Source organism: Thalassophryne amazonica, chromosome 11 (assembly GCF_902500255.1).
Source record: "Thalassophryne amazonica chromosome 11, fThaAma1.1, whole genome shotgun sequence".
In the NCBI taxonomy this organism is placed as follows: Eukaryota; Metazoa; Chordata; class Actinopteri; order Batrachoidiformes; family Batrachoididae; genus Thalassophryne; species Thalassophryne amazonica.
The window spans coordinates 50343077-50415165 of NC_047113.1; the positions used below are offsets into that span (position 1 = coordinate 50343077).

At 40.3% G+C, this 72089-nt stretch overlaps 3 protein-coding genes and 1 long non-coding RNA gene across 6 annotated transcripts in view; 3 read left to right on the plus strand and 1 right to left on the minus strand.

The window, feature by feature from the left end:
- Window positions 1–780: 780 nt before the first annotated feature.
- ccdc85b (coiled-coil domain containing 85B) lies at window positions 781–2208 on the minus strand. The gene has a single exon (XM_034181605.1). It carries the CDS (start codon window positions 1625–1627, stop codon window positions 1025–1027), a length of 603 nt encoding a protein of 200 aa, XP_034037496.1. The 5' UTR covers window positions 1628–2208; the 3' UTR covers window positions 781–1024.
- A 6975-nt stretch (window positions 2209–9183) lies between these two features.
- fibpa (fibroblast growth factor (acidic) intracellular binding protein a) lies at window positions 9184–22718 on the plus strand. 2 transcript variants are annotated; one of them, XM_034181602.1, is made up of 11 exons: window positions 9184–9414; window positions 9607–9702; window positions 17175–17373; window positions 18278–18404; window positions 18725–18825; window positions 19102–19235; window positions 20034–20142; window positions 20260–20323; window positions 20669–20755; window positions 20856–20953; window positions 21470–22718. In XM_034181602.1, the coding sequence occupies exons 2-11, from the start codon at window positions 9618–9620 to the stop codon at window positions 21537–21539; spliced, it is 1074 nt and encodes a 357-aa protein (XP_034037493.1). In that variant the 5' UTR covers window positions 9184–9414; window positions 9607–9617; the 3' UTR covers window positions 21540–22718. The 2 variants fall into 2 exon arrangements, with proteins under 2 accessions (XP_034037493.1, XP_034037494.1); XM_034181603.1 differs by having other exon boundaries at window positions 9230–9251.
- Window positions 22719–23056: 338 nt separating this feature from the next.
- On the plus strand, window positions 23057–40255 carry efemp2a (EGF containing fibulin extracellular matrix protein 2a). 2 transcript variants are annotated; one of them, XM_034181599.1, is made up of 11 exons: window positions 23057–23332; window positions 27127–27198; window positions 29433–29481; window positions 29626–29814; window positions 34625–34747; window positions 34881–34997; window positions 35090–35209; window positions 35338–35457; window positions 35636–35762; window positions 37900–38095; window positions 39299–40255. In XM_034181599.1, the coding sequence occupies exons 1-11, from the start codon at window positions 23072–23074 to the stop codon at window positions 39470–39472; spliced, it is 1548 nt and encodes a 515-aa protein (XP_034037490.1). In that variant the 5' UTR covers window positions 23057–23071; the 3' UTR covers window positions 39473–40255. The 2 variants fall into 2 exon arrangements, with proteins under 2 accessions (XP_034037490.1, XP_034037492.1); XM_034181601.1 differs by having other exon boundaries at window positions 23255–23332; window positions 27127–27365.
- Window positions 40256–60569: 20314 nt separating this feature from the next.
- Window positions 60570–72089, plus strand: part of LOC117520290 — a 22113-nt gene continuing 10593 nt past the window's right edge. The window contains exons 1-2 of the long non-coding RNA XR_004563592.1: window positions 60570–60773; window positions 65995–65998. This is a non-coding gene — a long non-coding RNA (uncharacterized LOC117520290). The remainder of the gene's footprint in view (window positions 60774–65994; window positions 65999–72089) is intronic.

A 72089-nucleotide genomic window follows, 5' to 3' on the forward strand; every position in this document is an offset into this window, starting at 1 on the left:
AAGCGACCAGCTGCCATTCATTTTCAATCAGAATGGGTGTTTTACAGCAACAAGAGGCAAGTGGTCGCTATGCCGCCAGCGAGACCCCTGGCTATTTTATGCAAATGCTGAAGGATGTGAAACAGCGACTGCTAATTAGAGTAAAGGCAGCATGATGTACGTTGGTTGGTTGTCAGTTATATTTATAGTTATTTATAATAAAGTTCATGTTTAAACTATAAAACATCAAACCTCATTTATTGTACATTTCTTTGTCATTAGGGTTTGATAGCAACATGTCTGCAACCCTTGCCATTTTTTATGTATATATCAGTAGATATACTGATATTCTAAATTTCTTTTACTCCAAAATATTGGTATCGTATCAACCTCCCCAAAAATCCATATTGGTCGAGCTCTAATTGATACTTTACCGTGTTCCTTTTTTTTTTCATACAGCATTGAAAAACATACGGACATGATTGTATGGCATTCAATAACAAACAGCCATGATTATAATGAGATAAAGAGGGACATCATGGTATCAAGGCTGCTCAGGAAGCAGTTGATGAATTTCAAGATCAAAATTTAGGATTAAGGTTAGGATTAGCATCAGGTATGAGTTGTGCATGAGCTGTGATGTTTGGTTGTTTAAATAACAATGAGTGCTAGACTAATAGCAATTAGCAGTTTGCACATGGTACTAAATGAATAGCAACAGTGTTAAAAAAAAAACCCTCAAGAAGGACTGTAGGTATCACTCACTCACTCACTTACTCATCTTCAACTGCTTATCCAGGATCGGGTCACTGGGCAACAGATTGTAGGTATGTGCTTCTGTTACATATGTTACAGAAATCTAAAACGGACTGTTTCTGGCCTAAATTGTCTTTAAAGCAAGATAAATTCTGCAAGCCCAGTCATAGATTTGTGGGACTTTGAGGATGTTTGACCTGAAAGCGCAACCACAGCGGTAGATACAAAACAGTTTTGCACAATATGACCCCTTTAACATCGCACATGACCTCATGACTGGAAGCTGAGCTCAGTCATCTGGAGAGCACACCAGGTGAAGCTGGTCTGGACTCCCCACGCTGCCTGTGCTGGAGCTTCCATCCCCCAGGTCCCGGGTCACCATGCACGGCAGATTGAGCTCAGTTGACCCTCCTGGACTGGAGTCACTCCTGCTGACGCATTCCTCCTCCAACACCAGGCACAGCTCCTTCAGGTCCAAATTCTCCTTCACCAGTCCGTCCTGCATGCGCTCCAGGTCGGCCAGCTTTTTCAAGTAGCCTCCCAAGTCCTCCCGCATGACTTTGGCCGCGTGGTGGCCAAACAGCTGCCATTCCCTGGCCAGCTTTTTGACTTTGAGCCGGTCGTCGTCCAGGAAGCAGCACAGGTCTCGCAGCTCCACGTTCTCCTCCTGCAGGCGCTGATTGATGACTTTCAGCTCCCTGATTTCCAGGAGGTGGCCCTGCAGCTGTTTGTTCACCTCCTTTATGAGCCTTCCGCGCTGGATGAGGGCGGATATCTTGTCCGACTCCTCTTTCCGCAGCCGGTTCACCAGCTCCTCTTTGGAGCAGGCCAGCAGATCCTCGTCGGACATCTTTGACAGTTCTCTGCTGAGAATTTCACCGTCGCTGCCCATTGTTTTTTAACGACAGAGTAGCCCTGAGAAGACACCACTAGGTGGATGCTTTCCTATCCGGAGCGCTCATCACATCCCGAGTGCTGCAGACAGTAAATCACTGCACCGCATAAGGCCAAAACACGCTCTTTTTTGCTTTTTCTTCCGGTGTGTGTTTTTATTTAATTATTTTTTAGGCAGTGCCGCCCTGTTCTGGTTCTGTTCAGGCCCGGTGGATCAACTGAGTCCCCCTCCAGCAGTTTTCAAAGGCCAGCCTGCAGATGTGGTTTTTGCGCCGCTGGCTTCATCCTCTCGTCGGGCTGCGCTCCTCCGCTCGCTCCGGCTGAATGAACTCTGGCGGATGTGCGGCGCAGGAAGACCGTTCACCAATTCATTCTTCGGGCTCGAAAATAAAAAAAGCGAGCACAAGCTTTGATCCGTTAAATGATGTTCATCACCCACGCTCATCCTCTGGAGCTGGCTTACAACCACAACAATGTCTGCCGCCTCCCTCCGCCACTTTCACCGCCACCACTCCGCCGGGAAGTCAAGTTACAGCGTTGGCGCAAGATGCGAGCCTTCAAAATAAAAGCTTTAATTTGTAAAAATTTGTGAAGTAAATGTTGGATGTTCTAGTAGTCTTCAGTGTTTTTTTTTTCCTTCCTCAGTTGAAAACCCAATATCAAATGTACAAATGTTGTGATTATTTTTTGGTTTTACATTCATATCTTTTATGATTTATAAGAGATGCTGATCAGCAATCATCACAGTTATCACTTCGTTTCATTATGTAAAAGCAGATTTAAATTGTTTTTTCCCTTAATATGCAAGTAATAAATGATAAATTCTTGCATTCTGTTCTTAACTATAAATTTAAAAAAAATCTGCTACGTGCTTTTTTGCATAGATTTTTCTTTATTCTTGTTGTTTCTTTCAGTTTCACATTTTTAAAATTATTTCCATATATGTTAATATATTTCGATTTTTTCCTTTTCACGTTTAGTAAGATTCATTTTTACTTTTACTTCAGTTCTTCCTGTGTTTGTCTGTTTCCTGGGTATGAAGACCACAATGTTAATAAGCACCTGTTTTGGAAGGGTTTTTTTTTTTGTGTGTTATTCTCGACATTAGTAAGATATATATTTTTGTGTATGTACTTTTTTTGCCAAAAAATAAATCAAATCAAATATCATTGTGATTTTTGATGTATTATTGATTATTTTTGTTGGTTAATTAATTCATTATGCTGTTGTAGGATTTTGTCTTTTTCAAATTATTTTTAAATACTTTATATATTGTTACTGTATTTTATTTGACGTACCTTGGCTCACTTATAGGAATGAAAGGTGCTAAATAAATCCCGTCTTGCTTTAATTTAGACCTTGGAGATTATGCACTCTCCACAACATAATGCAATGCAGTAACACAGCTTTTATTTTGACTGCCTGAAACGGAAGTTTTACTTTTATGCTTCTGTTGATCAGAAATTGTGGTTTCCTGTGCGGTTTCCAGTGTGAATATAGACCACTTTGTTGATGGGATCATCATGACAAAACAGCGACTTGGAAAACACCATTTGTTCTGCACTCATTGTTTGAGGGGAATCTTGTGGCTTGTCAGATGGATTTTAAAGGACAGGTCTGTGTGAAACCACATCCTGTTTTCTGCCCTAGATAAGAATGACCTCATAAAGGCCATGAGGTCACACCTTTGCTTTTTGTTGTACATTACCTGACACGTTCCACAGTTTTTCACATACTAATACAGACACACGGGAGTGAACGGCAGTACAGTCTGGTCTTTTCAGAAAGTGTGGCTGCAGCCTTTCTTTTTTCTGCTGAGGCATTTGGCCACATCCTTCCGCTTTGTGTCCCACCTCCATTGTTCCACTGAGGCCACAATAATGCAGGGTGTTAGCTGAGCAGAGGGGTGAGGATGGAAGCAGGGTGTCATGTGAGGTCAGAAATGAGGGTGTTGATGAGCAGAAAGTTGACAAAAAGCCATGCTGACTGAATCCTTTACTCCATGTTTCGAAGGGCACGTACAGTGAAAGGGAGGGCGGGGAGAGGGATTTGCAGGGATTTATTTAAATGAATCACCAGAGGAAAAGAGAGCAGATTGTGTAGATGCAACAAGCAGTGGCGGCTCCAAAGGCTAACTTTAGGGGGGGTAGTAAATTTGCTAAATATTAATTTCCAAAGTGAATCTCAAGTGATTTAAAAATGTTTTGTTTTCAGGAGAATTTGTCTGTTTGATTGACTGTTGGCAGGATGACTCAAAAAATAATGAACAGCATTCAATGAAATTTGGTGAGCAGATACACATCATGCTGGGAAATAAGTGATTCAATTTTGGAGGTGATCTGATTCTGAAACTGAGATCCAGAAGAATATTTGGCACATAGCAACATTTAACTCAAAATGTGAAATTCACTGAGCAGATGGATAATATCCTAAAAATAATTAGAGATTTTATTTTGTATTTCATCTGGAAATATTTTGGATCCAGGATCCAGAATATGTTTTAAGCATTCACAAACTTTTTTTTTATTCAAAATGTATTAATAGTGAGGTTCAAAAACATGTGTGAGCATCGAGGGAAAAATGTATGTAATTTTTTTAGTAGATGCAGAGCATATTCTGACTCTGGGTACCAGAAAAATGTTAGATGTTGCTTTCTTTTTTGATAAGCAACGTGCATGATCCTCCATTTCATAAAACTCAAGGTTCTCAAACTTGTTAGCCTGCACTAGCAACCAATAGGGCAGCAAATACTGACTCCTCTTCCTTTTTCTTCACTGTTCTTGCTGTGCAGCAAAATGCCAAAGATATCGTAAGTATGTCCCATTTGGGCTGCTGTATCAACATGGTGGTGCAACATGGTGGCCTCCATGAGAAGGCCGGTCTCCCATGTTGATTTGAAGGGCTCATTCTAGGCTTATGAAAGCACATTGATTTATTGGTGCAGGTAATTAATTACACATTAATGAGCAGATGGTTATGAATGCCATATTCCAGTTTTGATAATAAACGCTGCTAAATCCTAGACACAGTAGCATTCATGCCTTATAATATCACAAAAGCAAATAAATATATTTAGCAACAGTAAAGCTAGTTGGCGGTGGTAGTGACCAAGTGTTTAGCCCTTCTACATTTCTCCATCTAATGTGGAGTTGAGTCAGGAATGGCATCCAGTGTAAAAATTGTGCCAAATCAACAAGCAGATCCACCATGAATCTGCTGTGGCAACCCTGAGTGAAAACAAGGGAGCAGCCGGAGGGTCTTACTTTAGCAACAGTAAAACTAATTATGGTCTTAATCCTTCTTGGAATGTACTCTGCATCTGAAGCCTATGCCAATTTTAACTCAGTAGTTTTTTTTTTTTTTTAATGAATAGTTACAGAAAGCTATAATGACACTTGTTTCAAAAATAAAAGCATAGTGGTGTCAAGTTGGAAAGTCTCCACAATATCTGTGTTAAAATCTGTGACTGCTAAGATTCTATTAAGTCACAGTTAAAAAGGCTAAAGCAAATGTTGGGATTCACTGATGTAAGCCCTATCAAAATGGATTAGCATACACTTATCACACCCAAGCTGCTTGTACACAAAAAAGAGAATTGTTGAACCAATTAAAAAAAAATTCAACTGACAACATGCAAATTGAATTTTTTTTTTTTTTTTAATTAACAATTTATTCCCTGCACTGGTAACAGTGTGGGGCTTAGACAGCAAAAATATAGATGAGGGGGTGAGTGAGTTAAGTCATCCCACCCAAGTGGCAACACTCGAGCCCGTATTCTGACATCAAACCGGAAGTGCAGCTCTGAGAGACTGGCTGCTTGAGGCTGGCTCCAAAACAGAGCACATTCCTATAGAAGTCCATTTTAAAATGATCAACTTTAGAACAGAAATATACACGTTTACAGCCTGGTACAAAAAAAAAAATGTTTTGGTATAGTTTCTGCCTCTATGATCTATTGTGTAGGACTAGATGTTACTATCCCTCAAAAAATACTTGAGGCATCGATGAGACTCTGTGGGGTAGTCAATTGAGCGATGGCATCCTTTGGGTTGTCAAGTGGGGGTACGGGGTGAATTTTTCTAACTTCTTAGTTTAAGAAGTTTAAATCCATGAAATTCTGTATAATTGTGGGTGTTTTTGCTTTGAGCGACAGGGGCTGAGTCCAGTGACTCTGCTCCTCGTAGCCTCCGAACATAATGGATCCACTCGCTGTTGTGTTGTGTTTGTTTGGAGTACGTATTTTATTAAAAACACCTGGAATATATGGCTTGCTGTGTGGTGCATCATCCTAACAGATCATTTAAGACATCTAATGTTGGATGAGTTAGAATCTTCATAATTGTCCAGGTCTCCCTTGTAAAAGAGATCTTGATCTCAATGGGACTAACCTGGTTAAATAAATGTTAAACTAATTTAAAAATTAAAAGACGTTTCTGTTGAAATATTCACACTGAGTGAAGCTCTCGTCTTATCTAATGTTTTCTGCTAGCAGTGTTAGTACTTTTAACAGCTGTCTGTAGATCCACTTAATGTATGAAAATTCAGTAAGGTATATCTTATATATTATATTCCATTTCTAAGGTGGAGCTATGCTAGTATACTAAGGTATATCTAAATATCTAAAAAGGAAGAGTAAAATAGAAGAGTAGAAAAGAGTAGAATAGAGCCACTTAGGTGCCTGGTCTTGAGAACCAGGGATGGTAGGATGAAAAGCTTTTTTTGATTACTGATTACTGATGATTAGTGAGGAAATACGCGACTCAAAACTTTTACTGTCCACACCAAAGTAAATTGTTAGGAGAACCACCATGCTGTCCCCAAAAACATGATTAAATACACACCTGAACTGAAGTTAGCCTGTTAGCTGGTGCTTCGGATTCAAAGACAGGGTCGTATTCAGGCTTTTTTTCATCAGGCAATGAACCACCCACACTCCACCCCTTTATGCATTAATGAGTTCTTCGTGAACCAGCGGCTCTCAACGTGGAAGCAATTTTGATAGGTTGTTCAAACAATTTTGTTTTTTAAGTGCAATCAACATGGAGCAAGGCTGAGATGTACTCTTGGATTACTTTGCAAATCTGACTTCAATTTGACCTCTGAACTGGATATTAAATTTAGCTTATTGGGCTCGGGGGGGGGATTGTAACAAAAATAAAGACAGGATATCTTCGAACTGTATTTTTTATTTATTTATTTATAATCCAATTTTATCGCTGGAAGACTACATAGACTTGCAAGATAACATAACTGAATTCATGGTGCAGTCATGTGAATGGCTCACGAAGATAAATATATGATGCATTTATGGAGTAAAAATCAATGTTAAGATTACTATGTACAGTGAGGAAAATAAGTATTTGAACACCCTATGGTTTTGCAAGTTCTCCCACTTAGCAATCATGGAGGGGTCTGAAATTTTCATCTTAGGTGCATGTCCACTGTGAGAGACATAATCTAAAAAAAAAAAAAATCCAGAAATCACAATGTATGATTTTTTTTTTATAATTTATTTGTATGTTACTGCTGCAAATAAGTATTTGAACACCTACCAACCAGCAAGAATTCTGGCTCACACAGACCTGTTAATTTTCTTTAAGAAGCCCTCTTATTCTGCACTCTTTACCTGTATTAATTGCACCTGTTTGAACTTGTTACCTGTATAAAAGACACCTGTTCACACACTCAATCAATCACACTCCAACCTGTCCACCATAGCCAAGACCAAAGAGCTGTCTAAGGACACCAGGGATAAAACTGTAGACCTGCACAAGGCTGGGATGGACTACTGGACAACAGGCAAACAGCTTGGTAGAAGACAACAACTGTTATGATTATTTATTAGAGAGTGGAAGAAACACAAGATGACTGTCAATCTCCCTCGGTCTGGGATTCCAACGCGAGATTTCACTTTGTGGGGTAAGGATGATTCTGAGAAAGCTCAGAACTACACAGGAAGACCTGGTCAATGACCTGAAGAGAGCTGGGACCACAGTCACAAAGATTACATTAGTAACACATGATGCTGTCATGGTTTAAAATCCTGCAGGGCAGCAAGGTCCCCCTGCTCAAGCCAGCACATGTCCAGGCCCGTTTGAAGTTCATCAGTGACCATCTGGATGATCCAGAGGAGGCATGAGAGAAGGAAATGTGGTCAGATGAGAGCAGAATAGAGCTTTTTGGAATCAACTCCACTTACCATGTTTAGAGGACAAGAACAACCCCAAGAAATCCATCCCAACCGTGAAGCATGGGGGTGGAAACATCATACTCTGGGGCGCTCTTCTGCAAAGGGGACAGGACGACTGCACCGTATTGAAGGGAGGATGGATGGGGTCATGTATTGCGAGATTTTGGCAAACAACCTCCTTCCCTCAGTAAAAGCATTGAAGATGGGTCATGGCTGGGTCTTTCAGCATGACAATGACCCCAAACACACAGCCAGGGCAACTAAGGAGGGGCTCCGTAAGAAGCATTTCAAGGTCCTGGAGTGGCCTGGCCAGTCTCCAGACCTGAACTCAATAGAAAATCTTTGGAGGGAGCTGAAACTCCAAACCTTAAAGATCTAGAGAAAATCTGTATGGAGGAGTGGACCAAATATTAACATTGATTTTCACAGGTGTTCAAATACTCATTTGCAGCAGTAACATACAAATAAATTATTAAAAAAATCATACATTGTGATTTCTGGATTTTTTTTTTTTAGATTATGTCTCTCACAGTAGACATGCACCTAAGATGAAAATTTCAGACCCCTCCATGATTTCTAAGTGGGAGAACTTGCAAAATCGCAGGGTGTTCAAATACTTATTTTCCTCACTGTAAGTGAGGAAGTAATACATTAGGTTAGATTAGAGATTAGACAGAACTTTATTAATCCCTTGGGAAGACTCCCTCAGGGAAATTGAGGTTCCAGCAGCATTGTATAGCTGCACACAGGGTAAGAAGCACATAGAGCATCAAAAAAATGTATATATGTATTTCCAGTGTTGCAGCCAAGAAGATGATTTGTTCAGAGCAGATGAGAATTTTAGGATATTGATAAGGAACCATTCTTCATTCTGTTGAAAGATTATGTTCACTCTCACCTTGAATTGTGTGCAGGTGCAGATGTTTTTGTTGTTGTTGTTGTTTTTGTTTTTATTAAATAAAATAATCTGGGAAACGTTCAAAGACACACATAATATGATTCCCTCACCAGATGTAAATGTTTTTAAAATTAATTATGGCAATTATTGTAAATCTCTGTTTGTTAAGTGTTCTTGTTTAATTACATTGACGTACATGATGTATGTTTTTATATACAAATTTGTATACTTTTTCCACATAAATAAATTCATTATGAATTATAATGTGAAAATGTAAATGTGGCTGCATTATTTACTTTTTGCATTTATTTATAAATATTGTAATTTTTTTTAAACATTTTTGTGCTTAAAATGTTTGGGGCACGTTAAATGTGCCTTAAAACGTTATATAACAGTAATATATTTATTATTAATACGTAATTTTAAAAGTTTCCCCACACCATAGTATGTATAACGTTTTCTGTGACGTCAGTAAACAGGAAGTGCGTGTTTGGTGGCTGCTGTGATGGAGCTCTCACAGTGATGCGATCAGTGGTAATGTTTTCAAGGACATACGTAAAAACTGGAGTTATTTCCGTCGTTATATCGCCGTGATAGATGAGTCATAAATAAATGTGATGTATAACGTGCAGCTGTGAACGCAGTCTCTGCTGACGCTGGTAAACCCAGCTTCACGACGGAGCTAACAAGCTAATATGTAAGTTAGCTCAAATAAGCCACGGAAATTAAATGTAGGTTAACTCGATGGGTTAGCTTGTTTTGTGTCCTGGTGTTATTGAGAGCAGCTTTGGATATCATTGATAACAAAGGCCTTTAACGCTTTGAGTAGCTTTGATCCAATCACATGGTGGTTAACTAGAACGAAGTAACCCCACTGCTTTTTCTTTAGACGCTGGACAGATGGCAGTGGAGCTGGATGTGTTTGTGGGTAACACCACGATCATCGATGAGGAGGTTTATCAGTTATGGCTAGATGGACACACAGGTATGAAAATCCACAATCTCTCCTGTTTTGATCAGTTAATTGACCATAAACACTGATTCTACTGCAATCCACCCTGGAATAAACTAGTGATAGCAACAGGTAACTTCATCAACCACTCTGGCAGCGGCTGGACTGAACGGTGTAGGACGTGCAGGAGCCGAAAATATCGCAGGAATGTGCAGGAGGCCTGAAAAAAAAATGCTGGTGTGCCATGGTGGCTGCTCAATCACTGTATTACGTCACTAAGCCATATATATTGATTTATAACAAAACTGTTGAAACGGGTAATAAATGTAAAGATGATTGAATATATCATCAGAGCAGTAAATTGATCAGTCCGTGTGAACGCAGCACAGATCACTGCTGCTGCTGCGGTCAAGTACTGTCAGAAATTACAGCCTGTTTGCTTGGATTTTTTTTCATATGGGGTGGGGTGGGGTGGGGGGTCAGCTTCACTGGGCTCATGCACCATATATAGGCCAGAATTAATCTTTTTTGTGGATACAATGAATTATTTTACCAAAAATAAAACGAAAACCATGCTCCTGCCACAAGCAACTGCTGAGTTTGAAGCAACAAAAAAAGTCCTGGTGTGCTTCAAAGCCTTGATGTCTTGCATAACTAGATTTTCTCAATGGCAATATTTCCAAACAGGAGAATATACTTCAACTACCAGCTCACATTATTCTTTTGATGGGTCATGTTGAAACTATACATGGTCAGTCATTACACCCGTGCTTTGACTCAAACTGCCCTCGTATTAGTATATAAAAAAAATTTCTGTTTTGATCTTCCTCTTTGCCTGGACTTAGCTAAAATACCAAGTATGGTGCATCCAGAAAATATTCACAGTGCTTCACTTTTTCCACATTTTGTTATGTTACAGCCTCTTTGCAAAATGGAGTAAATTCATTTTTCCTCAAAATTCTACACACAATACCCCATAATGACAATGTGAATTTTTTGGAGGTTTTTGCAAATTTATTACAAATTAAAACTAAGAAATCACATGTGCATAAATATTTGGTTGCATTTCATATACTGGTGTATCAAAAAGTGTGGACTAGTTTTACATCCTCATTGAAGACAACTTTGGATGCTGTAGCTCCTCTAAAAAAGAGAGCTTTAAATCAGAAGTGCCTGACTCCATGGTATAACTCACAAACTCGTAGCTTAAAGCAGATAACCCGTAAGTTGGAGAGGAAATGGCGTCTCACTAATTTAGAAGATCTTCACTTAGCCTGGAAAAAGAGTCTGTTGCTCTATAAAAAAGCCCTCCGTAAAGCTAGGACATCTTTCTACTCATCACTAATTGAAGAAAATAAGAACAACCCCAGGTTTCTTTTCAGCACTGTAGCCAGGCTGACAGAGAGTCAGAGCTCTATTGAGCTGAGTATTCCATTAACTTTAACTAGTAATGACTTCATGACTTTCTTTGCTAACAAAATTTTAACTATTAGAGAAAAAATTACTCATAACCATCCCAAAGACGTATCGTTATCTTTGGCTGCTTTCAGTGATGCCGGTATTTGGTTAGACTCTTTCTCTCCGATTGTTCTGTCTGAGTTATTTTCATTAGTTACTTCATCCAAACCATCAACATGTTTATTAGACCCCATTCCTACCAGGCTGCTCAAGGAAGCCCTACCATTATTTAATGCTTCGATCTTAAATATGATCAATCTATCTTTGTTAGTTGGCTATGTACCACAGGCTTTTAAGGTGGCAGTAATTAAACCATTACTTAAAAAGCCATCACTTGACCCAGCTATCTTAGCTAATTATAGGCCAATCTCCAACCTTCCTTTTCTCTCAAAAATTCTTGAAAGGGTAGTTGTAAAACAGCTAACTGATCATCTGCAGAGGAATGGTCTATTTGAAGAGTTTCAGTCAGGTTTTAGAATTCATCATAGTACAGAAACAGCATTAGTGAAGGTTACAAATGATCTTCTTATGGCCTCGGACAGTGGACTCATCTCTGTGCTTGTTCTGTTAGACCTCAGTGCTGCTTTTGATACTGTTGACCATAAAATTTTATTACAGAGATTAGAGCATGCCATAGGTATTAAAGGCACTGCGCTGCGGTGGTTTGAATCATATTTGTCTAATAGATTACAATTTGTTCATGTAAATGGGGAATCTTCTTCACAGACTAAAGTTAATTATGGAGTTCCACAAGGTTCTGTGCTAGGACCAATTTTATTCACTTTATACATGCTTCCCTTGGGCAGTATTATTAGACGGTATTGCTTAAATTTTCATTGTTACGCAGATGATACCCAGCTTTATCTATCCATGAAGCCAGAGGACACACACCAATTAGCTAAACTGCAGGATTGTCTTACAGACATAAAGACATGGATGACCTCTAATTTCCTGCTTTTAAACTCAGATAAAACTGAAGTTATTGTACTTGGCCCCACAAATCTTAGAAACATGGTGTCTAACCAGATCCTTACTCTGGATGGCATTACCCTGACCTCTAGTAATACTGTGAGAAATCTTGGAGTCATTTTTGATCAGGATATGTCATTCAAAACGCATATTAAACAAATATGTAGGACTGCTTTTTTGCATTTACGCAATATCTCTAAAATCAGAAAGGTCTTGTCTCAGAGTGATGCTGAAAAACTAATTCATGCATTTATTTCCTCTAGGCTGGACTATTGTAATTCATTATTATCAGGTTGTCCTAAAAGTTCCCTAAAAAGCCTTCAGTTAATTCAAAATGCTGCAGCTAGAGTACTGACGGGGACTAGAAGGAGAGAGCATATCTCACCCATATTGGCCTCTCTTCATTGGCTTCCTGTTAATTCTAGAATAGAATTTAAAATTCTTCTTCTTACTTATAAGGTTTTGAATAATCAGGTCCCATCTTATCTTAGGGACCTCGTAGTACCATATCACCCCAATAGAGCACTTCGCTCTCAGACTGCAGGCGTACTTGTAGTTCCTAGGGTTTGTAAGAGTAGAATGGGAGGCAGAGCCTTCAGCTTTCAGGCTCCTCTCCTGTGGAACCAGCTCCCAATTCAGATCAGGGAGACAGACACCCTCTCTACTTTTAAGATTAGGCTTAAAACTTTCCTTTTTGCTAAAGCTTATAGTTATGGCTGGATCAGGTGACCCTGAACCATCCCTTAGTTATGCTGCTATAGATGTAGACTGCTGGGGGGTTCCCATGATGCACTGTTTCTTTCTCTTTTTGCTCTGTATGCACCACTCTGCATTTAATCATTAGTGATCGATCTCTGCTCCCCTCCACAGCATGTCTTTTTCCTGGTTCTCTCCCTCAGCCCCAACCAGTCCCAGCAGAAGACTGCCCCTCCCTGAGCCTGGTTCTGCTGGAGGTTTCTTCCTGTTAAAAGGGAGTTTTTCCTTCCCACTGTAGCCAAGTGCTTGCTCACAGGGGGTCGTTTTGACCGTTGGGGTTTTACATAATTATTGTATGGCCTTGCCTTACAATATAAAGCGCCTTGGGGCAACTGTTTGTTGTGATTTGGCGCTATATAAAAAAATTGATTGATTGATTGATTGATTGACTTGTTACGCTCTGGTTAATTTTTATGAACATCAGATGTAATTTCTTGGAGAAGAGAAGACCTATCAAAACAATCTTGGTGTCATATTAAAGCTTTCCAGTGATATGTAGTACATAACATTTGGACATAAATCAAGGAACGTCTGCTCTGGTGAAATAATTTTGTCAGGGGTGGACTTGGCGGTGGAGGCGGTGGTGATTCAATAAACATACAGTCATTTTATTTCAAGATGTCTTTAAATATGGTATATTATGAAAGAACAGGTTCTTCACAACATTTTGACACCGGTTCCATAGATTTTGCATGACAATTGACTGAATAATGCTATTCTTTGCAAAGAAAGGTCAATTCCGAGAAAATCAACAAAAACATTTTGAATTCCAATACATTTTCCATTTATTTATGTCACATAAATTGGCTTTTTCTCTAAAACTAAATGGAATAATTAAATCCAGAGGGTTGCATTTGAAAGGGATACATGTGCATCCTTTACATAATGAATAATAAAAAAAAAAAGACCATTTTGACCCTGTTACAATTTTTAGGCCCAATTTGTGAAATGCAACTATTTCCAGCCTTTGCCATGAAGCACAAAATTGAGCTCAGGTACATGCTGAGTGTTTCTGGGAGTAAACTGAGGTTTCACAAAAATGAAGGGAGATCGTCTTTAGCTTCAACCTGCCTATTGGTGGAAGCTAAGGATGACTCATCATCTTTGAGATGTTTCTACAGCTTAATTGGAGTCCACCTGGTGTAAATTCAGTGGATTGGACATGATTTTGAAAGGCACACAACTGTCTACATAGGTCCCACAGTTGACAGTTATGTCAGAGCACAAACCAAGCATGAAGTCAAAGGGATTGTCTGTAGACCTCCAAGGCAGGATTGTCTCAAGACACACATATGGAGAAGGGTACAGAAACGTTTCTGCTGCTTTGAAGGTTCTACAGAGCACAGTGGCCTCCATCGTTTGTAAATGGAAGAAGTTTGGCTCGACCAGGACTCTTCCTAGAGCTGGCCACCCATCTAAACTGAGTGATCGGAGTGAAGGGTCTTACTCAGGGAGGTACCCAAGAACCACTCTGTCAGAGCTCTAGCATTCCTCTGTGGAGAGAGGAGAACCTTCCAGAAGGACAGTCATCTCTGCAGCAATCCACCAATCAGGCCTGTATGGTAGAGTGGCCAGAGGGAAGCCACTCTTTAGTAAAAGGCACATGGCAGCCTGCCTGGAGTTTGTCAAAAGGCACCTGAAGGACTCTCAGACCATGAGAAACAAAATTCCTGGTCTGATGAGACAAAGATTGAATGCCAGGCTTTGTGTTTGGAGGAAACCAGGCACCATCCCTACAGTGAAGCATGGTGATGGCAGCATCATACAACCCCAATTCCAGTGAAGTTGGGACGTTGTGTAAAATGTAAATAAAAACAGAATACATTGATTTGCAAATCCTCTTCAACCTATATTCAATTGAATACACCACAAAGACAAGATATTTAATGTTCAAACTGATAAACTTTGTTGTTTTTTTGCAAATATTTGGTCATTTTGAAGTGGATGCCTGCAACACATTTCAAAAAAGTTGGGACGGGGCAACAAAAGACTGGGAAAGTTGATGAATCCTTAAAGAACACTTAATTGGAAACACATGAGTGTCATGATTGGGTATAAAAGGAGCATCCCCAAAAGGCTCAGCCATTCACAAGCAAAGATGGGGCGAAGGTCACCACTTTGTGAACAACTGCATGAAAAAATAGCCCAACAGTTTAAGTACAATGTTTTTCACTGTTCAGTTGCAAGGAATTTAGGGATTCAAGCATCTACAGTCCATAATATAATCAGAAGATTCAGAGAATCTGGAGAACTTTCTACACGTAAGCGGCAAGGCCGAAAACCAACAATGAATGGCTGTGACCTTCGATCCCTCAGGCGGCACTGCATTAAAAACCAACATCATTGTGTAAAGGATCTTACCACATGAGCTCATGAACCCTTCAGAAAACCATTGCCAGTTAACACAGTTCGTCTCTACATCTACAAGTGCAAGTTAAAACTCTACCATGCAAAGTGAAAGCCATACATCAACAACATCCAGAAACGCCGCTGCCTTCTCTGGGCCTGAGCTCATTTGAAATGGACAGACGCACAGTGGAAAAGTGTGCTGTGATCTGATGAGTCCATATTTCAAATTGTTTTTGGAAATCATGGACGTCGTGTCCTCTGGACAAAAGAGGAAAAAGACCATCCAGATTGTTACCAACGCACAATTGAAAAGCCAGCATTTGTGATGGTATGGGGGTGTGTTAGTGCCCATAGCATAGGCAGCTTACACATCTGTGATGGCACCATCAATGCTGAAAGGTACAACCAGGTTTTCGGAGCAACACATGCTGTCATCCAAACAACATCTTTTTCAGGGACGTCTCTGCTTATTTCAGCAAGACAATGCCAAGCCACATTCTGCACGTGTTACAACAGCGTTGCTTTGTAGTAAAAGAGTGCGGGTACTAGACTGGCCTGCCTGCAGTCCAGACCTGTTGCCCATTGAAAATGTGTGGTGCGTTATGAAGCTCAAAATACGACAGTGGAGACCCTGGACTATTGAACAACTGAAGTCATGCATCAAGTAAGAATGGGAAAGAATTCCACCTACAAAGCTTCAACAATTAGTGTCCTCAGTTCCCAAATGCTTATTGAGTGTTGTTAGAAGGAAAGGTGATGTAACACAGCGGTAAACAAACCACTGTCCCAGCTTTTTTTTAAATGTGTTGCAGGCATCCATTTCAAAATGAGCAAATATTTGCACAAAAATAATAAAGGTTATCAGTTTGAACATTAAATATCTTGTCTTTGTGGTGTATTCAATTGAATATAGGTTGTAGAGGATTTGCAAATCATTGTATACTGTTTATATTTACATTTTTCACAACGTCCCAACTTCAATGGAATTGGGGTTGTATTGTGGGGATGTTTTTCAACGGCAGGAACTGGGAGACTAGTCAAGATTGAAGGAAACATGAATGCAGAAATGTGCAGAGACATCCTGGATGAAAATCTGCTCCAGAACACTCTTGACCTCAGAGTAGAGTGATGATTCATCTTTCAGTAGGACAATGACCCTAAGTACACAGCCAAGATATCAAAGGAGTGGCTTCAGGACAACTCTGTGAATGTCCTTGAGTGCCCTAGCCAGAGTCCAGACCTGAATCCTATTGAACATCTCTGGAGAGATCTGAAATGGCTGCACACCGACACTCCCCATCCAACCTGATGGAGCTTGAGAGGTGCTGCAAAGGGGAATGGGCAAAACTGCACAAAGATAAGTGCACCAAGTATGTGGCATCATATTCAAGATGACTTGAGGCTGTAATTTCTGCCAAACAAAGTATTGAGCAAAGGGTGTGAATACTTATGTGCACGTGATTTCATAGTTTTATTTTTAATAAATTAGCAAAAAACAAAAAACGTCTCTCATGTTGTCATTATAGGGTGTTGTGAGTAGAATTTTGAGGGTAAAAATTAATTTACTCCATTTTGGAATAAGACTAAAAAGGGGCAGGGGTGGTGGCCAAGTGGTTAGTGCGCTTGGTTTCAGTGCGTAAGGTTTACAGTTCAAACCCCACCCCTGCCACATTTCTCCATGTAATGTGGAGTTGAGTCAGGAAGGTGTAAAACCTGTGCCAAAATCAACATGCAGATCCACCTCGGATCTTCTGTGGCAACCCCAAGTGAAAAAAACAAGGAGCAGCAGAAGAGACCTACTCTGTAACAGAATAAAATGTGGAAAAAGTGAATCGTTGTGAATAATTTCCAGCTGTATGGTACTATAAGCCATGCTCAGTTCTTTCTATGAATTCTGTTTAATCATTTGTGATTTCAGTCATTTTATCACTGCTGCTGTGAATTATGCTTCTCTGATTTATCCATGTGAACAGTGAATGATGCAGTCAAGGTGCGAATGGACGGAGGCGTACTGGAGGAGTTTGAGGCCAGTGCAGATGTTCTGTTGAGTGACACTATGGACCAGTACAGGACCTTTCATATGTGTGAGCGTCTGTTGCATAGCCCAGCCAAACTGGCTAACCAGCTGCTGTTCCAGATTCCACCTCACAGGCAGGCCATGCTGATAGAGAAGTAAAGTACTGTTACTCTCATTTTGACTCTGACCTGTTCTGAAGCCTTTCCACACTTATTAAATATTGTATAATATATTTATCCAATGCCTGGAAGAAAATTGTAAAATTGGATAATATGAGTAATTTATCCAAAATATTTCAAAAAGTGAAGGCTTTCTGTTTTATTTGAAACAAGCTTGGTGGGTTTTTAAAGGGATGAGTTGGCTTTTAAACCTTTTCAGGCATTTTTTTTTTTAACAGGTTTGAGCCAGATATTACCCTACGTTGGCCTCATTTTAAGTGCGTTTAAACCAAGTTAATATTGCTTAAACTTTCATCTACCTAAAAACTTGGTTGGAGGAAGTAACCTGTGTCGGACTGGCGTCTTGTCCAGGGGGAGTCGTACGCTCTCATCTAGTTCGTGTTACGGAATTTGGGGATGAACACTGGCACCAGTGGGCCTCAGGGCCTGTGATACTATAAACTACTTTTAAATTTGTTGATGATGTTTTGAACCAGTTTTGACCAGATTTTGCTTCTTTGTGAATTGTTTTTAATAGTAAGCAGATGGTAAACTGGTTTGAACCGGTCTGCCTAAATTTCAGAAGCTATTTTTGAGTTGTATACTTCTAGTTCAAACAAAATATGAAATTCAAAGGAGTCCTTGGATACTGAGAAACTTTTGCTGCATTTTCCCTTATTTACTAGAAAACTAGCAGTCGTAATCTATGTGTTATTTTTTGGTATGGGGTCAGCCTTACATTTTGTTATTCTGTCAGTGCAGAAGGTACAGTGGATATGATGCAGATTTGTGTGTTTATTTAAACCCACCCATTTATTGTAATATAACAGTAGAAGAGACTGTTGACTGAAATATTTTTTTTCTTTTCTTTATTTTCTGTTGTCTCTGTTTCTTTGTCCAGATACTATGCATTTGATGATGCATTTGTCCGTGAGGTCCTAGGCAAGAAACTTTCAAAAGGAACCAAGAAAGACCTGGACGATATTAGTGGAAAGACGGGTGTTACGCTAAAAAGCTGCAGACGACAGGTAAAGGGTTCATCTGGATTATCACGTCTAGTGTTCAGTATTTATCAGAGGAATCTACAACAATTGTTTTGAAGTTTTTATTTAACTATATCTTGTTGAAGTAATTTTTTTTTTTGTTGATTTTATTGTTTTTGTGTGAATAGGTTAATAAAACAGCAAATTTTGTGAGATGTCAAACATGTTACTGCAGTTATCAACGGGAACATTTATTTAGTTATAACAGGATAGCCTGGGTTGAATGTGTGCATAACAAGTGTGGGTTTGCATAAATCATACTGTTTTTGCCAGAGTAAAACTGCTGTGTCTGTGTTTAACTTCAGTTTGACAACTTCAAGCGTGTTTTCAAAGTTGTGGAAGAGCTTAAGGGCCCCCTGGTGGAGAACATTCGTCAGCATTTTCTTCTCTCTGACAAGCTTGCAAGGTAGTCATTTAGGAGAACCAAGCATGACCCTTTCTTTTGTGGGTTAAATTTCATAAACTACTTAAAATCTGTTATTGTATTTTATGGTGTTGTAATGGTAGGTTTTTTAAATAATGTTGGGTCATTGTTTTTGTGCATATAGATTTGTGTAAAAAGATATATGAAAAGCCAGCTTTCATGATTTTCCAACCAAGCAAAGCAACAGATTTTCAACCAATAGCTCTGATTCTTCATCTTCTTTAAAGCCTCTTTAATGCCTCCCTCTCTTTGTTTCAGGGATTATGCTGCGATAGTTTTCTTTGCCAACAATCGTTTTGAGACAGGCAAAAGAAAACTGCAATATCTCACTTTTCAGGACTTTGCTTTCTGTGCTGGGCAACTCATCAATAATTGGACAGTTGGGGCTGTTGGTGAGCACATTGTCTGGTTTCTTATGGCTTTTCATTTGGTTTCTAAGGTCAGAAGTCAACATACATTAGCCATTTTCACATTTATAAACTGTGCATTCTCTGTTAATATTCCGCTTTGGTGCTATATGTGAATAAAAGACGAAGTGACTAATAGGGAAAAAATTATCCGTCTTTTGGCCCATTCCTGATCCTGCAACACATGTAGAATGCTTTAATACATGTTTAGTGCAGGGGGAACTAGATGGATTATTTCCGTAGGATTTGACTGTAATAGAGTTACCTCATAGAAAGTGGTGCTGTATTTAGAACAACCATCCTCTCTCTTTCTGTCCTCCTCTGTCTCTTTCACTCTCTCACATTTGCATTTTTAAACGTGCAACCAAGGATACAAAACACTGTGCAGTCCAGCTGACCTCTTGAATAATTGTATGACTTCATTAACGTGCACCATCCAGTATATAAATGTTTATTTTATTTAATTTTTGCTGTTTGCACTCAGTGCACACTCTGTTCTGCATATCCTGGCTCTGCTCCACAGAACAGGAGGTCTGAGAGACTGCAACACTCTCTCTGTCACGCATGTACATAGTATAATGCAACTGTCCCCCATCTCGCTGATTTATTATTTCATATCAGCTGATTTTGGTTCAGATTGTGACTTGTAGTGTTTAATGAGGCCTGTTGATCGTCAGAGGTCCTCTAGGGTTTCAACAGAACAAAGATTACAATTAAAGTGAACAAGCTAATTGGATTTAGGTTGAATGTTGTGACAATGACCGAGTTGAGTTTTTATTGTAGATAACATGGTAGAAGACATGGATGTAGATCTCGACAAAGAATTTTTGCAAGACTTGAAGGAGCTGAAGATTCTAATCACCGACAAAGATTTGCTCGATCAGCACAAAAGGTAAATTATAAAATCACACATTTGCTGCTAATTACTAAAAAAAAAAAAAAAGAGAGAGAGACTGAGCTGTCTGATGTATAATGGGTTTCTCTGTCGCTTTGTCTCCTTTCTGTTCAGTTTGGTCTGTACGGCTCTCAGGGGAAAGACAAAAGCTTTTAATGAGATGGAGGCTAATTTCAAGGTGAGAAACATTATAACCTCATATCCAAAAGGGTTCTACAAGGGGTGATTGTTTTGAGCCTGACCCAGAAAAAGTAGGATGTGGTTCTCTGTCTCATATTCTGAGAAACCACCATTTCTCAACTTTGCACCCGGTGTGTCAAAATGTCACACACTGTTGAGAAATGTTCATTTTTCAAGACTGCAAAAAATGGAGAATGATGTTTTACTTTTTCTGGGTCAGGCTCAAAACTTCTCAATCAGCCCTTGAATCACAATGAAAGGAGATGCAAATGACAAGAGGATGTTCTTATGCTATATTGATGGATAATGAATATAAATGTCAATATATTTTTTAAATTTCTAGAATCTTTCTAGGGGCCTTGTTAATATTGCTGCAAAGTTAACCAACACTAAAGATGTCAGAGATTTCTTCATCGATCTTGTGGAGAAGGTACGTATGTTTTAAAATGGTACCTGAGAGCCACGATGACCCCGCGACTACTTGTTAGATGCTGTGATGTAACGTCTCCTGCCCTAATTCTGTCTCCCAGTTTATTGAGCCGTGCCGTTCTGACCGCTGGACAGCTGCAGACATGAGACTCTACCTAACTCACTACACCAACTCTGCACACATACTTGACTCATTCAAGTGAGTTAATGCACCTTCATTTTGCAAATTTCTGTGGCACTAGTCCTGCATTATCTGTCCCCATGGGGGCAACCATGCTAAAAATACATAACAGTTGTGATACTTTAGAGAATTAATCACAAACTATCTACTGATTCAATAAAAAATATATTCTTTGGGTCTTGTTACCTCCTGCTGGAGCATAAAAGTGTAAAAGCTGATATGTAGATGTATTTAGAGTGAGTTGTGTGCTATTGACGCCCCCGTTCTGCCAGTGGGTGTCACCCTATCTCGCCCCGTTTTCTTAAACTGTAGTTACCTTGTTTCTCATGCAAACACTCTGGAATGTAGTTAAGGGTTTACACAGTCCTGCACTACTACATACTTAACAAAGAGATATTCATAAAAAGAAACATCGACTCCCTCCTTTGACACTAAGCAAACAAAGAATGCCTCATTTGCTCATTTCACTGGGATGTCATAATTTTTATGAAATTTACTTGTACTTTTTCTCTCTCTTTCTCTTCCCTCCCTCAGGCATCAGGGTGTGTGGGACAGATACATGGGTGTCGTCAAAAGTTGTATCTTCAAAATGTATCACGACTGAAGCATTTTCTTCTCGGCCTGCCCCCCCACCCCATCTTCTGTTGGTTTGTTTTCCATCAGTTCCTTTCAGTGAAGCCTTTTTATTTTTAGTCTTGTGCTCGTGTGTTCCGTCAGTACTCACGAATTCTACTTCTGAAACATCACTGTAAGTAAATCAGTAAAGCTTATTTTTATGGTGTTTTTCACACACAGATGGTCACAAAGCTCTTCACGGTTATAAATTAACTTGAAGGTAAACTCACTTTTAGCCCGCTGTTTGCTCCACTAGACTCTCGTCACAGTGTCTGTAAATGTAAATAAAAATCAGTCTGATTCAATGAAAACTTCATTCTCTTATGTTATTATATCAAATTGGTTTATATACATATATATATATATATTTTTTATGAGTGAGATTACAGACAGAAAGAGAGAGCACGAGAAAGCTATCAAAATGTAAGTGGACATTTAAAGCCCCGTTTCAGTGCAGCAGTAATTATTAATGTGTTGGACAGTGAACGCGATCAATAGGTTACAGATGTAATGAATTGAGGCATCAGCGAGTGCGTGGGTTTGCCTGTGTTTGGTCATGGGAAGATGGGAGCACCCAGGGGGGAACATTTGGTCAAGCTTAGGGAGTCGCCAGTGATTTGAGGCTGTGATTTTTAACAACACTCCTTGTAATGACAGCTGTCATCGCTACCACCACCCACAAGTGAAGGAAATACAAACAGGCCTAGCCTAATTTTATGCTAAAACACTGTACCTATACTGAAAAAAAAATCATTCAAGTTGTTCTGATTTTAATCTTCCGTGAAGACCATCATGCCTGGCGGACTGTCCAGAGTGTTCCTGTCTCATGTCCAGTGACTACTGGGATTGGCTCCGGTCTTAACTAGAATAATCAGGTTTAGAAAAAGGATGGATAAAGACCATTGTTTCATAATAGGTGCAGATATAAAAAAAAAAACATTTGGAAATGAACCCCTGCACACTAATGTCACAGACATACAGTGCAACAAAGTTTGAATGTTGGTCAGTAGTAATGACAGCGCTTTATATTTAGTATTTTAATCCACAAAGCGTCATCACTTTATTCTGCGAAAAACGCTGACAAATTTTCCAAGCATGCCTCTCTCTCTCTCTCTCTCTTCCACTCTCTAATTTTTGTCCACATTCCATTAACGTCTCTCTCCAGTGCTATAAATATCCCATCTGTCAGATTGGACGAGAGCAAGGACTTTAGTTGCTAAATGGAAAAAGAAAAAAAATGGAGGAAAGTATAGATAGATGGGGGGTAACTGGGAAAAACTGAGGGAGGATGGGTGGGAGGGATTGGGGCTTTGCAGGGGTTTAGTCTAAATGAAACCAGGTGTGTTGTGAGACAAGTAGGAGGGGGCATTGGGTAAGACGATGGGTGGGGGGTGAAAGTGTGTGAATCTATGAGAGTTGTTGTTCTGCCCACGATTTGGACGGATTTAGTATTTGGGCCGCAGACCAGGAATTTCCATCCTGGGGGGTCAAGGAGAGCAGTGGGGGACTGGAGGGTGGAGGATGGCAGTGCAGGGGGCCAGAGGGGGGGTAAGAAGGGGCTGTCCCACTCTCCTTCCTCTCTCTCTTCTGTCTTTCCCTTTCTCCCTCCCTCCCTCCCTCCCTGCATGTGTTCAGCTGCTCCAGCTGTCGGTCTCCCCACTCACTCTCTCAGGGTCATACAGGCAGGAGTTGAGGGACCACTTCTGTACGCCAACTCGGCCAGAGCGGCCACCGATCAGAGGGGACACCGGCGGACGGAAGACGGAGCTACGAGACTCATCAGTGAGTTCGCTTGTGTTTCTTCAAAGTCTGACATTCTGTTGGTGTCAAATTGTCAGCTGCTAATTAAATTCTGATGTTTGCGACATCATTAGGAGACTTTCTGGGACAGGCAGAAAATGCACTGCCTCTCTGCTCTTTTCTCTTGACTCCTTAAAAGAGCCAAGATAACACTGCACATTCTGAATAGTTTTGATTTGTAACTGTGCAATGGGAGGGGGAAGACAGGAAGAGAAGAAAGGATCTGAGTCACAGGAGGTGTATTATTATATATTGCAAAATTCTTCCAACTCATCCATGTTTCGCAGCAAACTCGGTGTCACAATCTCATTTTCCCAATTCGTGATGAACCACACCGTGACAGCCACATATTTTGGTGATGTTTCAAAGTTAAATCTTAAGAGAAAGTTCAGCAGCTGTTTTCAAACAAGAGACAGGTGGCAACCACGACAATAAACACACGTCCACTAGTAATATGTTTGACGTCACAGTGCAAAACACTGCCTGCATGTGGACCGAGTGTTTTATCACTTGTTCCACAGAATACACCCAGTAATTAAACCTGACAGCTCCCCATTACTGTAAGGACAACATGGGTTAGGAAAACTAGTGAGAGCTGCTTCCCTGAAAGTCAGTCTTCAGCTTATTAGGGCTCTTTCTGAACATACAATAATCACTTCAAGTTCACACTGCCAGTTGAAGTGACCTAAATCTGGCTTCATGGCAGAGGTGTTTAAATTATTTACTTTGAAGGGCCCTAAATTAATCGTGGGGGTGGGGGTGGGGCACCGGCAAAAAATGTGTATGGATGATATGTGAATTACATACATAGACTTATATTAAAATTAAATGTGTTTAATGAAAAATGAAGATTGAAAGTCTAATACAATTTCAAAATAACAAATACTACTTCTTAATTAATTTGCTTAGAGATTGTTAGTTGCCATGTAGAGCAAGTTTGTCTGTGTACTTTGGTAACTTCATCTGCATTGTCAGTCCACCCAGCTGCTAATTGGCACTGGCCTCTTGATTAGTAGTGGCAGCAATGGGCCTAAGGGCTGATGTAGTGCTTTTTTAACTACTGGTCAATTGCCATGGTGAGACAAAACATATGGAGGGTGAGCCAAATATAGTCCATGGGCCCAAAATTGGGCAGCCCTGATTTTTGTACTTAGTTATTTTGTCTGCATGTGACAGATTTGAACTTTTCAAAGTATAGTGTGACCATACAAGATCATAAAAAAAAAAGACTTGGGCACCATGCATATCTGAACTTCAATCTGATTTGTATCCAGTCACTGTGATGGGAGTGTACCAAGAAGTAAATCAGATCGGCCATGTCATTTACAAACATGAGTGATCTGGCAAAAATAAATAAATAAATAAATACATTTAAAACAAAAATGATTTTTGAGAACATTTCAGTGTCTAATGTAAACACAGCCATTCATGTTGCCACTTTAACTCGTAGGTCCCTAATCATGCTCTCCTGCTTCCTGGTTAACTTTTCATCAAATATTGATTAATAAATCACATCTTCATACAGTGTTTTAGACAAATACATATATATCTCAAATTCAAAAAGCTGAGATTGTTCAGAACATTTTGATATGCAACACACAGGCATCATACTAAAAAATAATGTAACTTAAAAGGGGAGTTTCTTAAGGTGTGGTAAAATGGAGAAAATATACCCTAAGGGTTAATGCACTTTGCAGATAAAGACTACTGTTCGTCATTGGACATAGATTTTCACACAACTTTTCAGGGGTAAACTGTGTGAGATGATATGCTCCCCCGGTGCTCACAATTTGGCAGGTTCACTACTGTAACAGGAACCACACAGGGCCACCATGTTCTCAGGTTGCATTATGCACAACCAAGCAGAAAGACACAAGTATATACAAGACACGGCTATCTCTCTGTTTCTGCTGTGTGTTTGTGTGTCTGAGCTTGTGTGTCTATGTGGTCTAACTGTGTTTTTCCTGGTCACAGATGTCAAATTGTGCAGACTGCATGAATTTAAAGGTTGGTCAGCCTGCCATTATTGAAGCCATACCCCATAGTAACTCTGGTAGATTATTTTATCACCATGGACATTGCAAATAATGTACATGTATGTGTTAAAGCTGGAATATATTGAGGTTTTAGGTTTCACTAATGTAGTATTACTGTAAGCCTTTATTTATTTAACTTCAGTAGAAGTCAAAATCTGGGTGATGAACTTCTGAGCTGGGGCTATATTTTTCGGACTGTTGGACGTCCTCCTACACAGTGAGGTGAGAGGCTGGGCGAGTCGTGGCTGGTGGTTTGGCATCATTTGTCTTCTTACGTGAATCATGGGGGGTTTCCCAGAACCTGATAGTCTGAAAAGTTCTGGCGTGGCAGGGCATCCCAGCTGAGAATTGGCTCCCACATCCTTGCCACGGGCATTCCAGAGGTCCGCCACTGCTTGATCTCCAGTGGCAGTGGGGCAACACCCATGCATCCCTGCTATCCACATTCAGTAGCCAGTGAGTGACTGGACCCTAGACTGATGGTCAGTTTGTTTTTGGTTGGATTTTAGGTCACATATTTGCTGGTCACAAGCATCTACTGGGCCAATTCAGAGAGGTCACGCACTGCGGCCAGCTGATTGCATGGCGGTATGTGCTACCATCTGTCCTTACAGATCAAAACCATGTTTTGCTGGTTCATTTCCCCAAGCAGAGGTCAAAAGTGGTGTCTGATGTCATCCATTGAGTATTTGAGGGGTGTCCACGTCACTCTGTGGCCTTCTGTTTGTTTCATTGTGCTGTGCTATGATATGCCATGCCTGCAAATGCGGTGTCTGGACTTGCGAGCCTGTCTTTGTACACGGACACATCAGTAGGTCAGTGATTATAACGTTCCTGTCAAGTATTTGAGCTGTAGCTCACTCACTTGGCAAACATTTGCTTAGTTTTTTAATTGCTTCAGTTGGCATGTTGTCATCTATTTATTTATTTATTTATTTATTTTGGTCTGTGGTTGCTGGAATAAGCAACTTGTTTACCTAGAACTTACGTTTAAATACTTAAGACTGTCTCTCCAAGAGCGTTAACTGAAAGGTGGTTGTGCCTCTCCTGGGAGCAGAGCCCAGTGACTGAGAATACTCAGCAAACATACTGTAATGAGTGTACTCTATGCTTCAAAAATACACTGTAGTACACAGATCTGTGTAATAAAGCCCCACATGCAATAATACAGACACATAACCACAGTATTTTGAGGAAAAGCAGACTCTTGTCTTACACATGGTAAAATGCATTACGTATGTTGAAAAATGACGCTGAGATTTATGTGCTTCCACTGATGCTCCTCTTGACCACGCACCAAACTCCGCCAGTGGACTCTCATTCCACTGAGTTGTCATCTGCCAGTGTGTAGATAGATGGGGTTTTCTGGGAGGCGCACATATCAAAAGTATTTCTGTCATGTTGACTTTATTTCCAGCTCAAGGTCACAATTTTTGTGTTTGACCTGGCAGAGCGATCCATTCCAATTATTTGTGCAAGGATGTTTGATTGACAAACATTAAAAAGTGAGCAGTATCCTGGAAGTTGACCCACTCTTTAAAAACTGGCTGCAGTGCTTCCAGTTGATTTATCCGTTTCAGCTGTGGGAACAGCTTTACAGCACTGGGTTTGGAAGCAGAGCAGTCAAGGATATTGGGAAAGAATTGAAGTATTTTGTGTTTTCTGTGTTTTAATACTTTGTTATCATGTACCACCCCACCCCCACCCCAATCTTTTTGTCCTTGTCTCTCTAAAATACAGGTACTTCTTTGCTGCTCTGCATCATTTCTGACACCAGCTGCCAGGCTCATCTCATCTGATAGTTGTGTGTTTGTGAGTGTGCATGTTTGTGTTTTATGTGTCTTCCTATCCCATCTCCCACCAGTTAGTGTATTAGTATGCAGGGTGCTTGTGTGTCAAGCTTGTGCTTGTGCATATGTGTGTATGTGCTCCTCCGCAGTGCTATTTCACAGCCACTTACAGAAAGTGACACCTACGCGGTAAGGATGGATGAATCGCTCCTTATTTCTCTCTTTCTGTTGTTTATTTCTTGCCTTCCTGTCCTTTATATATCTGGTTGATGATATCACTTTTTGTAATTGGGTTTAATTGCCCCCTGTTCCTTTTTCTTTACTTTTCCACATACTTCTGTATAGCAATTAGTTCCTCATAACACTCCAAGACACGATTGTCTTTAAACAACAAGGGGCATTCACAGTGTGCAACACCCGCCGTGCCTTACATGTTTGATGGATTCATGCACATTATTCCTTTGTAATTTAGTGATACCACAATTTATGGTTCTTTGACATTGGATCACTTCCGTCCAAAGTTGAACAACTTTATCTTTGACAAGCATCCAACCCCTCCACCGTGCTTAATCCATGTTGGCTCCCAACCTTTTGCGTCAAACAGCTTTGACCTTGAGGTTGACATTATAAGGTCACTCAAGGATGAAGGTTATGAGACCAAGAGAGGCCATTTTAGTGTTTAGTAATAACTTTAGTCGGTTTAGTAATAGTAGCCTGTGATAGACTGGCGTCCCATCCAGTTGTAGACTTTTAACTCACTCACATCCAGGGATAGGAACTGGCACCAGTGGACCTCAGGGGCTGTATAAGCATTGGGCCTAAATTTTGACATCACCCTGTGACTTTAACTGTTAACTGATTTTTCTCAAAATCAAATCACTTTGTATTTGGCTGACCCTCAATCATTCCACCAAGTTTGGATCAAATCAAATGAAAACTTGTGTTTTTCACAACAACACTAATGAACATATAGGACATAAAATACACTCTTACGTGCTACCATGCACAGGTGTAAAATGTTATTGTCAGCTATTTTGATAATTGATTGTTGGAAGCTATTAATCACACCTCATTTCACTAAGGAAAACAGGGTGGTTCTAGCTTCTCAAATGTTTATATGCTTTTCTGTTTCCATCGTCAAATTAAAAAAGTTGGGATGATATTGAGGGCAAAAAACAAAACCCAGTGATCCTTACATGTACGTACTTTGATTTCTGTTTCATTGCAGACAGTATGACTCCAATATATTTCACGCCTGTGAAGCACCTGTTGTGGTTTGACGCTATATAAATAAATTGAATTGTTTTGTGTGGTCAACTTCATTCCTGCATCACATTCCAAAAAAAAGCTGTGACTGGGCAATTTATTCTAAATATGAGGATTAAATCAACACTTTTACAGCCAATGTTCTTGAGACAAGTCAGGAGATGGATGCATGAACATTTCCAAGTCACTGAAGGTGTCTTGGACTTGATTTACATCAATCAGTAAGAAATACAAACAGCATGGTACAGTTTAGTAAATCTGTGTCAAGTAGGCAGTTCTCAAAACGTGAGTAACAGTGTTGAAAGGAGACTAGTGAGGGAAGTCACCAAGACACAAAAACTGCATAGTGCAGCTTTTGTCTGTTGGAATCACTATTTATAGAGCTTCATGATGAGATTATTCAACTTCATTTCATGAGCAAATGAAGTTGACTACACAAAACATGAAATATTTTGGGCTCTCTGCAATGAAATGGAAATCAAAGTAAATGTAAGGATCACTGTATTTATTTATTTATTTATTTTTGCATTTTCTGGATCATCCTAACCTTTTCTGATTTGGGGTTGTAATATCTTTGGGGTTTACATTATCAAATAGAAACAAGTATTTGTATAAATTGTACTGTATAGACGAATTCATTATAGAAATAATTAAATTAATTGATGTTAATAATGTTTTTTGCAACCCCAGTCCCTCTGCACACTCTGATATTTTATAGTTGTGTGCATGCTTCCGTGAAGATTATAGTAATAACACATAATCTTGAAACATTAGCGATTTCTAAACAGTGACTTAAATTCATGTCACACATACATTAATAGCTGTAGCATGTCATTTTGGCAGCATATCACTAAATAAATACTATCTTCTCTCTGTCCCGTTCAGTCCCCATACTACAGATTTATGTACTACAAATGTGCCGTGGAAATACTTGGCTCAGAGGGGCTGTTTGCAACTTTTCTTAATTTGGTCTTCTGCTGTTCTTTGTAGGAATGCACAGATGGGTATCGTTGGGACCCTCAGATTGAGCACTGCAAAGGTAAACCTCCTGCACTGAACTCTTTTGTATCATTACAGCTTTGGGCCGTTTCTCTTTCCTGTTCTGTCCTTTTCCTGACAATTACACACATTGTTTGCATGTCTCACTGAGTACCTAATATTCCATCTGTGTATTTCCTTTCAGACATAAATGAGTGTGAGACCATTCCAGATGCGTGCAAGGGGGAAATGAAGTGCTTCAACCACTACGGAGGGTACCTTTGCCTTCCCCGCTCCGCTTCGCTCATCCCAGCCCCAGAGCCTCAGATAACTCCGACGGTGGCCTTTAACCCCTGCCCTCTGGGCTACGAACCCCAGGGAGACAGCTGCGTGGGTGGGTGTCTGGTTGTGGCTAATGCTGTGAGAGGGGTTGGAGATGGGCAGGTGGCCACAGGATGAGTGATCATTTAAAATGTTTGTGCATGTGATTCTGCTATTGTCAGTGTCTTCAGACTGTAAGGAACAGTTGGCTGTAGCAGGTGTTGAGTCTGGAGGCAGCGTGTTTGTGCAGTGTGTGTGGGTGTGAGTATGTGTCCATGGGGGGCAGACAGACTGTGTTGGAATTTGGGAGATTTCACACGAGGACAGCTGCTGTCTTTTACAAACCATACCCGTGGCGAGAAGCCTACTTGTGATAGAGGATGTGAGGTGTTCATCTGGTCTCTGTGAGACAACAGTGATTTAACATGATGTGATAACCTCAGCTGTCAGGTGCTAATCAAGGGAACATAATCACCATCTTTGTATTAATGAAGATGCTGTACAGTGTTGGACATAAATTTGCATACACCTTGGCTTAAACCCAGTTTACTCCTGCTGCACATAGTCCATTTTATCAAACAGTATGTGTGTTACAGGGTGTCCCAAAAAAGTGCCACAAAATCATGACTCTAATTCTGCAACGGCTAATCTGAATTCAATTTGTTTGTTTGTTTGTTTTTTTTGTTGTTGTTGTTGTTTTCCACATAAATCAAGATATAAGTGAGGAATTTCTTCTGATGTGGTCTAAGACTCATCCAATGAGGATGCCGCTTACAATCTAGCAAAAGGAGAAACTGGTGGAATTCTGCTTTGAGACCAAATCGATTGTGCAAACCAAACAACATCAGTCATTTTGCAGTTAGAAAAGCTCCAGACAGAAAGACAATGTGGAGGATTGTAAAGAAGTGTCAAACTGATAGAACTGTTCACAATGTTAACAAAGGAGAGCTGGCCAAACCTGTGGAGCGCTGCACATATTGAGCACATCTTGCGAATGCCAAAACTCTTACAAACTGAGGGCAATTAGAAATGAACACTAGAGATAAAATTCCCTGAGATATGCTTCAAGATGACATATGACAGATATCAGTATCCAAAAGTGTATAGATTTTCTGTGGCTTTATTTTTGTGGCACTTTTTTTTGGACACCCTGTAAATCAGTTAGGGTGTCTATTTTATATCCATATGAACCTACTTAAAATAATAATTACATTTATTTCAGTTTTTCTTCAGCATGTCAAATTTTCAGTGGCCACCAGTTTACATGCACCAAGCCAAAGAACTCTTTTAGCACCATGGAAGATTTCAAAAGACTCCGGAAATTATGGAATTACAGTGAGGAAAATAAGTATTTGAGCTGTCTAAGGACACCAGGGACAAAACTGTAGACCTGCACAAGGCTGGGATGGACTACAGGACAACAGGGAAACAGCTTGGTAGAAGACAACAACTGTTATGATTATTTATTAGAAAGTGGAAGGAAAACAAGATGACTGTCAATCTCCCTTGGTCTGGGATTCCATGCAAGATCTCACTTTGTGGGGTAAGGATGATTCTGAGAAAGCACAGAACTACACAAGAGGACCTGGTCAATGACCCGAAGAGGGCTGGGACCACAGTCACAAAGATTACATTAGTAACACATGATGCTGTCATGGTTTAAAATCCTGCCGGGCAGCAAGGTCCCCCTGCTCAAGCCAGCACAAATCCAGGCCCATTTGAAGTTCACCAGTGACCATCTGGATGATCCGGAGGAGGCATGGGAGAAGGTCATGTGGTCAGATGAGACCAAAACAGAACAAAACTTTTTGGAACCAACTCCACTTACCGTGTTTAGAGGACAAGAACAACCCCAAGAAAACCATCCCAACCGTGAAGCATGGGGGTGGAAACATCATACTCTGGGGGTGCTCTTCTGCAAAGGGGACAGGACAACTGCACCCTATTGAAGGGAGGATGGATGGGGTCATATATTGCGAGATTTTGGCAAACAACCTCCTTCCCTCAGTAAGTGCATTGAAGATGGGTCCTGGCTGGGTCTTCCAGCATGACAATGACCCCAAACACACAGCCAGGGCAACTAAGGAGGGGCTCCGTAAGAAGCATTTCAAGGTCCTGGAGTGGCCTGGCCAGTCTCCAGACCTGAACTCAATAGAAAATCTTTGGAGGGAGCTGAAACTCCAAACCTGAAAGATCTAGAGAAGATCTGTATGGATGAGTGGACCAAAATCCCTGCTGCAGTGTGTGCAAACCTGGTGAAAAACTACAAGAAACGTTTGACCTCTGTAACTGCAAACAAAGGCTACTGTACCAAATATTAACATTATTTTCACAGGTGTTCAAATACTTATTTGCAGCTGTAACATACAAATAAATTATTAAAAAATCATACATTGTGATTTCCAGATTTTTTTTTAGATTATGTCTCTCACAGTGGTGATGGGGAGGTGATGGTCTAGTGGTTAAGGTGTTGGGCTTGAGTCCAGAAGATCATGGGTTCAAATCCCCACCTGACTGGAAAATCACTTAGGGCCCTTGGGCAAGGCCTTTAATCCCCTATTGCTCCCGTTGTGTAGTGAGCGCCTTGTATGGCAGCACCCTGACATCGGGGTGAATGTGAGGCATAATTGTAAAGCGCTTTGAGCATCTGATGCAGATGGAAAAGCACTATATAAATGCAGTCCATTTCACAGTGGGCATGCACCTAAAATGAAAATTTCAGACCCCTCCATGATTTCGAAGTGGGAGAACTTGCAAAACCGCAGGGTGTTCAAATACTTATTTTCCTCACTGTACTTTTAAAAGTTTTTGAATGACTAACTGGCATAATTATGGGCAAACTGAAGAACCAGTGCCTCCTTGTGTTTAAAAATTAAACCATGGGTTCTTGAGCAAAATATTGGATCTGTGATAATCAGCTGTACAACATTCCTGGTACCAGGAACAACTGTACAGTCTGTTATGTAAGAAACTTGAGACCATAGTGACTTTACATCCTTGAGGAAGGAGGTCCAACTGAACACCCAGGAGTCAACATACTTTTGATCAAAAAGCCTGCTCAGTATCACCACTACAGAATTGACGCAGGCATCAGATAGAAGTGTCCTGGTGATCAAATGCAAACTTTTGTTTAGGTTTCTTCACGTCCATTTTCAGAGTGCCCTTTTAAAGGTGGGAGATGTCACATTTCTATGTGATGCCTCCAGCAGCATCAGTTTCTTAGTTATTACTATTATTAAGTTAGCTCCTGGTGTTTCCAAGTGGTCTCCCAGCCACGTACCAAGTCAATCCTTCCAAGGAACCCAACGTTGTTTTTATACAGAAGGGTGAGAAGTAGAGATACGCCAACGTCCTCTTGCATCAATATTCACAAATATATTCATACATGCAATCAATTTAGAGTTTCCAATTCCCCTAATCTGCATGTCTTTGGAAATGGAACGAAGCAGGCGCACACAGAGGAAACCCACCCAGACAGGGAAGAACATGCAAACAGAGAAAGGAACTGGGCATGGGTGGAATTGAACCCAAACTAACCACTGCGCAATCACACTACCGTGTGATGCAGAGGTTCTGTTGGATATTTAGAACAAATGATCAATAATTCCTAGGTGTTAATTTGGGCCTCTTTGCTCAATGATATAAAGTATGTATGATCATGGTCCCATAAATCTTTTCAAAATAGTTTATAAGGCAGAACCTGAGTTGTGTGGATCAAACGTGCTCACTTATATACAGCCCTCAAATCAGAAAATGTTGGGATGATAAGGACAATGCAAAAATAAAAAATAAATAAAAATTCAATGATCCTAATATTTACTTCTATTTCTCTGCAGACTGTATGTCAGGGGACATTAAAAATTGATGTAAATGAACGCCAAGACATTCAGTGACTTGAAAATGTTCATGTATCCATTCTGTGAAAACTGGCTGTAAAAGCGATGATTTAATCCTTATATTTAGAATAAACAGTCCAATCCGAACTTTTTTTGGAACGTGTTCCAGGTCTGAAATACAGGAATGGATGTATACTAGCAAATTAAATGAAATTAACCACACAGAACACAAAATATCTTTGGTTCATGCTACCTGCAATGAAATAGAAGTCAAAGTCAATATAATGATCACTACATTATCTGTTTTTGTTTGTTTGTTTGTTTGTGGGTTGTTTTGTTTTTGTTTTTTTGTTTTTTTTTTGTTTGTTTGTTTTTTTTGGTGTATTTATTTATTTATTTTCCATTTCCATATTGTCCCAATTTCTCCTGATTTGGGTTTGTGTATAATTTTTCTGCTGTGAGCCACTGCCTCTTCATTTAGGACCTTAATGCAGCCAAAGGTTTCCCAATTAACCCAGTTAGTCATTCAAAAGCTTTTACAAGTTATTGATGTTTGTTTATTGGCTGTCCTTGGTTGTTGAGGGGGAAGCACAGAGAATCTGCTAAAGATCCACATTGGGGTTTAGCACGTTTTACGGCAGATGCCTTTCCTGACACAACTTCAGTTACACATGGAGAAACACACACAGAGCTGGTGTTTCCAAGTGGTCTCCCAGCCAAATACTAATCAAGACCTACTGTTTCTCTCCTGAGATCTGATGGGATCAGGTGGGCACAGACTAGAATGACTGCTCAGAAACTTTTGCAAGTAAAATTCTGATGTTTGTTTCTTTTTTTCCCTGCAATATTTGGAGGCCCACTGAAGATTTGCTATAGTGAAATCCCTTTATATTTAAATAAAATAGACAGTAACTGAAATGACACACATCTTGTTCGATTATAACAAAAGCTGTACAGTAGGAGAAAAATGTAATTAAAAAAATTTCACCTCTGCTGCATGAGTCTCTCGTGCCTGTGATTTACATGTTATATCACCCACACATCCAGATGTTAATGAGTGCGAGCGGCATGAAGATGACTGCCAGCCGAGCCAGGAGTGTATCAACACCCTGGGTGCCTTCACCTGCCAGTGTCCAGATGGTTACCGCAAGGTTGGCACAGAGTGCATTGGTGAGATCATGTACATTTGTCTTGGAACTAGAGGACTGAAACAGGCTGAGATGTTGCAAATATGAACAATGTTATAACATGTGACCCGTTAGTTAGACAGGGGGCTGTAATCATTCCTCTCTCATTGTGTCAGACATCGACGAGTGCAGGTACAGGTACTGCCAACATCGCTGTGTCAACATTCCCGGTTCCTTCTCCTGTCAGTGTGAACCTGGATTCCAGCTGGCTGGAAACAACAGATCGTGCATTGGTGAGTGACGAGTGCTGCAGCTAAGAGTTTAAATCAGTCTTTCACATTTGCCACCATCGTACACTGTGCACTATAATGTCCCGTCTTTTCAGATGTGAATGAATGTGACATGGGTGCCCCCTGCTCTCAGAGGTGTTACAACACATATGGCACCTTCCTCTGTCGCTGTGACCAAGGCTACGAACTGGGGTCTGACGGCTTTACCTGCAGCGGTAAGCAGCCCAGTCTGTCTGTTAGAGAAGCTGGATTAATATTGGACATGCTTGATGGAATTGACTGTCTAGGTTGTTTTTTGCTACATTTAACAGCAATTTAATTGTAATATTTTGAAACCTGACAGACAATGATGAGTGCAGCTATTCCAGTTACCTCTGCCAGTACCAGTGTGTCAACGAACCAGGGAAGTACTCCTGTGTGTGCCCAGAAGGATACCAGCTGCACGGCAGCAGATTATGCCAAGGTAAGCACACCCGCCTCCGTTTCCTCCCAAACCTAACACCTTCCTCTTTGTGCATTCAGAGTCACAAATGTTCCTCGAGATGTCAGCGCTTACTCACTGGTTGACAGCAGCTCTATTTTTGTGCTGTACTGTCTTGTTCTGTTAGATTTAAATACCACAGGCTGTTTTTCTTCCCCAGATATAAATGAATGCGAAACAGGGACGCATCAGTGCACCGAGTCGCAGACCTGTGTGAATATTCACGGACGATATCAGTGTGTTGACGCCAACCGATGTCAAGATCCTTACATACAAGTGTCAGAGAAGTGAGTAGTGCCTCCTGAAACGTGCGCCTGTTCATGTAGAAACGCACATTTTCCCAATTATTAAAGTATGTGCTGGCAATCAGCTCAGAATACAGCTAGCCGCTGTATTGAGTATGATTCGACCAGCAAGATTACCCCTATTAGTTTTTCCACGTGATGCCAGCTTCACAACCTTTTCTTTTGAACCTGATCCAGTGCAATAAGAAAACTATTAAGGTTGTGAACAAGTGTTGGATTAATAACAGGTGTGGGTCACTATTAACACTTCCCAGATGATTTGGCTGTATAAAAAAGTGTTTCAGAAAAACATTTAGGAAAATGGCTACTGTTCAATATTTGTCCAGATGTTAGAAGTTTCCTCTCATTTTAGCCCCCCCTGCTGGCTGTATTGCTGTATGCTATGATCCCTGAATAATAGTGGTGACCATTTACTAACAGGCCAGTGGTTGTTTTATGGTCAATATATAGAATTTGCTTCTGTAGTACAGTGTTTTTAAATTGTTATTATTATTAATCCTACAGTCAGTCTGATGCCCTGTTGCTGCTACTTGACTGTCAGGATATTATGGTGGCCGATGTGGGTCATGACACTTAAAATTACACACACATATATATATATCTCACCAAATCACAACATAAGTTACCATAAGTTGCTTCACAAAGGTAGAAGCTAACCTGGACAAGCACACATACAATAGGGGTAAGGTAAAAACAAATACAGGTGAACCCCGTTAACTCGCATTTGTATAAGTCGCATTTTGGCTTTACTCGCGGTCGATTTGTGGGCCCCGAAAATAATTGACTACCGTATAAAAGTTCATTTTGATTTGACAATTTTTTGGGAGGGGTGGGCGTGTGCCTTGGGTGCAAGGGGTGGGTGTGTGTATAAATTCCAGTTCAATCTGAACCAGCGGGAATGCTCTAAAGACAAAGGTCACATTCAACTTTGAATCATCCAGAATTGTCCACACTGATGAACCCCTCATGGCTAAAGTGCAACAGCCCAATGAGGAGGAAGAGGATCCGAACCCACTCCAGGTGAAGAAATCATCATCATCCAGGAAGGAATCACAGCAGCACAGTGACTTAGCAGTTAGCACTGTTGCCTCACAGCAAGAAGGTCATGGGATTGATTCCTACCTATGGCCTTTCCCTGTGGAGTTTGCCTGTTCTTCCCGTTTTGTGTGGGTTTCCTCCCACATTTAAAAACATGCAGGTTAGGTGAATTGGAAAGGTTATAATTGCAAAAGAGGTCTCGATCTCAATAGTACAAACCTGGTTAAATAACGGTTAAAATAAAATAAAATCATGCTTCAAATGGTCAAAACTATTGTAATAAGGCAAGATAAGCCAATTTTAAATTTTTATGGTCTACCTCATTAACTCGTGGTTTCAGGTAACTCGCGGTCTGGTTTTGTGTAGTCCTACTTGCGAAAATTAACGCAGTACACCTGTATAACCTGCAGTGCATGCAATGATGAATTTGATAACGAGTTGGCTGTAAATTCACAGAATGCACATGCTGCAAAGCTCCACAACACAAGAAGCAGTCTCTGCCTGAAGGACTTTAACTGATGGAGCATTTAGTGCATCACGGCACTCGACTTTTCCTCTACCTGGTCAGCAGATTTGATTAAGTTTATTTATTTTCTTTATTGATGATTTTACTCTAACCCGAGCTATATCTATTTATTTGGAATGCACTGAACAGTAAAAGTCTGTGTAGAAACATCTCTTTGTGTTGCTTCTTCCATTGAGTTGTGGAGCTTTGCAAAGCATTTTTGTGTTTGGATATGTTTTCTGAATTGGCAGCAGATACGTTATCAAATTACATTTACACGTGCTGTAGGTTATGTTTGTGTTTTCTATATTTGTAAGATTTTTTTGATGCAATTGTACATTGCTGAGTTGACATGCAGGGTTGTTGTTATGTTGTTTGGTTTTTAATATTCCTAATTATTATCTCCATTTGCTAGTGTTGTTTTAATTTGGAAATTTGTTGGATATCCTGTATTCACATTACTGTATTTATTGATGTTATTCAACTGTAAAAAGCACCATGACTGCATAGAAATATGTCATCCTGGTTTGCATTCAGTGTGTTCTTTTCTGGTTTGTTTACCGTGTGTGTGCGTAGTCGCTGTGTGTGTCCTGTCAACAAACCCACCTGTCGAGATCTTCCCTTTTCAATCGTCCACCGTTATATGAGCATCACAGCAGAGCGTTCTGTCCCCTCGGATATCTTCCAGATTCAGGCCACCAGCGTGTCTCGGGGGGCTTACAATACCTTCCGCATTCGCTCTGGTGATGATGATGGAGACTTCTACATCAGGGTGAGAACACCAACCAGCATGTTAGCCACTTGGTGGCAGCCATTTGAAATATGTCTGTTTCTCTGACTGCAGGTACAAAAACCTCACCACTGCATTGTTGTGAGGATTTACTGTATAATGTAACCAAAGTATGCCAATAACTGTGCCAGTGTAAATTTTTATGTCTGTATTTTACTATATGAAAGCTTTTATTTGGTTCTTCTTTGATATGTTTAGACATACAGTACGATTGAATATTCTGATGATTCAAAATTGGTTTAATTTGCATTTTTAAACATTTTAAATTCTGGACTTAAAATTCAGGGATGCCAATAATGATAGGGACTGTTCAACCACAACTCCCCCCCAACAATCTCCTGCTGTCACCTGAAGGCAAAAGGAAGACACCTAAAAAATTTGAGCCCAACTGATATATACTGATCGTCCTATAATATCAGCTGATATAAGACTTTTGTGAACACATCAGTATTGGTGTTATTTTTGCCAAAATGAATGCTTTAATTTTACCAAACGAGGAGAAATACTCTGGCTGTTGGATATGATGTTAGTATGTAGTTTGTCAGCAGGGGGCACTCCCACAGAATTTTTAAATGCTGTCAAGCATGGCAGGGACTCCCATGACCCCATGGTCATATTAGCTAAAAGAAACATGTCAAAGCAAGCAACTGTCATTCATTTTCTATCAGAGTGGGTGTTGTACAGCGACAAGACACAAGTGGTCGCGATGCCCTTCCTGAAGCAACTCCACATTTTATAGCAAATGAGTAGGGGTGGTCTTGAACCGAGAACCTTCTGCTGTGGAAACAAGTGCATTAACCACCTGACCATCACACTGCCCACAGTAATTTAGTTATGTATAATAAAGTTCATGCTATAAAACATCAAGTCTGAATTACATTTCTTTCTCATGAGTTTGATAATGAAATGTTATATTGGCAGATATATCTATCACATTTTTTTTAACCATCTAATATCAGTCAGGCTCTGCTTAAAATTTGATCTACTGATAGTCAACGCAAGTACAACTATGCACAGATTTGTCTGTCGTTATTTGAGATAGCAAAATGAGTAATTGTGTCATGTCCATATTTCTCTACCATTTTACAGAGTAACTCCAGTTATGGTGCTTAATGTCACAGTCATAATAATCTATGCATTAAAAAAAAAAATGTGCTCACTGTTTTTGTTTTTTTCCTTCCTCAGCAAATCAATAACATCAGCGCCATGTTGGTGCTGGCTCGCGCCGTGTCTGGGCCCAGAGAGTACACGGTGGACTTGGAGATGGTGTCAGTCAACCCATTGCTCAGCTACCAGGGCAGCTACCAGACGAGCTCCGTCCTCAGACTCTCCATCTATGTGGGGCCGTACACCTTTTAAAGAAGGAGAAGAGTGGAGGGACACACAGACAGATGGAGAGCGATGATAAGAAACATAAAAACAAAAAAGTAAAGTGAAGCTGTAAAACGCTGCACAGGTCTATTAAACCAGTCACTGTGATGTTTTAGCTGTTTTTAGCGGTCATCAGAAAAGCCACACATTTGTCAACCCATCGTATTAAAGTGTGAGAATATAGAGAACATGTAGTAATATGTTCCAGCAATAATGTCTCACACAAACAGCAGCTTTGAAATAATGAATTCTTTTAAATTTGCTCCTGAGCTGATTTTATTTTGTATTTTTTTAAACGTTACACCTATCAGACACCATCGGTCTGTGTCACAGTATGTCAAACGTGTACACAGGATTTTCATCATCGCATCTGTTTGGGTTGAGAAATGCACGTGTCATATTTTCTGTCTCCCTTCAGGTGGAGTGATTCACGCTGAGCGTCACTCCATTAATCCGCACTTACCACTTCACATTTTTACCTTTGGTTCCGTTGTGTTTGTTGCTTTGTTCTTCTTGCCCCTATTTTCTTCCTGACAGATGTGACTCAATAACCACTCAGATCAGCCCTCAGCCTCCACACACTCCTCCTTCACCCTCCACCATCCTGTCCTTTGTTCACACACTCACTTGCTGCCATTTGTAGGTTGGTCACATTACAGATTGTGTTGTACTTTTCCTTTTTTTTTTTTGATGGTGTGATTATTAATTATACATTATACATTTTCATCTGTGTGTGGTGGTGTAATTAAATAGACTTTCAATGTTTCACTTAACGTTGTGCAGTATCAGTGCACCCGTCTGCAGCCTCTTAACCAGTGGGCGTCAACTATTTCTGCTCTTATGTGCATTAAATCAAAACAACCCCCGTGCTGCAAAATGTGCAAACTTCAACTCTTTCATCTGCAAAAACACTACTGCTCCATTATTTGGAATAAATTTATCACTCAGTTTAAAAAAAAAAAGTTGGAGAACATGGTTGCAGCACTTCACATTAATAATTTGTATGATTCTCCTGATTCACAAATAAAGAAACTAAAGGAGGGAAAGCCCTTATTTTACATTTTCTAGCTATTCGCTCATCTTGTTTGCTACCCCCTATCCCCACACGCCTCCCCTCTGTCCTCACTGTGGGGTGATGACTCACCCACAACGCTAATTAAAGCAGAAAATGTTGAGCCACCAGGGGGCAGCAGATCACACAGAGTCCATCTGACAGCAGTTCCAAGAATAGCATCAACCTGAACGGAGGGTTGGTTTTTATAACCTAATTGTTTACTGATCCTGATTGTTTTGTTTTTTTGTTTTTGTCCATGAAGTCATGCACAAGTGGGAGGAGGGGAAAAAAAGTAACAAAACTTCCAAACTGAAATATGTAGTATAGACCTGTGATGGAGGCCACAGATGACAGAGTGATGGTGGTGTAAGTGTGTAGTAGGTAGGTAGGAGGTATGTGCTGGCATTATGCAAGAACATGGTACAGTCTCCTGGCATTACTTGTTGGCACTCATACAGGGGGGAAAAAAAACAAGCGAAACAGGATGACACTGTACAAGCACACGGAGTCTGGCAGTGCCCACACAGACGAGTGGGAAGACCGTTTGGGGTGGCAGTGGGGGAGCACTGGACCACACTTTGGCACCTCCACTGAGATATGATCTAAGATCTTGGCAAGCCACACCTATAGGATGGGCAGGAAGCAGACAACAGAAGAGCCAAAGTCCACGCACATAAAGCTGCAGTGTGTACAAGTTAGGGGTTTTTATTAACATACAGTAGTGTTCAGAATAATAGTGCTATGTGACTAAAAACATTAATTCAGGTTTTGAGTATATTTCTTATTGTTACATGGGAAACAAGGTACCAGCAGATTCAGTAGATTCTCACAAATCCAGCAAGACCAAGCATTCATGATATGCACACTCTTAAGGCTATGAAATTGTGCTATTAGTTAAAAAAAAAAAAGAAAAGGGGGTGTTCACAATAATAGTAGTGTGGCATTCAGTCAGTGAGTTCATCAATTTTGTGGAACAAACAGGTGTGAATCAGGTGTCCCCTATGTAAGGATGAAACCAGCACCTGTTGAACATGCTTCTCTTTGAAAGCCTGAGGAAAATGGGACATTCCAAACATTGTTCAGAAGAACAGTGTAGTTTGATTAAAAAGTTGATTGGAGAGGGGAAAACTTATACGCAGGTGCAAAAAATTATAGGCTGTTCATCTACAATGATGTCCAATGCTTTAAAATGGACAAAAAAACCACCTTGTTTCCTATGTAACAATAAGAAATATACTCAAAACCTGGATTAATCTTTTTAGTCACATCGCACTACTATTATTCTGAACACTACTGTACATCTAATCTAGTATTCATAACCATATGTTAATTCGTGTATACCTGTCACAATAAATGGATTTGTTTTCATAAATTCAGAATTAACCCTCATCTACATGGGAGCGGAACCCTTGTGGGGGCTGCCATATTGATACAGTAGATCAAAAGGCACATACTTATGTATTACCGCATCGCTGGAAGATTGAAGAAAAATGGGATGAGTGGTTGCTGCCCTATACCCTGGCCTAATTCAGTATATACACTCACCACTAGAAGACACTAAATCCTACACACTGTAGCTTTAAGGAGCAAACAAGGTGGACAACACACATTTCCCTGGCCTCTGATTAAATGATGGAGATGCAGTTTGTTCACTGAGGCTTTAATCTCCTCATTTATTGCATTTCAAAGGCTCTCAGCGCCTCCCTCTCCACTGCACTACAATGCAGGTATTATATTTGTGAATGGAAGAGCAAGGTGCAGTGATATTTTTCCCCCACCCAAAGCACTGTGACAAGTTCATTAATGAAAGATCAGCCAGTGGAATCTGTCAGACATCAAACCCAGAATTCACAATCCAAAGAGGGCCGAGTGATTTAAATGAGTCAGCTGCTTCTTTGCTTACAGGATGATTGCATGGAAATACAGAGGCAGGAGGAGGAGTATGGTCAATGAATAAGTAAAAACATTTACATTAAATGATCAACACATTATTATTTTTTGGCACAAACTTCTCTCTGTGTGAAAAGAAAAAAAAAACTTAGTTTGCACACAGTTTAAACTGAATGAAATTTGCACAAAGTTGCATGACAATGTCAAGAAACTAACAGAATAACCTGTTATTGTTCATGGGTTTAGTGCTCTGGTGAGTAATCTTTTGTCAGTTGAAGGAAATCTTAGCGTTTCAGTACATAAAGGCTCGTATTTGGCTGATTGAAAGGATGAACTTATTTAAAAGCGATTGGTATTTTGTACGTTTAGAGACAGCAGTGTGAAAAAGTTTTAGGCACTCCTGTATTTGGATGGAACAGTCTTTGCTGTACAAACATTCATACTCCAAATGTGAGACACCACCACCACCCCCCCCCCCATTCACACCCCCAGTTAAAAAAAACAAACTCATTTCTTTGTTTTGTGTCCAATACATGACAACACAATGACAAGTTGCTGTTGTTTGTCTTTTGCCTGTCCTGACTGTTCAAGATCACTACAGCAGATTCAGTACAGATTTGCACCTGTTTCACACCGGATACCAGTCCTGATACAACTCCAGTTTTACATGGAGATACACAGACACAACCCCTGGCATTCCAATGTAGTTTTCACAGCCAGGTACTATTGGCTCCAAAGTGTTGGAGCTCAACAGTATATGAACTTGAGTTTCACCTTTCATGGTCACCAAAGGCCATGTGACCAACAGGAAGACAATGTTTTACTTCATATTAGTGTTTAATAGTAGCAATAAGTTTATCAATCAATTCCTTGAAATAGTTATTCGAAATCTACCTCATACAGAAGCACTGGGCCCAAATTTTGACCTTTGCCTATGACCATAACTTTTCAACAATTCATCTCTAAATCAAAAAGCTTTGACCTTGGCCAACCCTTAATAGTTTCTATAACTTTGGTTCAAAGGGGATCAAAACTGTTTTGAGTTATTTTCATGCAGATACAAAGTACAAAAAACTGTCCCTGGATTCAGTTTAATTTATTTAATTTATATAGCGCCAAAGCACAACAAAGTTGCCTCAAGGTGCTTCAAACAAGTAAGGTGTAACCTTGCCAACCCCTAGAGCAAGCATACAGGGGACTATGGTAAGGAAAAACTCCCTGATGATACTGAGGAAGAAACAAGCAGACCAGACTCAAAGGGGTGACCCTCTGTTTTGGCCATGCTACCGGCACAATTGACAAAACGAATATACAGGAAATTTTGGATGGGCGACCAAATGCGGGTATAATACCTACTTACAATTTCCATTAAATGTGCTGGAAACATTTGCACAGCCATCTATGTATTTTATTTCAGTTTCATCTCCAGATAAAAAAAAAAAATTAGAAGTGATCTCGACCAAAAACGCAGGAACTTAAACTCAGATGATTTTGTATTACACTTGTGTAATACAAAATTAGAATGATTCGCTCTGGACATAATTACCTGATCAGTCTATAGTCCAATTACAAGTTCATGTGTTGGGGTCAAGTGCACTTTCCCATGAACAACCTGAGGATTTAGTGTGGAGCATCATAGGAATGTGATTAAGAAGCATGCAATTAAAAATTCTCCCTGCTGGTGTCTGCACAGGCCGGATCACTCAAAGAGCTCCTGTGACCGAGGTGCAGAAGCAAATAGTTTAAACACATAGTTTAACATAATTTTTTGCTTTCAACTAATGAAAACTTGGTTTCATCAGAGACTTTGGCTTGATTGGAGGCTGTGGAGACTTCCATATGTTGAACCATCTGTTTCTCTCTCACAGGATAGATTTTTATATAAGCCTCTATAACACCTTACCCATCGCTGCCCTACCTTCACTTTCTTTACTCATTGCGTAAACGTGGTTACCAAGAAACGGCAACGTGTTGCTACGGGTGTGTGGGTGTATATTGGCAAAAGGGACATATGCTGAAAAGACATTCAGCCCTGATAAAAATAAGAGAAATGGAGAGGGGAGGGCACAGTGGAAAGTATATTGAATGCCCCCCCACCACCACCACCACCACACACACACACACAAAACAAAACAAATAACAGTGAATTTGTGAGGCTATCAGGTAAAAATGAAGCCCTGCCTCCTTTGACCCCTAGATGTCAGAGGTCAGTCATAATGGAAGAACAAGGGGCAACTTTTAGTGCTCCTTCACATCTGCCCAATAAGTCGATCAAACGTCTTCTAAATGAGAAGAGAAGCAAACGGCAGCAGATGCTCATTCCCGTTCACTCCCTCACAAAGACAACTCGATCTGAAACGTCACAATCACTTGATTAGGATCAAACCTGCAGAAAGAAACATGGCCCACCACTTCTAGATGAATCACTGCTGCCTCAGCTGAAGTGTGTAAAAACAAAAAAGTTGAAACCAACGGAGGCAGAAAGTTTAAGAGCAATACAAGAAGAGAAATTCACACAAAATCATTTGCCCTAAATTATGGCACGCATGTGCATAACAATAAAGATTCTGAACAGAAAAATTGCAATTTATCATTTCCAATTGTACATTTCAAGCTGATGTAAGGGAAAGAGCCATGGATAATTTAAAGCTACAATGTGTAGAATTTAGTGTCATCTAGTGGTGAGGTTGCAGATTGCATCATGCTGTTGATAATCGCGGTTTTGTTTCAAGTTTGTTTTTCTTTGGCAGTGAGGCTTAATGCTCCCTTGCCTTCTCTTGTGATAGGTAATATGTATGAGCTTAAATTTCACAAAAACTTGCATTCTCAAGCTTGTTAGTAACCACTAGCAACACTGTATATAGGGGACCAGCTCCCTGTTATCTCGGAGGACTCCAGAGGGAGTTGCAAAGTGCCAACAGGCCCGAAGGGCAGCAACCTCTGCTGTGGGGGAGGCAAAGCAGCAGGTGTGGGAGGAGTTCGGAGCAACCATGGAGAAGGACTTTCAGTTGGCACCAAGGTGTTTCTGGTGGACCATGAGGCACCTCAGGAGGGGAAAACGGGGAACCATCCAAGCTGTCTACAGTAAGGATGGGACTCTGTTGACCTCAAATGAGGATGTAATCCGGCGCTGGAAGGAACACTTTGGGGAACTCCTGCATCAGACTGGAGCACCCTCTATAGTAGGGGCAGAGCTGGAAGCTGATAGAGGATTTTCATCAATTTCCCGGGTGGAAGTCACTAAGGTAGTCAAACAACTCCGCAGTGGCAAGGCCCCGGGGGTTGACGAGATCTGTTCAGAAATGCTGAAGGCTCTGGGTGTGGAAGGATTGTCTTGGATGAAATGTCTCTTCAACATTGCGTTAAGGTCTGCGACAGTGCCTAAGGAGTGGCAAACTGGGGTGGTGGTCCCCATATTTAAAAAGGGGGACCAGAGAGTGTGCCAACTACAGGGGCATCACACTACTCAGCCTCCCTGGTAAAGTCTACTCCAGGGTGCTGGAAAGGAGGGTTTGGCCGATAGTCGAACCTCTGATTGAAGAGGAACAATGCGGGTTCCGACCTGGTCGTGGAACAACCGACCAGCTCTTTACTCTCACAAGGATCCTGGAGGGTGCCTGGGAGTATGCCCACCCAGTCTACATGTGTTTTGTGGACTTGGAGAAGGCGTATGAACGGGTACCCTGGGAGATACTGTGGTTGGTGCTGCGGGAGTATGGAGTGAGGGTGTCCCTTCTCAGGGCCATCCAACATCTGTTTTCGGGTGCTCGGCAGTAAGTCGGACTCATTTCCAGTGGGGGTTGGCCTCCACCAGGGCTGCGCCTTGTCACCAATCCTGTTAGTGATATTCATGGACAGGATATCAAGGCATAGTCAGGGGGAGGAGGGGTTCCGGTTTGGTGGGCTCAGGGTCTCATCACTGCTTTTTGCAGATGATGTGGTCCTGTTGGCTTCATCAGCCGGTGACCTCCAAGACTCACTGGATCGGTTCGCAACCGAGTGTGAAGCGGCTGGGATGAGGATCAGCACCTCTAAATCTGAGACCATGGTTCTCAGCAGGAAACCGATGGATTGCCTACTCCGGGTAAGGAATACAACCTTGCCCCAAAGGGAAGGAATTCAAGTACCTCGAGGTCTTGTTCACTAGCACGAGATTGGCCAGAGAATCAGCGCAGCAGGGGCGGTGTTGCATTTGCTCTACCGTACTGTTGTGACAAAAAGTGAGCTGAGCCAAAAGGCGAAGCTCTCGATCTACTGGTCAGTCTTCGTTCCTACTCTCACCTATGGTCATGAGTGTTGGGTCATGACTGAAAGAACTAGATTGCGGGTACAAGCGGCTAAAATGGGCTTCCTCAGGAGGGTGGCTGGTGTTTCCCTTAGAGATAGGGTGAGAAGTTTGGTCATCCATGGGAGGCTTAGAGTAGAGTCGCTACTCCTTCGCGTTGAAAGGAGTCAGTTGAGGTGGTTCGGGCATCTGGTAAGGATGTTTCCTGGGCACCTCTGAAGGGAGGTGTTCCAGACACGGCCATCTGGAAGGAGACCCCGAGGAAGACCCAGGACTAGCTGGAGAGATTATATCTCCACACTGGCCTGGGAACACCTCGGGATCCTACAGCCAGAGGTGGTCAACGTGGCATGGGAAAGGGAAGTCTGGGGTCCCCTGCTGAAGCTGTTGCCCCGCAACCCGAACCCGGAAAAGCGGTTGAAGATGAGTGATTCCTCTTCTTTGTCTTTAGTCTTATGGCCACACTGCAAAAACAAAAAAAGCACAGTAAGTATGTCCCTTTTGGGCTACCGTATCAACATGACGGCCTCTGTGAGGGGGCCCGCTCAAAACATCAATCAAAATATCAGTTCCTTGTAGCAGCTAATTAATTATACATGAATGAACAGATGGTTATAAATGCTATATTACATTTGTGCAAGTACACGCACCCAAATCCTACACAGTGCAGCTTTAACAAAAAAAAAAAAAGGCAGAGGGGACAGAATCACAAATGACACTGGCTCAAGAACAGTGACACAAACAAGAGCTGTATTTTTGGAACACAACAGAAAGCTGGTGTCCAATGGAAGCATTAAACAAGCAGAAACTGACAAATTTTTCAACCACTCATTCATGAATCACGCCAGAATGAATGAATCAGTAAGTGCTCCGGAGGACAATGATGTGCACAATGGTGAACGTTTTATATGTGAAGGAAAATAATGTGGACAGCAGAGATGTATTTTGAGCTGCATAGCACAAAAACAGGCAGGACAAGAACAAAATATGTTATTTATCATCTGGTGTTAGACACATTCTGCAGTTTCCCTGCCTCACCCATTCATTCTCACTTTGCATTTCTTATGCAACACACTTCTCACCCGGACCACACATCTAAGTGACACGTGTTACAGTCTACATATTTTGCTTGATTTAATTTGTGGCTGATCTTTTGACTTGTTTAGGAATTAATGGAGGGGAGAGGGAGAGAGAAAAGAGGAGAAAGGTAAAGATGGAGTCCTGTTGAAATAGCTGCTGCTAGGAGGCCTCTCGTGATGTAACACATCTACATCACATCACCATGGTAACCCTACATCAGCACCAAGTTAGTGTGAGGAGACTGTGGCGGTATGTTACAGTGCTGCCTGTGCACACAGTATCTGCAGATCGTATAAAATAAATATTAATGCTAATTAATAATGAAAAATATTCAGGTAAATTCAAAATAGCAATGTTAAAAATGTGCGAGTGGCCCAAACTAATCAACTGGGATAATTAAATCCATCACATTCTGAATTTCTCAATTAAAAAATAAGGTTTTAGTGATAATTTTATCTGTTTTACTAAACGTAACTGACTATTTCAGATGAATAAAATCCTGAATATTTTGTAGGGTAGCAGCTGAATGTATGATTCCACAAAGACAACATATGAGTTAATGCTTAATAATTGACCAACACACATCATTATATATATATATATATATATATATATATATATATATATCACTCAAAGTCAAATTGAAATTTATTGTCAATCAGACCATGTAACAGTAATTACACAGAAGCTCGAAATTGTGTTTCCCCAAACTCCAATGTGGAAGTATTAATTTAATACACAACATATAACATAAAACATAGTAGTTCACACAGACATCAACAAATAAACGCAGCAGAGACAGACAGACAACGTTCATATGCCATTTTGCAGAATATTCACAGAGTGCCAGATGTGTAGTGAAGTATGAAGTATGTTACGGAGATGCAATAATATGTTAAGGTGCAAAATGCAGAATAGCAGCATGGAGACACATACAGTATGTATGTAGACTTATATGATCTTGTGCATATAAAAAGCATTGTGCAGGCAGATCTAAGGGCCAAACTAAAATATCACCTAAACTAAAATGTTTAAAGGTGAAAACAGTCTCTTTGGTTCTTGAATTTGGTTTCCACATTACATGCAGCAGTTTTTCATGATTTTTTTTAAAGGTTTAAACACATGAATGGACTTGAAACCTTTTGTACAGTACTGTAGAAAGAAACAGTACTATTGAGGGGCCTCATTTCACAAATCGTAAACTTAAAAGTAAAATAAATGGGTTTTATCATACATTCAATCTCACACTCAAGTAGATTCCAGCCTTTATAGCTCGATATTAAAAGTATTTATCGTTGCCATGTTCTCGTTTATAAACCAAGGTCCTCAGAGAAAGAGACGGAGCTCGTTATGAGACAGAGTGAAAACTTCTGCCCCCTCTTCTGTTCCCTGGCTGCTAAAAATAAACTGGATATTGAAAAGCAGAGAAAGGGACAAGGCTGCATGCTGACAAAGCCAAAGCAAAGGAAATGAAGCAGGGAGTGATGACTCTGACTCTGACTCTGATGACTTGGAAGCTTCTGCTGTGTGAACTGGGCGGCCGTGAATGTTCGCACTCAAATACTGTGAGAAATAGCAGGTATTATGAATACACACTCATCTTTCTGCTATTGAACATTCGGTTCCCATCTTTTGCTATAAATATAAGGGAGAGAATATCATTTGGTTTAATTTCGTCTCCTCTTTTTTTAATCGTTGCCATGTTTATTTTATTTTCAGAAGTGCTGCTGGTGCAAATATAAACATACATTGTGTCCAAAATTGAGGAAGGTGACATAATTATAGTACACAACAAAAGTACGGTTCGCATATCCATTCCCGACTTGTCTAAAGGAAACTGGCTATAAGCCTGATCATTTAGTTGTGTTATAGTTGTGTAGTACCTGAGGGTGTCCTTACGTATGCATAACATTGTATTGGCTTTTATATTTTTATTTAATTTATTTCATGTTGTAGAGATTAGTTTTAAATGAGTTTAAAGGGCATTATTTTAGAATTTTTAATATAAATAAGCCTGATTTTTTTTAATGTCAGAAAAAACTCGAACGTGTAAGAGTTCAAAGGTGTACAAACGTTTTCACAGCGCTGTATTCTCCTGCCATATTTAGTAGCACCCTGACATCGGTGTGTGTGAATCTGAGGCATCACTGTAAAGTGCTTTGAGCTTCTGATTCAGATGGAAAAGTGTTGTATGAATGCAGTTCATTTACCATTTTTATACATGAGCCATATTTTATGAAAATTAACACACTCCCCCTCCCGAAGAGAGATGATTCTCAAATAATGGTTCCATGATTTAGATTTTTCTGTATGTGAAGTTACAGTATCTTACAACCTTTCCTGGTTACTCATTTTTGATACTTATCACTGGGCTTTGATCCTGATCACTCATCTTTGATACTGATTTGTGACCTGAGCCTTAATCCTCATGGCTCATCTCTGATGACAGTTGATGACCTTTGGTCCTGACTGCTGAACCCTTGTCTTGATGTCTTATTGTGATAACTCATCTTTGATCTTGATCTTTGATTTTTGAACCTTGGTCTTCATCAAAACATTTTTTTCATTACTGTCTGTCTGTTTCTTTTTCAGTAGTACATCTCTGATCCTGATTCCTTTGATCCTATAATGAGAATTGCTGGAGCGTAACGAGACTCAAGATCAAAGTTCAAAGGCAGGGAGTTTTTCCCCTTAATACTGTTGCCAATGTTCATGCTTATGAGGTGAGGTCTTGAACGTACTCATGTACAGTACAGTACCTTGAGGTGACTCGTGCTATGATTTTGCACTGTATAATTATGTCCGCCAAGGATGTGGTAAAATCATCTGTGTTTGTCTGTTTGCCTGTTAGCAGGATTACGTCAAAACTACTGAATGGATTATGATTAAATTTTCACCATAGATAGATATTAGGGCATAGAAGAACCCATTAAATTTTGGAGGTGATCCGGATCTGAATCCAGATTCTGAACCATGATTCACTTTGTAAAGGTTTTGAAGGATTACGTCAAAACTGCTTCAAGGAGTTTCACCAAATTTTCACCACAGATAGATATTAGGCTATGGAAGTCTACACAACATTTTGGAGGTGATCTGGATCCAAATCCGGATTCTAGATCAATATTTCTCTTTATATACGCTTTGAAGGGTTACGTCAAAACCGCTTCACGGATTCTCACCAAATTTGCACCACAGATAGATATTAGGCCATGGAAGACCCAATTGAATTTTGGAGGTGATCTGGATCAGGATTCTGGATCAAGATTCACTCTGTATAGGCTTTGAAGGATTGCATCAAAACTGCTTCATGGATTCTCACCAAATTATTACCACAGATAGATATTAGAGCATGGAAGACTCCACTGAATTTTGGAGGTGATCCGGATCCAGATTCAGGTTCTGGATCAAGATTTCCTTTTATATAGGCTTTGAAGGATTACTTCAAAACTACTTCATGGATTCTCATCAGATTTACACCACCCATGGAAGACTCCACTGAATTTTGGAGGTGATCCAGATCTGGATTGGCGGACGCCAGAAATCTCTGATTGCTCTTGTTAAAACTGTACTGAACTGAGGATTATCAAATAAAATAATCAGGATCCAAGCAGTCAAGACCCAAGCTCTAAGATAAAGGCAAGATCCTTGATCTGGATCTACACCAAAATTTAAACAACATATCCTTCACCCAAAGTCTTTGACTCTCGTCACCAAATTTCACTGACATCTGTTCATGGTCTTTTGAGATATCCAGCTAAAAATTTAACAAGCGATCTAAATAACCAACTGTGAAGAAATCCACCAGGGAAAACTGTACAGCTGCTTCCTGTTAGGCTTTTTCCTTACGGCAAGGAAGAAGAATTAAAAACCAGAACCGATGCTGGTTCCAGTTCAAATTCTATTCAGCCTGCGGTTAGAGGAAGAATGCAGACTCACCAAAAAGTGAATCTGTAATCAAAGAACCACCAAAGGTCTTGGTAGTGTGGGAGTCTAGCGGGGTCAAGTTGTGCAAAAAAAATCATTCTGCCTTCAACAGTTAAATATTTCTGAACTTTCATGTGAACCCCAGGGGCAAACATTCTGGAAATGTGCTTTGAATTGGTCTCACTTTAGATGTTCATGTCCGGTGATCCACCTGTCTTCACAGTCAGGCCCTCCTGTGGCTGCAGTCGGGCCGCCCCGGAGCTGCAGTCGGGCCACCCCGGAGCTGCAGTCGGGCCGCCCCGAAGCTGCAGTCGGGCCCTCCCGGAACTGCAGTCGGGCCCTTCCGAAGCTGCAGTCGGGCCGCCCCGAAGCTGCAGTCGGGCCCTCCCGGAACTGCAGTCGGGCCCTTCCGAAGCTGCAGTAAGGGCCACCCCAAAGCGGTAGTCGCGCCACCCCGGAGCTGTCCCCAGCTCCCCTCTCGCTCTGCACCTCTGCCTCACCTTAACTATATATATTTTCTTCTGAACTCTCATCTTACTCCACATCCTCCTTCACTCTTGCTTCCATGCAGGAGTAGGAGGTGTTGCTAGGCGACAGATTAGCTCCTTCCTTTCAAGAAGCTGCGTGCAGACCTTGTCTCTGGGTGTAAAAATAAACAGAAAATGAAAGACACTCTTATAGAATAAAGGGTGAGTATTGTTCACCCCTAGTGTGAGAATATAGTGTGTATTTCTCCCCAGAAAGTAGCTCAAACACCGCGCCGTCTGCCTGCACGAGTCACCCTGCAGAGATCCAAAAATAATGTGCTTATTTATGGCTGTGGTTGACACCGTCTCATCAGTAAAATTCATTGACATTTTATCTGTAATAAAGTCATCAGCCACTGTGTGATGAAGTGTTGAGGACTGATGATCTGTGATGTGGTGAGTCAGGCTATGCAGGAACATGCTGCTCGTCCCTCAGCCACAGTCAGCCTCTGAGCTGTGAAAGTCACACCTGCTGTCCATCAGGGACACAGAAAAAAAAAAACCTAAAGTTTCAATCACAGACACAGCAAAGTGTGGGTTAGTTTGCATCAGAGACACCGAAGTGAGTGAAGGACCATGAGAAAGATGCAATATTTTCTATGAATCACAGTGAATGGGTGAAGGTAAGAAATACAGAATCTAACTGAATAAATGAATGAATGAGTGCGATTTATGACTGAATGATTCTCATTGTGAATTTTGGGACAGACACAGAGAAAGTTCACTAATTGGATTGATTGGAGTCTATTTGCTGTCATGGAGACGGAACACTCATCCCTGTATCCCTGTGCTTCTCATGTTGCCATCTCCAACACACTCTGATACCGATATATACACACACACACACACACACAGATACAAACACACACACTCTGATACCAGCACAACCCCGACAACCGCACAACGCAAGTGCTTGAGACAGCAGTGTGTGGGGACGCTGGGACAGGATAAATACCTTGAAGACCGCTGGTTAGAAAAACAAACAACTTTGAAGGCTTTTTTGTTCTGGGAGCTCCTGCATAAGGATGCGTGTTGCTTTTGACAGGAGAAATTCTGAAAGCACGGCGCCGCAAGAACAACACATCGAGAAGAAAACAGTGTGTGTGTGTGCACAGCAACAAATGCAACAAAAAAGTCAGAATCTTATGCAGCAGGAAGATCAGGGTGAAGATGCAGAGCTGGGATCGATCTGTTACCCATATTTTAAACTGCAAACATCTGATTCACTTGAAAATGTTAATATTATTTATGAGGACAGAACAGAGAAGCATTGGTCCTGCTGTTCAGTGAATCATTGTGCAGACGCTGGGCTTCTGTAAGCGCTGAAAAATGATTCAATATGTTCTAACTCATGCACGGTGTGATTGTGATATCTTTTCTGCAAGGTGGAATATTTTGAGTATACTGAATGTTTTCATTATTCAGATTATGTAATACATTAAGGCACAAAAAGGAGTTCATTTAAAAAAGACTCATGCCTGATTTTGAAGATCTTTGTAAAATCTGTCGCAGATAATCATCCAAACTCCAATAATAATGCAAATAAAGTGGAAATTATGTATTTTTTTAAAAACTACCACACTGCAATGGTTTCCACTCTGGTAACATGCATGGAGGAAGTCATTATTTATATTGAAGCAATGTGATAATCCACAGGGTTTTTGTTATTCCTGTGTGGATATTTCAAATAAAAAGCTAAATTTTGCCTGTTTAGGAAAATGACTCATTGCCAACAGTATAATTTAAGTGGTGAGAGCTAAACAGTGGGGAAACAAAGCACAATAAAAGACAGCTGGAGTTATTAAAAAGGTGGGGGGGGGGAATTAGTCAAAGCAATCCATCGATCTTCTGTACTGGAGCCCATCCCAGCATGCACTGGGGAGAAGACAAAGTACAGAATGCCAGGCCACATGTGGGTAATATTGAGCTACCAGCTAACCTAACCTTCATGACTTTCAGAGACTGGCCACTACATTAGGTACACTGTAACAACTGGGCATAAGTGTACATGTATATGTAAATGAGTATAATTAAATTTTAGATTTATTTGATAGGTTGTGGCCTGTTGAAGTGCAATAAATGTCAAAAGTTCTAAAATATCTATTACATTTGATTGTTCTACTATTATAAACATAGTGATGATAATATCTAAAATAATATATTAAATTTGATGTCTGTCTTGTCTAACATTGTCCCACATTGTTCTATTAAATGGCCATTTAATTCATGAGATATTTAATATTCAATTTATTTCATTTATATAGTACCAAATCACAACAAAGTTACCCCAAGGCGGTTCAAACAAGTAAGGTCTAACCTTACCAAACTCCCAGAGCAAGCACACAGGCGACAGTGGTGAGGAAAAACTCCATCTGATGATTTCCGGAAGAAAGCTCAAGCAGACCAGACACAAAGGGGTGACCCTCTGCTTGGGCCATGCTACCGACACAACTGTCAAAATGAATATACAGGAAATTTTGGGAGTCCATGCCGGTGCACAGCACGGGAGACTTGTCTTGCAGAAGAAGACACCCACTCCCATCTCTGGATGGAGCTGCACCTCAAACAGAGAGAAGGGTAAAAAACATAGTAACATACGATGCCAGTATGATGCAGGGAGATCATTCCACAAAGCAGGTGCACGATAAAGAAAGCTATGTGACCCGAAGCCTTTTTATTCACCCTAGGGACACAAAGTAGTCCTGCACCCTGAGAAAGCAGAGCCCAGGCTGGTACGTAGGGTTTAATTAGGTCATCTAGGTAGGGAGGTGCCAGTCCATGAGCAATTTTATAGGTTAGTAGCAGAACCTTAAAATCTGATCTCACAGGGACAGGAAGCCAGTGAAGAGATGCCAAAATGGGTGTAATGTGGTCAAACTTGGTTTCGTGTCAAAAGTCTGACAGCAGCATTTTGAACCAATTGGAGAGCCCAAATGCTGAACTGTGGTAAACCAAAAAATAGAACAAACACTGCAGTGGTCACCTTGAGGAAACAAATGCATAAATCAGGGTCTCAGCATCAGCCATAGACAGGATGGGACAAATCTTCGCTATATTTCGCAGGTGGAAGAAAGCAGTCCTCATAATATTTCTAATGTGGAAGTCAATTGACAGCGTAGGATCAAAAATTACGCCAAGGTTCCTCACTTTGTCAGTGTGATGTATGACACACGAGCCTAGGCTAAGCATTAGCTGGTCAAATTGATGCCGATGTCTCACTGGACCAAGAACCATCATTTCAGTCTTATCAGAGTTTAAAAGCAGAAAATTGCTAGACATCCAGCTTTTCACTGATGCAAGGCAATCTTCTAAGGATTTTATGTGGATGAGGTTACCAGCAGTTATCGGCATTATAACTGTGTATCATCAGCATAGTAATGAAAGGTAATCCCTAGGGATGAGCGAGTACACCACTATCTGTATCTGTTCATCTAAATGATCTGTATCTGTACTTGTAGTGGGTGGGGCCTAAACCGGAAGTGGGCGTGGTTTAACCCGAAATGGCTGGGACTTAAATCAGTACATTATTTTAAGTCTGAAATTGATATGGATTGATCAGACGTTGGGCAGCACGGTGGCTTAGTGGTTAGCACTGTTGCCTCACAGCGAGAAGGTCATGGGTTCAATTCCCGCCTGTGACCTTTCTGTGTGGAGTTTTCTCCCCGTGTTTGTGTGGGTTTCCTCCGGGTGTTCCGATTTCCTCCCACATCCAAAGACATTTGGGTTAGGTGGATTGGAATATTTAAATTGTCCATAGGTATTCGAGTGGGTGTGCGTGTGTTTGTTTGTCTGTCCGTTTGTGGCACTGCGACAGACTGGTGTCCTGTCCTGGGTGTACCCCGCCTCGCGCTCTATGACTGCTGGGATACGTTCCCCCGCGACCCTTTATTGGAGTGAGCGGTTGAAGATGAGTGTGTGTGTGTGTGTGTGTGTGTGTGTGAGAGAGATCAGAAGTTGTTATATTTATTGTTTATTTGAAAACTATTTACAGAACACCCTCAAAATTGATTGAGATTCAAATAAATGATTTTGATCATAAAAGTAAGAGAACTATTTACAGAAGTTTTTTTATGAACTCAGAACATGAATAATCTTAGGTGTATGAATTAATATTTACAGAACAGCCTCAGAATTGAGATTCAATGTTTTTGATCACAATAGTAGAGGAACTTATTTTACAGAACAAGTTTTTATATACTCAGAACATGAATATTCTTAAGTGTATGAATGAATACCAGAACAGCCTCATAACAAATCTAACAGCACCAGAATCGTAGTGGTGTCTGAATCCATTGCAAGCAGAATATCGTTTGTCACTTTAGTGAGAGCTGTCTCTGTGGAATGACATTTTCTAAAAGTAGACTGCAGTGACTCAAAAAGATTATTGTAATTAAGCTGCGGTGAAACCACCTTTTCCAGAATTTTAGAGCAAAATGACAGATTTGATATCGGCCTAGTTTTTCAATACACTAGGGTCAAGATTAGATTTCTTAAGTAATGGTTTAATCACTGCAGATTTGAAACATTTGGGAACAGATCCAATGATTAATGAGAGATTAATAATATTCAATCTTATTATAAATAATTGAACATACAGTTGAATTTAAAGTTCACTAAGGGTTGGGAGGGGGGATGCAAATTCATTGACATATTTGAACTTTTTTTAAGTAATGCAATAGTTACTTTTCCTAGTAACTATTCTATATTATAATAGCCAAGTGGCCTCTTTCTGTGTGTGTGTGTGTGTGTGCGTGCGTGCGTGCGTGTGTATTGCTTTGATCATACAAAAACCGTCGAAAGCTGACATTTGATGTTTTGGCATGTATTTTGGGTCAAGGATGAACGTGCAAAAATGGAAAGGTGATAGGACAAATATTTTTGGAGAAATTAGCTATTTTAGCTAACCAATAAACAATGGATGCTGTGCTGCAATGCGCCATGGGAGTTCAGGGTTTTGAGGTTTTAAATGTTGTTGTTGTGGTTTATGTTAGTTTAACAGTATTTTTAGTGTTATTGATTTATTGTGTTTTTGTAGCTCAATTAGTCAGTTTAGATAAGTCTCATATTGCTATTACTATGAGTGACTTGTTTCATGTTGGTACCATGAGTGAAATGTTTAATGGTTTTAATGTCTTTAGCCACTGCCTTTTTGTCAAATTAAAACCATCTCTTACAGCAGCTGTGCACGTGTGTTGCTAACTACTTTATGGACTCATGCCATGCCAACAAGGGGTGGTAAGTCATCTTTATATCAAAAGCGTGAGTGTGGTGACTGACTAAGTTCAATGTAAATACATAATATAATTGAAAATACATTAAAAATACATGGATGACACAAGAAAGTGAAAACATTTATTTCCATTGTGGTCCATTTTAAAAAAATCAAATGACAAAATAGAAGTAGAAATAAAATAATAATTGTGTATATGATAACAAGAACCTAAACAATTTATAAATACATTAAGACAGTAAATTAACATTAAAAATTACATAATTAACAGGAAATTAAAGTGTTGAGTTCTTCTTCTAAAAATTGTTGAGGTCTAAGGTTCTAAAAACATTCCAGACTCACGCATTCCAACGCATTATACAAGCTTTGCTTAATTCAGTGCCACCCATACCACAAAAATGTCAGCTACCTATTTTATAAACACTACCCAATCTAGAGCCTGTGGATCCCCACAAGCAACGCGCTAGTTATTTTATAATGCTTTAACTCAGTTACTAACTCAGTTACCTTTTGGGAGAAATAACTAGTAACTATAACTCATTACTTTTTTAAAGTAACGTGCCCAACACTGGTCATAGTAAATAGTGTTTGAAACAACTAATGTGGGCGCCAGAGCACAGGTGGAACCGGAAACTGTGGACGGGAAGTAAAGCTGGTGAAACAAACACAGAACTAATGTCCCACTACGAGTACAAGGGATGACTAACATGGGAGAATTTATAACACAAAATATGAGATGAGATCTCAAAGATGAGAACTAAGCACCCATTACATACACCTTTTCAAGTGCTCATTAAAGCAAACACTGGTTTGCAAAATGTCTGGTTATTGTTGTAGTAAGCAGGACTAAACCAGTTCCTTGTGATAACCTGGAATCTAATAGTAACAGAAAGACTGTCTGCAACTTCATGCATTTGGTAGTTGGTTGAGTTTTTATGCTTAATGCCTGTTGGACATCATTAACGTGACTAATGAGGATGTACACCACACAAGGCCAAATACTTACTGAATGCTTAATGGTGCAGTGGAATTGAACATTTGTTATTTTTTTCCTCTTGACAAGAAAAATGAATACAGGCGAACTTATGTTTATATTTGAAACATTTTTCAATTTCTAATAACATGCAGAGGCAGAAGATAGGGCACAGGTTTATGCTAAAGAGTAGAATGTGTGGTGCAAAATTCATTACAATGCTGGAGACATCAGAGTGGAGATATCAAAATATTTTGGAGGGCATCGTGTTTGCATTTACAGCCAAAATGCTGCTGGGAGTTATATTTACAGTGCTTCACTTTTCCCCCAATTTATTTTATAGACTTATTTCAAAATGGATGAAATTCAATTTTTCCCCTCAAAATTCTACACACAATACCCCATAATGACAATGTGAAAGTTTTTTTTAGATTTTTGCAGATTTATTTAAAAAAAAATAGAAATCACATGTACGTAAGTATTCACAGCCTTTGCCATGAAGCTCAGAATTGAGCTCAGGTGCATCCTGTTTCCACTGATCATCCTTGAGATGTTTCCACAGCTTAACTGGAGTCCACCTGGGGTAAATTCAATTGACTGGACATGATTTGGAAAGTCACACACCTGTCTACATATAAGGTCCCACAGTTGACATTGCATGTCAGAGCACAATCCAAGCACGAAGTCAAACAATTTGTCTGTAGATCTCCGAGACAGGATTGTCTTAAGGCACAAATCTGGGGAAGGGTACAGAAACATTTCTGCTGCTTTGAAGGTCCCAATGAGCACAGTGGCCACCATCATAAGTAAATGGAAAACGTTCGGATCCACCAGGACTACATTATTGGAACATAGGCTCACTGCATGCGGCCTTTCAAATCAGACAGTAAAATGGTTTCACAACTACCTCTCAGGCCGGACTCAATGTGTGAAGATAGATGGATTCACATCACAAACACTCACCATCACCAAAGGAGTACCACAAGGATCAGTATTAGGACTTCTACTATTCATTCTCTACATTAATAACATAAATCAGAATATCCTAAATGCACATTCGCATTTCTACGAATTATCTACAGCTCTGCACACTCACCCGCACAAGCCATCACTCATTTACAATCAGTTTTTGACATTATTCAAAATAATCTCCTTAATCTAAAACTCACCCTAAACTCAGACAAAAGTCATGTTGTTTTCAAACACCAAATCCACCTTTCAAATCCTGCCACAAATCACCACCTCACAGGGAATTCAAATAGAATCTGTTAAATAATACAAATATCTTGGAATTTGGATTGACAATACACTTTCATTTGCACATCACATTAATCTGCTTGTAAATCGACTTAGAATCATGGATTTCTTTTTTGAATTCAGACTTGTCTGTCCTGAGGCCCGGAGGAGGCTTGTTGGCACCACTTTTATGCCAATGTTGGACTATGGCGATGCATTGTACATGCACTCATCAGCTCAGAGTCTGAGAGCTCTCGATACTGTCTATCACGGAGCTCTGAGGTTCATCACTGGCCTCAGAGCTCTTACACATCACTGTGTTCTCTATGCTCGTGTTGGTTGGTCCTCCTTGGTGTTTTGCAGGCTTCGGCATCTATATTTACTCATTTATAAATGTTTACTTGGTCAGCTTCCTGGTTACTTACCAAAGGATATTTCTCAGAAATGTACTGGTTCCTATCATCTTCGTTCTGCTGACCGTTTTTTTATTGTCAGTTCCAAAGGTCCGGTTGGAACTGGGAAAGAAAGGCTTTCAGTTTGCTACACCCTGTGCGTGGAACCTTTTACAGAATGACGTAAAACTGAGGGAGCTGGTCTCCTTAGAATCTTTTAAAGGACTTTTAAATGATAGAGATGCTGGCACATTGACATAGTTGTTTTAACTGATTATTTTTAATTATATTGTAAAAACGTGTTGTTTCTGAACTTTCATACTGAAACTTTTTCATGGGTTGGTAATTGTTTATTCTGTATATGTGGTGGAATGTTGAAATTGACATGTAACCTTGCTGCTTGTCTTGGCCAGGATGCTCTCGTAAAAGAGATTTTTACTCTCAATGAGACTCTTTTCCTGGTTAAATAAAGGTAAAGAAAGAAAGAAAGGACTCTTCGTACAGCTTGCTGCCCGTCTAAACTCAGTGATCTGTGAGAATGGCCTTAGTCAGCAAGGCGACCAAGAACCCATTGATCCCTCTGTCAGAGCTCCAGCATTACTCTGTGGAGAGAGGAGAACCTTCCAGAAGGACAACCATCTCTGCAGTAATCCACCAATCAGGCCTGTATGGTAGAGTTGTCAGACAAAAGCCACTCCGTCTGGCCATTTTCAGCAGGACAATGACCCTAAGCACACAGCCAAGATATCAAAGTTTCAGAACAACTCTGTGAATGTTCTTGAGTGGCACAGCCAGAGCCCAGACCTGAATCCGATTGAACATCTTTGGAGAGATCTGAAAATGGCTGTGCAGCGATGCTCCCCATCCAACCTGATGGAGCTTGAGAGGTGCTGCAAAGAGGAATGGGCAACATTTCCCCAAAATAGGTGCATCAAGCTTGTGGCATCATATTCAAGAAGACTTGAGGCTGTAATTGCTCTCAAAAGTGCATCAACAAAGTATTTATCAAAGGCTGTGAATACCTATGTACATGTGATTTCTTAAATTTTTTTTGTATTTATTTTTCAACAAATTTGCAATAATTAAACAAAACTTTTTCATGTTGTCATTATGGGGTGTTGTGAGTAGAATTTAGAGGGAAAAAATGAATTTACTCCATTGTGGAAAAAGGCTATGACATAAATTGCGGAAAAAGTGAAGTTGTGTGAATACTTTTCCAATGCACTGCATTTGTCTTTTAAAGGAGGTGAGGAGAGAAATGCTGTCATGCAGTGTGATGAGGAATGAATTTCATACGACACTTTTCCTTTCATTTCCACCATCTGATCTTTGGTTCAGCTCAGAGGCTTGATTTGTGATTTACATTGTTCATTTGGCAAATTTTTAACTGGATGCCCTCCCTGACACAACCCTCCTCATTTTTCCGAGCGTGGGAACAACACTCAGAAAGCATTGTCTGTACTTCCCATGTGCTTGGGTTTGGGTGAAATACCTCCAAAATTACTCTAATAATAATAATAATAATAATAATAATAATGATAAGATCCTCATATTTTCAAATGAATATGCATGAATTATCTTACTTGCAAAACGCTTTCCCCATTTCAAATTGTACCAGCCCATACTACAACCCCTGGCAAAAATTATGGAATCACCGGCCTCGGAGGATGTTCATTCAGTTGTTTCATTTTGTAGAAAAAAAGCAGATCACAGACATGACACAAAACTAAAGTCATTTCAAATGGCATCTTTCTGGCTTTAAGAAACACTATAAGAAATCAAGAAACAAATTGTGGCAGTCAGTAACGGTTACTTTTTTAGACCAAGCAGAGGGAAAAAAATATGGACTCACTCAATTCTGAGGAATAAATTATGGAATCACCCTGTAAATTTTCATCCCCAAAACTAACACCTGCATCAAATCAGATCTGCTCATTAGTCTGCATCTAAAAAGGAGTGATCACACCTTGGAGAGCTGTTGCACCAAGTGGACTGACATGAATCATGGCTCCAACATGAGAGATGTCAATTGAAACAAAGGAGAGGATTATCAAACTCTTAAAAGAGGGTAAATCATCACACAATGTTGCAAAAGATGTTGGTTGTTCACAGTCAGCTGTGTCTAAACTCTGGACCAAATACAAACAACATGGGAAGGTTGTTAAAGGCAAATATACTGGTAGACCAAGGAAGACATCAAAGCGTCAAGACAGAAAACTTAAAGCAATATGTCTCAAAAATCGAAACTGCACAACAAAACAAATGAGGAACGAATGGGAGGAAACTGGAGTCAACATCTGTGACCGAACTGTAAGAAACCGCCTAAAGGAAATGGGATTTACATACAGAAAAGCTAAACGAAAACTATCATTAACACCTAAACAGAAAAAAACAAGGTTACAATGGGCTAAGGAAAAGCAATCGTGGACTGTGGATGACTGGATGAAAGTCATATTCAGTGATGAATCTCGAATCTGCATTGGGCAAGGTGATGATGCTGGAACTTTTGTTTGGTGCCGTTCCAATGAGATTTATAAAGATGACTGCCTGAAGAGAACATGTAAATTTCCACAGTCATTGATGATATGGGGCTGCATGTCAGGTAAAGGCACTGGGGAGATGGCTGTCATTACATCATCAATAAATGCACAAGTTTATGTTGATATTTTGGACACTTTTCTTATCCCATCAATTGGAAGGATGTTTGGGGATGATGAAATCATTTTTCAAGATGATAATGCATCTTGACATAGAGCAAAAACTGTGAAAACATTCCTTGCAAAAAGACACATAGGGTCAATGTCATGGCCTGCAAATAGTCTGGATCTTAATCCAATTGAAAATCTTTGGTGGAAGTTGAAGAAAATGGTCCATGACAAGGCTCCAACCTGCAAAGCTGATCTGGCAACAGCAATCAGAGAAAGTTGGAGCCAGACTGATGAAGAGTACTGTTTGTCACTCATTAAGTCCATGCCTCAGAGACTGCAAGCTGTTATAAAAGCCAGAGGTGGTGCAAGAAAATACTAGTGATGTGTTGGAGCGTTCTTTTGTTTTTCATGATTCCATAATTTTTTCCTCAGAATTGATTCCATATTTTTTTCCCTCTGCTTGGTCTAAAAAAGTAACCATTACTGACTGCCACAATTTTTTTTCCTGATTTCTTATAGTGTTTCTTAAAGCCAGAAAGTTGCCATTTAAAATGACTTTAGTTTTGTGTCATGTCTGATCTGCTTTTTTTCTACAAAATTAAAGAACTGAATGAACATCCTCCGAGGCCGGTGACTCCATAATTTTTGCCAGGGGTTGTATTAATGCAAGCCCAACTACACCAATTAGATGAAGACCCAGTCAGCATGTTATGTTTAATGTGAGTTAAATAGAGAATTAGCAATTAGCTTGCCCTGATATTGTTGCTTGATAAAGACCAATGGTGTCCAAAAGCTAAAGCACACAGAGAAAAAATTTTAAAATGGCCAACTTCATCAATAGTTTTTGCATTTGTGCTTTTGAAAACTTCATCAGAGACAAATCAGAATTCTATCAAGGTTCCTCTTGAGCATCAAAGTGCCAGTGGAGGATCTAAGACAATGTGCGTAGGTCCAACAAGGCCTGTCACACCAAACAAAGGCTCATGTGATGATTTGCATGAAAGAGCATAACTTTAGTCGTTTCAGGGTTGGTTAAAAAACAAACATCTAGTCAGCTTCTCTGAGCACTAATGAATGAGTGTGACGCTGTACTCGGAACTGCGAAAAGGAACATTGATTTCACTGTCCTGACACATCACGGTCATCACCTCAGCATGTCAAGGTGATGCCTAAATGTGGAGAAGAAATCATAAATTTAAAATGGTAAATGGATTGCATTTATATAGCCACTGTCATACGCAAAGTGCTTTACAGCGATGCCTTACATTCACCCATTTCTACAGCAATGTCAGGGTGCTGCCATGCAAGGTGCTTAGTTTCACACTGGCAGCAACTTGGGGAATAAAGACCTTGCCCAATGGCTCTTAGTGATTTTCTAGTCTGACAGGGATGGCAATCGAGGACCCTCTGGTCACAAGCCCACCGCTTTAACCACTTGATCATCGCCTCCCTAATAGCCTCTAAGATCATATGAAGAAATTCTGTGTAATTTGTAACGTATTAGATCTACTCTGATCGTTTGCATAGTTCAACGCAAAAGAGGAAATAATAATGCAGACACAATTATGGAAAAGGCAGCAGACTTGTTCTCATAAACAAAATACAATAAAATACAAGGCAAAAAAAAAAAAAAAAACACTTTGAAGGATATGAAATATATAAAGGCTCGCACAGAAACACAGAGCATAAACTACACACACAGACAGACTGGAACACCCAACTGTGAGGCAAAGTGATCCATCAGGGAGCTGCTGTGGTCTGCATATTAAAAGAATGTCTAAGTAAGTAAATAGAGGCCCAAATTAATCAATATATTTGAACAAATGGACATTGCTGTGACCTGTTGATGCTTCATTTTGTCAAGTATTTCAAGCAGATCATAAATCAGGTCCTGAATCAGCTTGCAAATATAATGAACATGAGACAAGGTCAGACACACAGAGAGATCAATCAAAAGAGAAATAACAACTTGCCAGTACAGTTTTTAAAAGAAGTCACATTGTGTAAAATCTGTCAGTCTGTCATGTTGACTGAGAAGTAGTATTAAGTAATTTCACTCTTAAATTCAGTATTTAAGGTATTTTATTAATGTATTTATTTATTACAGTTTAGTGCTTAAAAGTCATCACAAAGCATTTTAGTTGAAGTGACGACAAGTAGTTGGCAGACAGCATCTCATTCTGCATTTTTCACCACCAACAACAGGAACATAAAGCCTGAAGTCACAGACAGTCAGTTACTACATGAAACCATGAGCCGGGACACCAGGAGACAACGGTCTGCTGTGCATGGTAAGACCCCATCCAGCAAAACAGCCCCAGATTCATATGGTTTTAGGATCATTGAAGCCAGTGTTTATGGCACAGTTCAGTGGTACAACCGTAAGGAGGGATACGGTTTCATCAGGAGGGATGACACAGAAGAAGATATTTTCCTTCATCATACGGCCATAAAAAGCTCCAATCTCCAAAAGTTCCGCTCTGGTGAGGGATACAATGAAGTTGTGAAGGTTGACATCATACAAGGAAAGAAGGGGCTACAGGCGGCAAATGTCACTGCCGCTGTTCAAGAGAGTAAGTACACTTATTTTTTTCCATGAGCGTGATGCAGATGTCTAGGTGTGAGAGTTAGACATTACCCACTGACCAAAGGAAAGGATTTAATGTTGTTGATACGAGGTCTCTTTGGAGGATCCTTGGGGACCACTGGAATGACTGTGTGAAATGAGTGGTTACTTAGGGAGACTAATATGAGGAGTATCACTTGCATTATGAGGGCTGGTGGCACTGATTTTCAAGAGGACGCAACTTCACTTCTTCATGAAGTGGAATTTGCTACAGAGCTCCGTGACATTACACTAAGTGTACCTCATAAATACAGTGCATCAAATACAGTAACATTGCTAACTCTCGCTAACACACACACACACACCTATCATCAGAGGACAATAATTAATCAATTATTTCAGGATCACGGCATAGAACCACTATTAACTGTTGAGGCGGCTCTTCCTATTGTGTTATTTGTCTGTTAGTCTATATAGGAGCATGTCTGATGTATTTGAACCATTGAATTTCTTTAAAACTCACTGTTTGATGAAGCTGGTGAAGTCTGATGAAGTTGTTCAGCTGCTAACCACCAGCTTCATATTTTCAATTCTGCCTGTGAGATGAGATTCAATTAAAATTTTTCAGTACTACAAGGTGCTTCAGCTGAAATCTTTGCATCGAATTATCTCACTACCTTCATATCTGACTTTAATTATCAATAGTTAGGTCTCGTAGCTCAGTTAGTCCGCAGATGGCTTCCTATTTTGAATTCAGCCAGTAAAACATTTTGAATCAAAGCTTCGAAGCGCGTTTCAAGGTTCAACAGAGTGCTTCGTGCTCATTTTTGATGATGATGTGTGATGGACATCTTTGAGTGGTGGGGATGGACCTGCTGTCTGCCTGGGTGGTTGCCACCTGGGACGGTTCCATGATGTGGTGGTTGAAGCAATCACTGTACCGAGTGCATACAACCAGACTTAACTTGTTATGAAAATGATTTATTATTTAATCACATTGTATATTTTGTTCATGCTCACATTTGTATCTGATATTTGGCCATGTGCTCTTTAGGTCCGATATCCAAAAAACACATCTCAGAAGCTCATCTGGATGAGCTGATGAAACTGAAAGAGCAGCAAGCAACTCTCAAGGAGATCGGAGCTGTAAAAAACATGTTCAAAAAACATCTTTCAGACATGAATAAAGAGCACAAGCCAAACCTGCAAACCATGGACATGCAGTACCAATGACAGCTGGAAGACCAGAAGGCCACTGCCAAAAAAAGAGCAGGAAGACCAAACAGCCAAATTCCACCAACAGCTGGAAGACCAGAAGGCCACTGCCAAAAAAAGAGCAGGAAGACCAAACAGCCAAATTCCACCAACAGCTGGAAGAGCAGAAGGCCACTGCCAAAAAAAGTGCAGGAAGACCAAACAGCCAAATTCCACCAACAGCTGGAAGAGCAGAAGGCCACTGCCAAAAAAAGAGCAGGAAGACCAAACAGCCAAATTCCACCAACAGCTGGAAGAGCAGAAGGCCACTGCCAAAAAAACAGCAGGAAGACCAAACAGCCAAATTCCACCAACAGCTGGAAGACCAGAAGGCCACTGCCAAAAAAAGAGCAGGAAGACCAAACAGCCAAATTCCACCAACAGCTGGAAGACCAGAAGGCCACTGCCAGAAAAAGAGCAGGAAGACCAAACAGCCAAATTCCACCAACAGCTGGAAGACCAGAAGGCCACTGCCAAAAAAGAGCAGGAAGACCAAACAGCCACATTCCACCAACAGCTGGAAGACCAGGAGGCCAAGGCCAAAAAGGAGCAGGAAGAATGTGAAGCTCAGTTCCAAAAAGAGCTTGAAGACCAAAAGGCCATTAACAGAAAACTGCAAAAACAACCAAAAGCCAAATTCCTTAAACTGGAACACCAAAAGGCCAGCTTTCAAAATGAGAAAGCATCAAATCTGGGGAATCCCTGGCTTTATGCTTTTGGTGGAATTTGTGTTTTTATTGGCTTTTTGTCAGCATAGTGTGTTATGAAGTAACCACGCAACTTCCTTAACAATTCTGACAAAAAAGTGACTTGCTTCCTGCAATATTAACAAATAAATATAACATTGTACAATGTGAAAAGTCTACATTTGTTTGAAAATAGTTGACCATCCTGAAAGTGTCAGTGACTGCACAGAAAATCTCCAACAAGCCAATTCTGGGCTTGATCACTGCATGGGGTGGTTCTCTCTTGCTTACCTAGGTTAGTTTCCCAATAATTATGTCCCTTGTTGACTTAGTGGGCGGGTTCCCTGTGTGCCTGCACCCTCTTGACACCTAAAAACGCAGAATAATAATTTTCTTGCCTTAATGAATGATCAGCTCCAGGACCAGATACCTGGGGAAAAACTGACATTTAAATCAATGAGACAGTCTAAGACCCAGGTGCAGATGTTGTCCATGCTGTACAGCTCCTAAACACATTAGATGTGTCTGGGTTACTTCCACACATCTTTCATCTGAAAGTTGGTGTAATGATACTCAGATCCTTATATCCATTTACATTTTGTAAATCCTAATCTGAACTACTACTACATATTTTGTGGGACACACCCCCTGAGCTGGGTTGGTGCGCTGTGGGACACACCACTGTGCTTGTGTAAGAGATTGGTATTGCACCTCTTTTCCTCCTCTTGCTTTTAGAAAGGGGGCGTGTCCAACAGTATGCATCGTCTGTGTGTCTCTGTGCTATTTTTGGCAACAGTCTTCAACATCTGTTGACATATAAGAGCTCAAAATGTGCAGAGAATGACTCTTGCACATTTTATATGCATTGATTTTTAATGACTGTTTTTGCTAACTATGTTACACGTGCATGTACATGTACATGTGTATGATATGTAACAAGGCTTTCAACCTGCATTTTTTTTTTTTTTTTTTTTTTTGATGGCACGAGTCTTCTACAGATGGAAGAGGTGATACAGAGGTTGTGAGGAGTCAGCTATATCTGTGCATTTGGTACCCATTCTGTCCATCTCCTGAGATGATTGAAGGCTGCAGCTGATGATGGACTCCACTCCTGTCCAAGCAGGATTCAACCCAGATAGTTAATGTTGAAGTCAGGATGGACTTACTGATTGCCATGTTGAAGTGGATCATCAAGGATTTGTGGCAAATAAAGAAATTAAATTTGCCACAGAAAGAACACACTCTGTTGTGATCTCTTAGCTGTGGAGATACTGTTCCATTCATACTTCTGTTCCCTGGATATGGTAGTACTCAGGAATTCTGGTACTGTGATATTAAAGACTATGGTGGAGCGACTGGTCTGTAGTCATTGAATCTTAAACTATAATGTGTTTTATACACCATATGGACAACGTGAGGAATCTTGGGGTAATTTTCAATCTAGGTTGTCTTTTGACCTCCACATTAGAGACATTACAAGGACTGCTTTCTTCCATTTGCGAAATATAGCAAGGATTCGTCCCATCCTGTCTATGGCTGATGCTGAGACTTTGATTCATGCATTTGTCTCTTCTAGATTGGACCACTGTAATGCTCTATTTTCTGGTTTACCACAGTCCAGTATTAGGGATCTTCAACTGGTTCAAAATGCTGCTGCCAGACTTTTGACACAAAGCAGAAAGTTTGACCACAATACACCCATTTTGGCATCCCTACATTGACTCGCTGCAAGATCAGATATTAAGGTACTGTTATTAGCTCATAAAATTGTTCATGGACTTGTGCCTCCCTATCTGGCTGACCTGGTGAGCCCAGGGTGCAGGACTTTTATGTGTTCCCAGGGTGAATAAAAAGTCTGCCAGTCACAGAGCTTTCTCTTACTGTGCCACAGCTCTGTGGAACGATCTCTCGGCACACATACGACAGTCGGATACGGTGGGGACTTTTAAAATCACCTTTAAAGACTTATTTGTTTTCCTTGTTTTATCATTAGTTTTATGGTGTTATGTGTTTTTATTCTTGTGTTCTTTTATGGTTTTGTCTTTTTATTGTGTTTTTAAATTTTTAATTCAGTTTTCTATGTTTTTATTGTTGTGTGAAGCACCTTGATGCAATGTCATTGCAAATTGGTGCTATATAAATTAATAAATTTGAATGTTCATCCCCTGAACATTTTTCCTCACCATATTTTCATAATGTGTGATTCTCTGCATTTCATAAATCATAATACAGCCCAGGATGCACAGTGACCCTTCAGGACCCATAAACCACTTAATCCAGGGACCGGCAATTGTGTGCCACAAAAGACCAAGATGGTGAAACTTTTCCTTTCTATTGCTTACCTCTGCAGGTGATGATCAGAACTTCAAGTTGAGGGGACGAGCTTATCTGTAAAACTACTTGATGAACTGATGGATTGTAAAGAAAACCCAAATGGTTTAGCCATTATTGCCCACCCCTGATTTAAACAAAGCCTCTCACTTTTTTGTGCTTCTATTTTGAAATACCACTGAGCCTTAGTTCAGTTTACATAATTTAATTAATTAGCACACATAATTTCATTGCACTCTAATTACTTTGAGCCTATAATGTAGCAATGGGTAAGCTGGTAGTTTTAGGTTTGTGCGGGCTCTCAGAAACATATTTCCTCAACCATAAACAAATAATACAAAAACACACCTACAATTCACAACAAAAAATAACTGTTTAATTATTTGTATTTTTTACATACTAAACAACAACGAGGCTACTAATTATTATTCATGTAATAGTTCTTTTTAAATTACTATTGAGTTGTCCCCATGGGCAAAACAATGTCAATTCAGCAACAAATCAACATCAACTATAGATGTCAACTGACCATCAATCTAATGTCAAAATGAAGGTTTTCATTGACATCAAAGTACAACACTGAATCAACCACAGCTGACAGTTCAACAGCAACCATTGATGTCAATGGATCATACTTGTCAGTATACACCAAATATAGTTAGACTTTTCTAAATATTTGTTGGCACATGCCTAGTGTACTTTGATTTTTTTTTTTTATACGTGTCAGTATAAATTAAGTATACTGTTTTCTTTGACTCTCGTGAGGTGATGCATCATGAGTATGCACCAGAAGGACAAAATATTAATGAAGAGCATTGGGAGGTCCTACATCACCTCCGTGGTGCTATGCACCATAAAGAACTGGATCTGCGGGTGGCAAAAAGTTAGCAGCTTCATCATGACAATGCACCCACCCATTCTGCTCAGCCGATTCAGGCTTTCCTGGCTAAACAACACTCCTGTGATGTCTCAGGCTCCCTATTCTCCTGACATGGTTTCCTCTGATTTTTGGCTGTTTCCAAGATCAAAATGACACTAAAAGGGACTTGATTTGAGTCAGGAAAAGACATTGTGCAGAAGAGGCCTTGCAGAAATGTTTCCAACAAAGATGTGTGCGCAGTCCCAAGGAAACTACTTCAAAGGGGATTAGGATTTCAGACCCCATGAGTAATTGTATTTTTCACTGCCAAAGGTTGTACACTTTTTGAATGCACCTCATAAACCATTTGTATCATATTTGCTACACACTAAATTTTGCAAAAATCACCTGTGTTAAATTAATGTGGACAGTAGAGAAGCTTGAACTGGACTTGAATCTCCTAATTGCAGAAGCTTCCTCAGCTAAATATTTAGCTGAGGAAGCTTCTTTGATTAGAAGTGAAATGTCCTCGCATCAAGCAACCCAGTCCAGTTGAAGATTCAAGCTTCTCTACTATGAAAACCACCTGGACAACTGAGAGCCTTCACAGAAATATAGTGTTAAATTCAGACTGCCAGTGTACATATGATCCTACACTGACCCAGTGTGGGACCATATGTACAGGCCAGGGTCAGTGTTAATTTAACACTGGTGATTTTGCTGTGTACATGAGTTTCTGAGAAATTTTATGGCTGTTTTTGGATGTCAGGCTTTACAGGGTTAAGAATAATCTGTTCACTATATAACTGATAAGTAAACTGAATGTATACTCAGATTCTACTTAATGTACACTCATTTATACTGACTAGTATGTAAAAAACAATCTAAGTATGACAAAAATTCCAGATAAGAAGTGTCATCACTGTCTGATAAGCTAGACTTTGTTGTCTAGATGTTAAGGAGGTGTGCTATAGTGACTAGAAGGTCCTTAGATCAAATTCCCATCACACTAAAAAAAAAAAAAAAATCATGGGACTTCTTTGGTAAGGGGATGCCAGTCATTGATGTTGCACTCTGTGATGTTGATTCAATGTTCAAGTTTACATTTCAAGTTTGACAGCATGTGCTGGTGCTGTACTTCACCACATCCATGATACCACAAAACTGCCTTGGGTCCTGAAAGGCAACCACAGAGGCAAAAAAACTGGTCCATTCCCACATCTTTAACATAACCATATCTACCACAGGCAGGTGAAACGTGGGTGTCCCCTTGGCCTTTTCCAGCTACTCGGGTCCTCAACACTCAGGCACCTCACCTGCATGGTGGCTCATGCATAGAGAAACTTGCTTCATGGCCAAAATGTCAAAGCTGACGCTCCCTCACAGTACAAGTGATGCTCCTCTTCTTATAGTCTCTCTGAGTAACCGCTAGTTTGATCATTCCAACAGAACCCAAGGATCCTTCCAAAGAGACCTACTACCAAAGACATCTAGTTGTTGCCTTAGGACACTGGTTAGCATCCAAGTCTCACAACCATATGGCAACACAGGTAGCACCAGGACCCTAAAGACTTGACCTCTGTTCACCTGCAAAGACACTGGCATCGCCAGACACCTCTGTCCAGTAACTTTCATTTTTGACATCAGGCTGATGGTTAGATGACATCAGT

Coding starts and splice junctions, on each gene's coding strand:
- ccdc85b (XM_034181605.1), bottom strand. CDS start 1,627: ATGGGCAGCGACGGTGAAATTCTCAGCAGAGAACTGTCAAAGATGTCC.
- fibpa (XM_034181602.1), top strand. CDS start 9,618: ATGGCAGTGGAGCTGGATGTGTTTGTGGGTAACACCACGATCATCGAT. Junction 19,236..20,033: donor TTGGACAGTTGGGGCTGTTG/GTGAGCACATTG, acceptor TTTTTATTGTAG/ATAACATGGTAGAAGACATG. Junction 20,324..20,668: donor AGATGGAGGCTAATTTCAAG/GTGAGAAACATT, acceptor TTAAATTTCTAG/AATCTTTCTAGGGGCCTTGT.
- efemp2a (XM_034181599.1), top strand. CDS start 23,072: ATGGCAGTGCAGGGGGCCAGAGGGGGGGTAAGAAGGGGCTGTCCCACT. Junction 29,482..29,625: donor TCAGATTGAGCACTGCAAAG/GTAAACCTCCTG, acceptor ATTTCCTTTCAG/ACATAAATGAGTGTGAGACC. Junction 35,763..37,899: donor TACATACAAGTGTCAGAGAA/GTGAGTAGTGCC, acceptor GTGTGTGCGTAG/TCGCTGTGTGTGTCCTGTCA.